At 43.5% G+C, this 71688-nt stretch overlaps 1 protein-coding gene and 1 long non-coding RNA gene across 3 annotated transcripts; both read left to right on the forward strand.

The window, feature by feature from the left end:
* The first annotated feature begins 6492 nt into the window (after window positions 1–6492).
* Window positions 6493–11793, forward strand: LOC132687969 (uncharacterized). The gene is made up of 3 exons (XR_009614360.3): window positions 6493–6651; window positions 9743–9843; window positions 11680–11793. It is a non-coding gene; the product is annotated as an uncharacterized LOC132687969 (long non-coding RNA).
* A 3381-nt stretch (window positions 11794–15174) lies between these two features.
* Window positions 15175–50489, forward strand: HEATR6 (HEAT repeat containing 6). 2 transcript variants are annotated; one of them, XM_060646649.3, is made up of 21 exons: window positions 15175–15434; window positions 18814–18921; window positions 21737–21877; window positions 22366–22481; window positions 23294–23408; window positions 24901–25002; window positions 25873–26010; window positions 27709–28004; window positions 28758–28935; window positions 34025–34231; window positions 34670–34769; window positions 37093–37448; window positions 38266–38388; window positions 38759–38845; window positions 42655–42789; window positions 43501–43623; window positions 44335–44459; window positions 45285–45381; window positions 46455–46659; window positions 48882–49423; window positions 49875–50489. In XM_060646649.3, the coding sequence occupies exons 1-21, from the start codon at window positions 15216–15218 to the stop codon at window positions 49890–49892; spliced, it is 3531 nt and encodes a 1176-aa protein (XP_060502632.1). In that variant the 5' UTR covers window positions 15175–15215; the 3' UTR covers window positions 49893–50489. The 2 variants fall into 2 exon arrangements, with proteins under 2 accessions (XP_060502632.1, XP_060502631.1); XM_060646648.3 differs by lacking the exon at window positions 49875–50489 and having other exon boundaries at window positions 15176–15434; window positions 48882–49846.
* The last annotated feature ends 21199 nt before the right edge of the window (window positions 50490–71688 follow it).

The raw sequence follows: 71688 nt of genomic DNA on the forward strand, positions 1-71688 counted from the left end.
CCTGTTAGTATTTCAGGTAATGTGACTGGATGAGGAATTCTAGGTAGTTCTGTGGAGACTGGGGGGAGAAGTCGAGAAGATGCCAGTCCCCATTTCTAGACCAGACCCTGAGCCCTGTAACTTGGATATAAAATCTGGTGAATGGGAGTATGTAAGGAAAAGGCATAGACTGTGTGTGCAGAGTAGAGAGCTTAGGATTTGGATCAGAAGAACCTGAGCAGGAAGTTACTGGGGAGTAACTTCTTTTCATGTGTGTAATGGAGATAACGTTTGAGAGTACTTTTTATTTTTAAAGGGGGTGGAGATAGTGTATATATATATATATATATATATATATATATATATACATATATGTTATTTTAAAGATCAATTTATGGGACACCTGGGTGGCTCAGTCCGTTAAGTGTCCAACTCTTGATTTCAGCTCAGGTCATGATCTCACCGTTCATGGGATCAAGACCCATGCTGGGCTCTGCACTGGAAATGGAGTCTGCTTGGGATTCTCTCTCTCTCTCTCTCTCTCTCTCTCTCTCTCTCTCTCTGACCCTCCTTCCTCACACTCTCTCTTTCTGTAAAAAAATATTAATTAAATTTTTTAATTAAAAAAACCTCAATTATATATACTATTTAAAGTGTATATATATATATATATATATATATATATATATATAAAATATCCAATTTTTCTATGTAGTAGAGGTAAAATCTGGTAGTAGAGGTGCTTAATAAATGCTGATTCCCTTTTGCCCCACCCCATTTCCCTCTGCCATTCAAAGTGCCCTCTGTTCTTTAGGCAGTCTTGATTATTAGACGGAAGAAACTATTTCACTTGGGCTTGGAGAGCTTATGTGAAGATACACAATTACTCAATATTAAACACGGATCTCTCTAATCCAGAAAGGTCAACTGCCCATCAGGGCTTAAGCTTCCAAATACTTGTGACTTGGCCAGGTTCCACACCCCAGCCCAGCTCAGTGGGAGGAAGGGTGTAAACCTTGGCTCATCTCTGCCCATCTGCCTGGTCATCACAGGAGACTCCACACAGCAGCGTGGCATGGGGGTGTCCTCCTCCTTGCTGCCCCCCCCCCCCACTCTCAGCACAGAGTGCAGACTCTCACTCTCAGACTCTCGAGGAGATTGGCAAGTCCAGTCAGCTGCTGCTTGCTAGAGTCAGTGTAAGGAACTAGGTAGAAGGATGTGTGTGCAAAGATGAGGAGGAAGGAGAGAGAATGGGGAAGCAGGGGCATAAGACGTTGCATCTGAAGAGGAAGCATAGGGTGGCATCTCATGCCATCTCTGCCTGTGCTCAGCCCTCCACCTGCACTCCCCTCCCTTCCCATGGTCCTCCTCTATTCCTGCATTCACTGCTGTATCACTGGCGCTCAGTGATACAGAATTCACTTCATGTAAAGGAGAAGCATGAGCCCATGTCTGTGTAAAGGAGAAGTGCTCGCATCCGTGGGGTTTCAAAAAAGGTGGAGGAGGGGGGACTTGTGGGCTTCGCACCCTAGCAGCAATCATTAGAGATGAGGAAACCAGTGTCCTGTAAAGACAGCATGACTTATCCAACATCACAGTCATGACTCTGAGGCTTAAACCTGGGTGCACTTAGTTGTGAGCAATAATTCCTTTTTATTTTCTTTTACATTTATTTATATATTTTGAGACAGAGACAGCAGTGAGCAGGAGAGGGGCAGAGAGAGAGGGAAACAGAAAATCCCGTGCAGGCTCTGTACTGACAGCATGGAGCCCAAAGTGGGGCTCAAAGTTACAAAAACATGAGACAATGACTGGAGCTGAAACCAAGAGTCTGACACTTAACCAACTGAGCCACCCAGGTGCTCCAAGAATTCCTTTAAAAATTTTTCTTAATGTTTATTTTTATTTTTGAGAGAGAGAGAGAAAGAGAGAGAGAGAGAGACAGCTTATGAGTGGGGGAGGAGCAGAGAGAGAGGGAGACACAGAATCCCAAGCAGGCTCCAGGCTCTGAGCTGTCAGCACAGAGCCCGATGAGGGGCTGGAACCCATGAATCATGAGATCATGACCTGAGCCCAAGTCAAACGCTCGACTGACTGAGCCACCCAGACGTCCCAAGAATTCCTTTTTAAATAATACCATCACTGATCCTGAAAACAGCAACCTTTATTGGGTGCTTGCTGTCTTCCAGACATTGTGCTGAATTATGGACATAATTATCTCACCAAATTCTCACCTGACACCATGGGGGCAGGTACTATTCTCATGCTCATTTTACAGGGGAGGAAACCGAGCCTCACAGGGGTTTGGTAACTTGTCCGTGGTCACACCGCTACTGAGTGGGAGTCAGGATCTGACCCAGGTGATCCGGCTCCTGAACTCAGACTCTTGCCTGTTGCATGATCTAGATTTGGCACAGCACAGAGAGGTCTATGTGGGAAGGGACATGCTTAACATTCTCCTGGAGACCAGATGTTATCCTCAACCTTGGTCCCACGCTCTAATTTCAGAGCATAGGGAGCAGCAGAGCTGGTATTTGGAGCAGCTGAGTGTTCACTCTTCATTGCTGACCATGGGCTCTTTGTAAGCAAAGGCTCTCATTTGGAGGGGGGACTCTTAGGATGGGGATAGCCCCTTGTAGACAATGGCTATCCTCTTTACTACCTTGTAGAGAAATGATGTAAGATTGTGACTTCGTTGATCCTCCTCTGGCAAATGTCTGTTTAGGCAAAACTTGGTCACATGCTAAGTTTCCTGACCTCTAGATGGGCATCATGAACCCACATACAGTTGTTGAGCCAACAGTAATACCTACTTAAGCCCTAGAAGTCTCTTCATGGTTCAGCTTATATTTTGCAGCAGAGTAGAATATGGGCAGATTCTGATTTCCCTTTCTTTTGTGATATTTCCTTAATGAACTGATACATTTTTGCATGGACTGTGTATAAGTGCCCTGTTCTAGGGAATAGAAAGGCATACATTTCCTTTCATAGAAATTAATAATGATAGTAGCTGCCAGTTTTGAGGACTCTGCCAGGAATAGATGTGTGTACATATATGTTCATTTAATCTGCCCAACAGGCCATTGAGGTAGGAATTATAATGCCTGCTTTGCAGATGAGGAAGTGAGGCTCAGAAAGGGAAATTAATTTCCCCAAGTTTACACAGCTACCAAGTAGTGGAGCCAGATACAAACCAGATCTGTTGCACCCCAGAGTCCTCACTCTCATGCACTGGGCTATACTCGCGTTGGCCTTTGTGAACAGCCAGAAATAAGGGCCATATTGCTCTTCCTCAGCTCTTTTAAAGCCAAAGTTACAGTTTTAGGTGGATGAGCCCTACCTTTAACCTGGTTGGGCATCAGAGTCCTCCATAGCAAGCAGCTTAGCACAAAGCAATTGTGTTCTGCTGATGAAATGGTAACACCATGCCTGTTGCTGTGTCCTTAAAAGCCCATTTATCTGTGTCTCAGAGAGAAGTCAAGAACTTGGACCTAGCCTGACAGGAATGTGCACCAGTTAAGAGCAGCCTTTGAGGTTTGATCCTAGTTCTGCCATATTATTTTGGGTTTGTTACTAAACCTCTCTGTGATTTTGTTTTCTCGTCTGTAAAATGGCAATAATAATGCCTGTCTGTATTGGAAACCATATGGGATGTCTTCCTAATTACAATCGCTCCCTAAATGCCACCCCCACCTCTCTCTCTCTCTCTCTCTCTCTGACACACACACACACACACACACACACACACACCTCAGCAGCTTTGTATTATAGGGTGGGGGGCAGGGAGCATTTGACAATCAAATTCTCTCCTGCAGCATTCCAAATTTGAGATTGAGAAAATCTAATACTTTCTGGATTGAACTTAAATTTAGGGTTCCAGAATGGTCACATTCCCTCCAACATATGGTTTGAGAAACAGCAAGATCTACAACTGGGAACACTTTGAAGGTTGCCGATTTGGGCGGGGGGGGCAGATTAGGAGTACAATCAAGTTTAAATGCAAATGGAACTCCCCTTGGTGGGCCCAGGGTGATGGGGGGGGGTGGCAGATGACATTTGCTTAAAGTTTGTTTGTATGAACGGAATATTTTCTTTGTCTCAGACCAGCAGGGGTGCCATAGAATGTTTACTTCCTCCTTTCTAAGGGCAAGCACACCTTGTTCATGCCACATCCCCAGCATTTAGCACAGGGTGTGGTACATAGTCAGAGATCAACAAGGATTTTCCTAAAACCTGAATGAGATTTTTTAATATACTAATGTTAGTACTGGCCCACTCACATCCCCAGGAAGTGACCATATGGAAGGATTCAAACAGAAGTTTATCCAGCTCCAAAGCCATGTCCTTCCTGTCATTAGTGCCCTTATGGGGCTTCCAATTTGGCAAATAAAGGACACCCTATGGGTCCTGTTCACACCCAATCTCAACCCCATGTCCCCACTCTCCTGCCCTTCTCTCTGTCCCCACCCATTAGCCAAAACTCCCATTCATTTATCACTGTCTCTACTGTGGGTTCACTTAATAGTTATTGAGCACAATAAATACTTATCATTGAAGCACAGAAGACAAGAGATAAAGAAGAACACTCTCCCACCCTAGCCATCAGGATATTCACAGGAGAGAAATGTAAAAATAATAATAATTGCAACACAGTGTGCTAAGTGCTATCACCAGACAAGTATACAGACAACGTTACCTCTCCCAAGGGTGGGGATTGAGGAAAGTTTTGGCGGTGACATTTGTGCTAAGCCTTGTGAGATGTGGTAGAGAAAGAAAGGGAAATGGTGTTCCAAGTTCAAGGAACAGCTTGAGCTGAGCATGAAGTACCTGGCAAGGAGCAGCAGCCAGAGCATCCCATAGTGCCTGAGGGTGAGGAGGAAGACAGGAGGCAGGGAGGCAGGCTAGGGCCCCACTGCCAAGGCTTTGAAGGCCCCACTCAGTTTGGAGTAGCCCAAAGGACAAACAAAGCAGGTTCTTGGAGCACCAGCAAAACAGGGCACCCAAAATAAAATCAGAAAAGAGGACATCTAAAAAGAAACAAGTTTAATTTCAACACACCTTTGAGGTTTATTGAAATTTCAAAATTATTTCAAAATATGTTTTTATTTCATGGTTAAGCACTTTCTTAAAATTTGCGGTTACATATAGAGAACATCTCTATCATTTGTTCAGTGCTTAGGGCCTCTTTAAGGTTTCTTTCTGGCTCTGACTCTGTTTCAGAAATTGGACACCAACCAGCCTCAGCTTTGGGATAGGCAGGGTTGTGTTGAGGCAGTTTTGCAGAATTGTTTCATGAATAACCTATAGTTATTCATGCACCCCCTAACCTACCCAGGAGTACTAGCAATTTATGAGGTCAGTTGTTTGTCCAAAGGACCTCTCCCTGGTGGCATTTCAGAAACTGTGAGAAATGAAAGCAAGGTAGGGAGGGTCTCTTCCTATAGCCCTAGAATTAGAACCCAGGCCCCTGGTGAAATGACAAGGACTCTACTACTCTCTAAAGAGAAGTCACCCATATTGCTAAAGTCATAAGAATCTGCAAACTGGTCCTGCCATACCCAAGCAGCTGAGTCATCCTTATCCCATGTTAAGTAAGACATCTTATGGGACACGAAGTTCATGGCCAGAAGTTACACACACCTCTGCCTTCGCCTACTGCCACTGGGGAGGGAAGGAGGACATATTCCTCCAAAAAGCTGAGGGGAGTACAGATTTCAGAAAATCACTTATCTAGTTGAGGAGTGCTTACAAGAAGGGGAAAATGAACTCTCACTCCCCACCTGGTTGGTTACTGCAGCTACCTGGCATCCCCCAATCCCATCGCAGTGCTGTCTGATGAGAAACATCCTGGAAGAGCCTAACACATATATTGAGAGCTAGGGTTCTCGGAAAAGAAAGTGGACAAGATGAAGTGAAACTCTACACCAAGAGAACGACATATATCGTGTCAGCAAAGACCACCACAAGTGCCTAAATCAGACCAAGCCAGGAGACTAAGGTGGCCTCCTTCCCACCAGCAGGTGACCTAGGAGCATCCCTGCTGGTTCTTCTGACTCTCCCTGTCCTCAATACCAAAGGCCCTAGGCCCAGAGCAGACAGGGGAGATGTCAAAGAAGGGGTTGCGCCCTTGCTAACACCCAGTTCCTAGATTGTGATTTCTACAGGGATGTATTCCATGCCTGGCATGTGTCTGGCCCAGAGGAGATGTTTCTTTGTGTTTAAAAAAAAAAAAAAGGAATGAGTGGATAAAGTACATAATAAAGGCCAGGGCCCACCCCCCATCCCACTCCACCCTTTTCTCTGTCACTCATAGCTTACCTGCTTCAGGAGACTCTTGTCTGCCAGAGGAGGGTGTTCCTTTGGGTCAGAGACTTGCCTAGGCAACAAGGAGGAGTTACCCAGGATACCTACTGGTGTGAGTTCTTCAGAAGTAGTTTCTGGGCAGGGCTTAAGGCTCTCACCTCCCTAGTCCCACCCCTGACCTTGCATTCTAATTCGGGGGTGGGGGTGGAAGAGTATAAATTTCAGCCATTCTCTGCCTCGCTGCCTTTCTGCCAAAGACTTTCTACAGCAACATGAAGGTGGGGGGCTTCCTCCTCCTGGTGATGCTCATCACCCTCAGCTTGGAGGTGCAGGAGCTCCAGGCTGCGGTGAGGCCACTGATATTGTTGGGTGAGTCCAGGCAGAAGACAGCCCTGTTCTCTGAATGAGGGAGCTGGAAAGTGGGCCAGCAGGGACCGGTGTGTGCAGGGGGAGGAGGGAAGAAAGGAGAAAAGGAAAGATGTTCTAGTCAAGGAGCCATCTTGACCGCATAAACCTCTCTCCCTCTGCTTCCACCCTTCCCCCTCCTTTCCTCAGGTCATCCCTTCATCCGGACTCTCCACTCTTCCCTTTTTGCTGCCCCATCATCTCTTCCATCTCCCCCAGCATCTCTCTCCCCATGGGTTTCTTGGCCTTTTGCAACAAATAAATCAGATCACTAGAGAACACATTGTCTTAGTCACATTACATACAAATCATCTCAATCTCTACTTTTCCCTTTACCACCAACATTCTCAAAGGAGCCATCTTAACTCTCTGCCCCTACTTCCCCACAACTCATTCCTTCACACCCTGAAGACTGACTGTCACCCTTTCTGTCCTCATCAGTCTCCAGAAACTTTGCTCCCAGGATCTGCTGGCAAATCTCTTGACGCTCCTCGGCAGTAAAAGCCTGTAACCTCTGCATCTGACATGGTTTGCTGCCCTGCCAATCCACAAACTTTCTTCTCTCTTGGATTCTCTTCACTGTAGCTCCTGCTTCTCCCTAAATATTCCTGGGTTCTCGCTTACTCCCCTCTCTTCTTTGCTGTCCTCCTCCCCCCTCCATTAAACCAGTTGCCAAATACTGTCCATTCTTTGAAATTGTTTCTTGCATGTGTTCCTTCCTTTCCCCTCCCCATTGCCACACAGCACTTCCAGCCCTGACTACCCCATGCTTGGGCCAGTGCCCAAGTTTCCTGACCACACCCCCTGGCCCTCTTTCCCCTCTGAGGTTTGATTGCTCACTGAATCCTGGTCCATTCTATGCCCTCACACCAGAATAATCTTTGTAAGCAAACTGCAGTCATATCCCTCCCTTGGCCTACCAAATGGAATCCAAACTCATCAGGTCCTCAAGATCTGACCCCAGCAACTTTATCCCCTGGCTGTTTGTCCTGCTTGACTCCCAGCTGCTCCTGTGTACTTCTCCAGCCTCACATTTGCCAGTCCTCCTGTATTCCTTGCATTCCAGGCCGAGCAGTGAGGAGAGGAGACGCCTAGAGTGCAATATTGAAGGAGACGTTCACTCTCAGGTTGTGTAAGTGGTTCCTTAAACTTTGTGCCCTGGATGCCTCACATGCCTGCATTTCCCCTTGTGAACTTTTGCTAGTAATTCTTTTCTCTTCTCACAAGACTCTAACACCACCACCGCCCCCCCCCCCCACCCCTGCCCCATCAAGTCTGCCTTAAAAAGATTCCTGTACTTCAAGACTCACCTTTTGTGGCTAATCTAACTGGAAATAATGTTCTCCCTCCTCTGAGCCCCTTTTCCTTTGGATATACCTCTCCCAGGACACCTGTCACATACTGCTTTGTTTTTAGTACTTCGTTTTTTAAAAATATTTTAATGTTTGCTTATTTTTGAGAGAAAGAGAGTGGGGAGGGGCAGAGAGAGAGAGGGACAGGGGATCCAAAGTAGGCTCTGTGCTGACAGCACAGCCCAATGTGGGGCTCGAACCCATGAACCAAAGTTGGACACTTAACTGACTGAGCCACCCAGGCACCCTGTTGTTAGTACTTTAAACACAAGTCTTATCTCTGTTGTTAGATTCTAAGCTGCTTTAAGATAGTGACTCTACCTGACATCTTTTCTTTTAACTGTTTTTTTTTTAATGTTTATTTTTGAGAGAGAGACAGAGAGAGAGAGAGAGAGAGAGAAAGAGAGGGAGCATGAGGTGGGGAGAAGCAGAGAAAGAGGGAGACACAGAATCTGAAACAGGTTCCAGGCTCTGAGCTGTCAGCACAGAGCCCAACGCAGGGCCCAAACTCAAACCACGAGATCATGACCTGAGCCAAAGTTGGATGCTCAACCAACCCACTGAGCCACCCAGGCACCCCTTAAATCTTTCTATTTTCTGAATAACTTAGCTCTATGCTTCATACATAGCAAAGATCAACAGATTTAAGGAGTGGGGCAAAGTCTTCAACCATCTCACCATATATCAACAACAGCAAACAGAAGCAGGGAGGGATTGTACTGACTTTCTCTGAGGTCTGCAAGTATATTATAGACATCCCACCAGGCTCCCTTCTTATACTCTTAAACATTGCTAGTCATCACAGGATTCTTTTCCTGTTGAGCCTGGACAAGATGCCCCAGCCTTCTCAATGCAGCATTAGGTAGTCATCTCTGTTGATCAGACTTGACACTGGAGAATGAACTTCATTTCCCCTGCTAGATCTAAGAGCTCCATTTTACATATGAGGAAACAAGAGCCCAGAGAAGTTCAGACACAGAATCAGGTAGAGAAACCCCTGAGTAGAAGCAAAAGCACAGCACACATTCATCCAGAGCTCTGCGTACATTTAGCTAGAAGTTCCTGTGGGGTCTTAACTGGCTTCTTGGACCTATTTCATTGGTTCTCAAAGACTAACTGTGAGGCTCTGGGAACCTAGGGGGCCTCCACTCAGGTCAGGAGTGACTCCTTGACATTTGGCAATGTGCACTTCATCTCAGAGTCTGTTTCACCATGTGGGACGGACGAGGGAGCTTTGCCTAGGGGCCAGGCTGGTCTAGGTTCAATTCCATTTCTGTACCTACAGAGGTGGGCAATTCACCTCTGTGCACACCAGTCACCACACTTATTAAATGAGGTTAATCAGATTCACTGCGCAGGGTGACAGCAAGGCACCCTGGATGGCATTTGCTTAATGTGAGTCTCCTCTTTTCTGCCCTTTTCCCTGCAAAGTAGGGAAGTGAGGACATTTGAGTGGGCTTCTTTGCACTTCCCTTCTGCAAATACAATGATTCTCTTCTTTAAAGTAGGCCTTACTTTATTGTGATTATGTGAATGTATTGTCTTTAACTGAAATATATAAGATGTTAAAGAGTATTATTCTGTAATTATTTAAAAATTCCATATTTATTGAATTGAAAGAAGAAAGTGGAACTAGCCGCTTCAGTCAAGGGCTGTCCTCTCTGATACCTGGGCTTAAAACAAGGTGGTCTGTTCTAACATAGGTAGCTGCATTGAGGAATGCAGTGGTGACTGGGATTGTGATCCAGATGAACGCTGTGCCAGCAATGGATGTGGCCACGTCTGTGTTCCAGCCTAAGGACAGGTGAAAACATCAGGCCCTTCCCTGCTTCCTCAAACCTTGCCCAACCTAAGGAGGCTGGCTCTGGTGGGACTTTCCAGAGCTGGGTGGAACAGAAGACTATCATTCTGTGGCCTCTCCCTCTTTACACCCTTCTCAAGAAAAAGAAGCATCCATCACAGGATGGTAGCTTCCAAACCTTTAAAATAATTTCATTACCCAATATATCCAGAAGAGAAATCAAACTATTTATTTGAACAAAAAGAACATTAAAATCAGTCACATTATGCCCCATCCCCAAATGATATCTGCTTAATACTTTGGTGCATATTTTAAACACACACATTCAAATACATAATATACATACATATATATTATATATATATGTGCATGTTATATATATTAATATATGTATATTATATATATATATATTGAAATGAGATAATTTGTGTCTATTTTGATTTCTTAATTATTTCACTTAGAAAATAGCTATTTTCTAATACAACTTTTAATAATACCAATGTTTCTATACCATCGTCAACAGGCATAAGGCTGTTATACCTTTAACAGCCTTATAAAAAAGTTCATTAATACACACTTGATATGTTTATTATTTATTAATACAGTTGTAATGAATACTAAATTGGTATACATGCCCTTATTAACTTCCTTGGGATAAATTCTAAGAATTATAATTTATGGCCCAAGAGTATGTTCATTTTATTTATTTTTCAATATATGAAGTTTATTGTCAAATTGGTTTCCATACAACACCCAGTGCTCATCCCAAAAGGTGCCCTCCTCAATACCCATCACCCACCCTCCCCTCCCTCCCACCCCCCATCAACCCTCAGTTTGTTCTTAGTTTTTAACAGTCTCTTATGCTTTGGCTCTCTCCCACTCTAACCTCTTTTTTTTTTTTTTTTCCCCTTCCCCTCCCCCATGGGTTTCTGTTACGTTTCTCAGGATCCACATAAGAGTGAAACCATATGGTATCTGTCCTTCTCTGTATGGCTTATTTCACTTAGCATCACACTCTCCAGTTCCATCCATGTTGCTACAGAGGGCCATATTTCATTCTTTCTCATTGCCACATAGTACTCCATTGTGTATATAAACCACAATTTCTTTATCCATTCATCAGTTGAAGGACATTTAGGCTCTTTCCATAATTTGGCTATTGTTGAGAGTGCTGCTATAAACATTGGGATACAAGTGCCCCGATGCATCAATACTCCTGTATCCCTTGGGTAAATTCCTAGCAGTGCTATTGCTGGGTCATAGGGTAGGTCGATTTTTAATTTTTTGAGGAACCTCCACACTGTTTTCCAGAGTGGCTGCACCAATTTGCATTCCCACCAACAGTGCAAGAGGCTTCCCGTTTCTCCACATCCTCACCAGCATCTATAGTCTCCTGATTTGTTCATTTTGGCCACGCTGACTGAGAGTATGTTCATTTTAAACCTCTGATGCACATTGCCAGATTAGCCCATGAGAACCCCTTTCCTGTGGAAAAATTTCAGGGTCCTCATGTGATATTTTTAGTAGCCATCAAATGAAAAAAAATGCATAATGGAAAGCTACCATGATTCAGTCTTGATTATAAATTAGGTTGTATTTATTAACGTAATAACTAACACAACAGAATCAACATAAACTTCAGAAGTAAGCCATTTGTGTTCAGAAGTTACTATTTGTCCAATCCACCCACAATCCTTGGGATGCTTTTAGCCTTGCTCGCTCTTTTCAGGTGCTTATTGATTCCCAGAACTGGGAACTGTCACCTCTCAATTGCAGTCTGCGACCCTAGGTCACAAAAACAGCAGGTCTCATGCATAATTTTTTTTGTCCATTTTTCAGATGAAGATTTATCTTAAGGGTCATCCTTCTCTAATAATTTCTCATCACTTCCTATCTTCAAAGATGTGACTGGAACTCCTTGCCCTGGAAGACAGATAAAAATGGGGACCTGTGGATGGAGATTACATGTGGTGGGGAAGGAAAAAGAGTCACTTCTTTCAATAAATCATCATTGTTAAAAGTACCCACACTGCTTGAGTTATTTGGTTAGGGGTGATGATTAGGTGGGGGAAACATTTGCTCAGGACTTGGTATGCCACTGTGTTATAGTCTCCACAAGAATCATCTAATTTATCCTTACAACCACCTTGTGACTGCTTATTACCACTACCATTTAACATATAAGGGGGCTGAGGTTTGGAGAGATTAAGTAATTTACTCAAACTCATATAGCAGATAAGTGTCAGGAACTTATCGCTAATCTCATTTCAAGCTCCAGGGCCTATGCATTATAGCATTGTAGTTAGGAGCTCTGATTCTGAATTCCAAACCCAGTTCCACCACACAACTGTGTGACCTTCAGCAAGTGTCCTAACCTTTCTGTGATTTAGTTTTCTGATCTGATTATCAATATATACTTCCTAGAGCTACAAGGATAAAAGAAGTTAGTTCATGTAAAGTGCTTGGCATGCTTGGCATAGTGCCTGACACAGAAAACATTCAATAAATGTTGACTATGATTGTTATGATTATTACCAAATAGATGGGCTGATGGCCCTTAGTCCTAATTTTCTAAGATTCTAGAAGAGAAGCCAAGGCCAATCCTCCTTCCTAGCCTATCCTAGTTGATCTCAATTCTTAGGACCAGCCTCTCTCTTCTGGTTTTCCCCATTACAAAACATGGGTAAAAACAGACTTATAGTTTCTTGTCTCTGGTCTTCACAATCACAACTGGCCTGGGTTGTAGTCTGATTTTGGCCAACTTACTGCCTGTGTGGCCCTTGACAAATCATTTAAACTCTTTATACTTTCTTTTTTTAAGCCATTTAAACTTTTCTTATCTGTAAAAAGGGGGAAGTAACAGTGTCTCCCTCATTTGGATGCTAAGATTTATAGAACTTTATAGTTTACAAAGTATTTTCACAAAGATCCCATTTGATTTTCACAACAAGTAACAAATGGCGAATTGGGGGCTCCGAATAAATAGTGAATCCATTAATTCTGTCAGCAAGTATTGGTGAGTGTCTTCCATGATGCAGTTGCTGTGCTAGCATTGATGAACAGCGATAGATGATGCAGACAGTGAACAATAGTGAACCAGACAGATGGGATGTGTGCTTTCACAAAGCTCACATTCTAGAAGAGGAAACAGATAAAACCAAGTAAACAAATAACTACACATTATGGTAAAGGTTTTGAAGGAAATAAACAAGGATGTGAATTACAAGGAGAAGGGGGCAAGGTAAAGCCTACTTTAGTTAGGATGATCCACACTCTAATGAAGTAATAAAAATGAAGTCTTGACAGAGTTCCAAAATATGAAAGAGGTGATATTCCAGAGTAAGGCTCCAGACCACTTTATGCAGAACTTACAAAAGGAAATAGCTATGAATATGCTAGGCATCCCTTAAAGTCCCAGTGCCACTGTAGGATTAAAAAAGATTGAGAGTGAGGAGGAATAAGGATATGTGAGGAAGTTTTCTTGGGAGAGATTTTTGCCAAGCTATGAATTCCACAGTTTGGGGGTTATCATCTAAACACAAGCCAATGAAGTGGGGTTTCAAGTCCTCCCTGAAAGCTTGATATATGTTTCTTCAGTTGGTGATCAGCAAAGGGTAGGAATGTTCATTTCTTTGGAGAAACCACATTGCCATCTGCTAGGGTACATTCCATCAGAACTCAACAGACTGGTATCAGTATACTTTACAATACCTGGGTCATTCAGTCTTGAATAACAGTATGCGTGGGCCACTCAGGTTGCAACCTAAGATGAGCCACACCAAACCCTGATCCTTTCCACAGTCTCTATCACACCACTTCCACTGTGATGATTATCAGGTCTCACATCCTTCTAGCCCAGTATATTGGATATCTCTTGTGCACTGCTTTGAATACTCTTGGCCTTACACTCTTATTCTTAGTCTAATCATTGCTATAGCAACCAGCTTCTATCAGGCATCTACTAGCTTAGCACAAGTTAAGGCTCTTGTCAGAGCCTTGTCTTGGACTGTACCCCAGTACCCTCCACCTCTCACTTTTGCCTCAGGGCTTCTCTGTGCATCTAGAAACTCCCACAAGAGCCACCACCCACTGATGCATGCTCAAATGAAAAGCACTGGAGAACTGATGCTTGGTGGGGCAATGCTTGACAACAGAATTCAGAGGCTGGCAGATATATGCTTCCATCTTCCATTCCTCAGGAAGGGGGTTCTGACAGCATTCCATAAAGCTTCTCAGAAAATCTTGAGGATTGAGCAAATACCACCCCTTGCAATGGTTAATTCAATAGCCCATATGCATATTGATTCCCCTTTCTTCCCTGTTCATTCCTGAATAAATCACTCATATAACAACCTCATCTAAGGCTCTGCTTTGGAAGAACTCAGACTAAGACATCTGTGACTCGGCCTCAGCTCCTGATCTTCTCTGAGCAAGTGCTTGAACATCACAAATACACATACATAACATACACATACACACATCTCAAGAATAAACAATAATATACAAGCATAATGAAATCTAAAGTCAAACAAAAAATATTCCTCCCCCAAAAGCCCAAAGTCTTTAGAAAACTAGCTCTTCTAAAGCATGCCCCCAACTGCCATTGCTAAACAGAAGTGTTTGTCTCAAGATAAAACATGTATATTCAGGTGCCTTCAAGGTTTTCCCTAAGAACCATTGATGATAATTTGTTTTACATTTGCATAACTCAAAAGGCTTGAGATGACCAAATGTAAATTTCATGCCTTCACTTCTTGGGTGGCTAAAAACTGTTTATAGCATTTAAAATCGCTATTTTCTTTTCCAGTTTCTTGCTTTTAAGGTTACAGGAAATCTTGGGGTGTCCAATCTCAACTAGGTCACCCTCGGGCAGGTTATATTTCACATGGCTTGAGTTTGAACTTCCAAATTACTTTTCTCGTGTGGTGAAGTGCCTCAAGATTCACAAAAGGATGCACAGCTAGCTGCAAGGAATACTGGTTACTATATCCTTTATGCAGGGTGGTTTTGTGCCTGGGAAAAAAGTAAGAGTCCAAGATGTCGCAGACCTAGCAGTTTCTGCCATTGCCATCTACAACGGCCCCTCCCCAACTCCAGTCCGAATTTGAAACGCTAGTACTAAACAGGCATGTCAGCCATGCCCAGGAACAAACTTTCTAGGAGGACAAATAAAGTCTCAACTTCAGTCAGGGCTCTAAGCGAAGTAGGCGGCAAGTAAAGCCTCCAAGCCGTTTCTGAAACCCATTCGCACAGCAGTGCAAGCAGATCCCAACGTCTAGGAACGCCAGCTCTGGTCTAAAGAAGTTATTTCCGGAGCTGGCGCCCGGAGCCGGGAATGCCCCGGAAGTATTTCCCTGTGGTCCTACGTGGGAAAGATGGCGGCGATGCAAGTGGCCGAGTCGCTGCCGGGCGGGCAGGCGCGAGACGTTCCACGAGAGCCACCGCCCGAGCAGGGCAGTGGGTTCCGCTGCTTATCGGCCAGGCTCTGCGCCCTCCGTCCTGACGACAGCAGCTCCGCCCGCACCGAGATCCACCTGCTCTTCGACCAGCTCATCTCTGAGAACTACGGCGAGGTCGGCGGCGTGGCCCCGGAGGTAGGCGGCCTGCTGGGTCGGGAGGACTCGGGCCACGCCTGCTCGCCCCGGCCCCACCCTCAGAGACCCGGGCTGGCAGCTCCCGCCGGCCTCTCCTGGCCTCTCCTGGCTTCTCTCGGCACCGCTTCGCATTACTTAGTTCCAGGCATGCTTGCTCCCTCCGACTGTGGCAGTCTCTGCCCTCCTCTGTCTGGAAGACCCCGCAGTGCTTGGCAAACTCGGCATCTTTCAAAACGGCACTGATGACTTCTGCTCTGGTAACACCGCAGGTGTCATTTGGTCCGCCCCTCGCCTCCGCTCCACTCTCTGCATACAAAAAACACTTTGTATATAAAATTCACTATTACCATTTAATAAGTAATGGAACTCGGACCGTCACGTACTATATACCGCGCACGGTTCTAGGAATCTTACAACGTCGGTAATATTAGGTCTGTTTTACTGTTAAAAATACGGAGGCACATAAAGGTCCAGTGTCATATTGCTGGCGAACGGCAGCGCTAGAATTGGAGCCTAAGTCTATCACATGGTCCCTGCCATTTTCTGTTCCTCCGTGCTAGCTTTTCCCTCTTTGCCTCCTCTTTAGAAGTACTTTGACTCTGAATAATAATAATATTCACACACATCGGGCCTTGGAGACTACTTAATGAACTCCTAGAACTCTTGACCCAGTCATACCACTGCCTACGGTGCTCAGAGGCACCTCAAACCTGACATTTCCTAAAAATGAGTTACATTATCTCGGCAGAGACCACTGTATCCCCAACCCGTCCCCTCCCCCCACTCAGGGAAACATGAACAGTCTGCCAAATCGCACTGGCACAAACACTGGTGCTTTCCCTTTCCCTCCTCCCGGATCTATCCACTCTGGATTCTTCAGACTCTATTTCATAAATGTTTCTCATCTCCTTTTCTGTGTTCCATTGCCAGTGCCTTAAGCCTTCAGGCAAGATGACTTTTTCCTGAACTCTCCTTAAACTTCTGCCTCCAGTCCAGCCCTTCTCCATACCATTCTTTGCTTTGCTGCTAGAGTGCTCTTTTCTTTTGTGGGAAAAAAATCTGACTAGAAAGCAAAGCTCTGATTTGGGATGATCTTCACTACATACTGTAAGTGATCAGAGCAAGTTACAGAACAGTTCATGCATGCAGTGTGACACCAGTATAGGGTGAGGAGCGTGTTTAACAGACTGTGTATATTTATAGATGTAAAGCGTTCACAACAACAAATGGAAGAGTTGACAACAACAGAATAGTGTGTATCACTAGGGAGTGGAGTGGAATTCGGGGAGGACTCGGGAACTTTTGCTCTATTGGTATAATTTGATATTTTTACGTCAAAAATATGTGCTTTTCCAGTCTCCCATCACTTCTTTTGTGCCCTGTGTACAGTCATTTAAAACCTGCTCTTCCACAAGCTTCTACTAGTGTTTCACACCTACTGGTGTTCCAGGTTTTGCACACTCCATTCCCTTTGCTTGCGGCGTCTTTCGTTGCTTTGTATGTCTGGCAGATTTTTAAGTCATCCTTCAGATCATTCCAGGTTATGCTTAAAAATCACCTCTGTAACTGGGGCGCCTGGGTGGCGCAGTCGGTTAAGCGTCCGACTTCAGCCAGGTCACGATCTCGCGGCCCGTGAGTTCGAGCCCCCGTCAGGCTCTGGGCTGATGGCTCGGAGCCTGGAGCCTGTTTCCGATTCTGTGTCTCCCTCTCTCTCTGCCCCTCCCCCATTCATGCTCTGTCTCTCTCTGTCCCAAAAATAAATAAAAAACGTTGAAAAAAAAAAATTTAAAAAAAAAATCACCTCTGTAAGACCTCCTTAATTACCATTTCCCCATAGAGTTTGTACTTAATTCTTTCAACATTTAATTCACTTTAATGTTTTGTGAGTATTTCTAGATAATGAGCTCTTTGAAGTTCAGGAATATGTTTGTTCACCTTTGGATTCCAAAGATCTAACACATAATAGGTGCTCCAGACTTTTAATTCAGTAAATGTCTATAGAGGAATGAATGGTGTGATTTGCAAATAGATTCCCCGCTTTTTTTTTTTTTTTAGAATTACCTAATTTTACATTAAACTTATACACGTGTCACTGCTGATTTTCCCAGTGGCCTTGAAAATATGGTTTGCTTGCTTTCTGTTTTCTTTTTCAAGATGGGAATGAATGAGTTTTATTTTTTAATTAAAAAAATTAATTCCAGTATGTTAATATACAGTGTTGTATTAGTTTCAGGTGTACAATATAGTGATTCAACAATTCCGTATATCACCCAGTGCTCATCATAACAAGTACACTCCTTAATCCCCATCACCTGTTTCACCCATCCCTCCCTACCCACCTCCCTTCTGGTAACCATTAGTCTGTTCTCTATAGTTAAGAATCTGTTTCTTGGTTTGTCTCTCTTTTTTTCCCCTTTGCTTGTTTGTTTTGTTTCTTCAATTCCACAGATGAGTGAAATCATATGATATTTGTCTTTCTATTATTTTGCTTAGCGTTATACTCTGTAGCTCCATCCATCCAGGTCATTGCAAATGGCAAGATTTCATTCTTTTTTATGGCTGAGTAATATTCCACTGTGTGTGTGTGTGTGTGTGTGTGTGTGTGTGTGTGTGTGTGTGTATACACCACATCTTCTTTATCCATTCATCTGTTGATGGACATGGGCTGCTTTCATACTTTGGCTATTGTAAATAACGCTGCTGTAAACATAGGGGTGCATGTATCCCTTTGAATTAGTGTTTTTGTATCCTTTGGGTAAATACCCAGTAGTGCAGTTGCTGGATCTTAGGGTAGTTCTATTTTTAACTTTCTGAAGAGCCTCCATACTGTTTTCCACAGTGGCTGCACCAGTTTGCATTCCCACCAACAGTGCACGAGGGTTCCTTTTCCTTCATATTCTTGCCAACACCTGTTGTTTCTGGTGTTTTTTATTTTAACCATTCTGACAGGTGTGACGTGATATCTCATTGTAGTTTTGGTTTGCATTTCCCTGATGGTAAGTGTTGTTGAGCATCTTTTCATGTGTCTGTTTGCTTACTTTTTGGTATTTTTAACTTCGGTGTGTGTTTTTATATTCTGGAAGCCTCTCTTTGGCTATTTCATTGCACTCTCTACGTATGTAGAGACTCTGGAGTTTTTAGACTGACAAAAACCATATTGTGTCTTTTCCTTCTTTTTAGCACATCCCACTTCTGTGCTATCATTTAATTTTCTTCCTACTTCCTGCCTCACATTTCATCTTTCCTCATTTTGAGTGTGAACATTGCCTTTCATTTTTCTGTTTGGCTGTGTTTGGGGGGCAGGGGTTGCTTCTTTACTTGACTAATAAATAGGCATATCACCTTTCATTGTTTTTTGTTTTTTTTGTTTTTTTGGTAGGATGTCAGTGCTCTTCTTGTCCAAGCTTGCCGACTGGTGCCTCTTAATCAGAATCATCTTGTCAGCAAAGTGTCTCAACTTATCCACCATTTACTTAACAGATTACAGGTAATCATGTGCATAACTTTAGAATTTATCATGAACTAAATAAGTACCTTTGAAATGCTACATCTGTGCTAGGTGCGATGGGCTGATCTTTTGAGAAATTAGAAGAAGCACTTCCTTACTAGGGATGATATTAAATATAATTCTGACCAAAAAAATTATTCTGCGCAATTCTAGAAATTTGTCCATTAGAGTTACCCCTTTCTGTTTGGTTCAAGAAAGCAATATCATTGAGTCCCCCAGGTCTTAGAATTTTTCATGGAAGATGTATTTGACCAAGATATATCTAAGAATAAGTTGAAACAATCTACTACTCCTTTCCTACCAATATGTTTTCCCCTTTCCCATTTTTGTGGTCCGCTTTTGATCTTCATAAACATAAGTAGCTTGGGAGCAAGAGGACACTAGATAGAAAGACCCTTGGGGCGCCTGGGTGGCTCAGTCGGTTAGGCATCCGGCTTCGGCTCAGGTCATAATCTCACGGTCTGTGAGTTCAAGCCCCGCGTCGGGCTCTGTGCTGACAGCTCAGAGCCTGGAGCCTGTTTCAGATTCTGTGTCTCCCTCTCTCTCTGACCCTCCCCTGTTCATGCTCTGTCTCTCCCTGTCTCAAAAATAAATAAACATTAAAAAAAAATTTTTTTTTTTTAAAAAGATAGAAAGACCCTTGTTATTTATAACAAGGTCCGTGCTGTAGCTCTCCTTTCTCCAGAATGTTTTCAGTTTGCTAAATAAATCTCATATCTTTTTAGGAACAGTTCAGACATTGAGGCTGTTACCATAAGATGCCACATGAGGATGTGAATGTAGTTAGCACAAAATTTACAATTAGCACTATGTAACCTTTTGGCTGCTTTTGGCTGCAAGAAACAGAAAAGTCAACCTAGAACAGCTTAAAAACAAATTTTTTTTTAAATTATATCATACCACAACCCCCAAGAGAGGCACTCCAGGGGCACTTTATGAGAAACTTCCTGACATTTTTCCATTCTGCTATCGGTGTATGGGCTGTCCTCAGCTAGCATCTCTCCTAGTCAAGATGGCTGCCTCAATTCCAGGCATTCCATGTGAAATAAATAAATAACCCCCAGCAGAAGCAAAAAAATGATTTATTTTGTGTCTCTGTAAGAATGAGGCATGTTGTCGGGGCGCCTGGGTGGCTCAGTCGGTTGAGCATCCGATTTCAGCTCGGGTCATGATCTCACAGTCTGTGAGTTCAAGCCCTGCGTCGGGCTCTGTGCTAACAGCTCAGAGCCCAGGGCCTGCTTCAGATTCTGTGCCTCTCTCTCTCTCTGACCCTCCCCGATTCATGCTCTGTCTCTCTCTGTCTCAAAAATAAATGTTATAAAAAATTAAAAAAAAAAAGAATGAGGCATGTTGGGGCGCCTGGGTGGCTCAGTCGGTTGAGTGTCCGACTTCAGCTCAGGTCATGATCTCACGGTCCGTGAGTTCGAGCCCCGCGTCAGGCTTTGTGCTGACAGCTCGGAGCCTGGAGCCTGCTTCAGATTCTGTGTCTCCCTCTCTCTCTGCCCCTCTGCCTTCATGCTCTGTCTCTATCTCTGTCAAAAATAAATAAACATTAAAAAAAATTTAAAAAAAAAGAATGAAGCATGTTGTCCCCTCATTCTCCATCAGATCTCCCCTCATATCTGGCTGGGGAGACCTAGGTCTGATCAAGGGAATAGTATTACCATGGGTGACTGAAACCAGGGGTTAACCTTGACTGTACATTAGAATCAACTGCAGGGCTTAAGCTCCCTAGATGATTACACTGTGCAGCTCAACTTTTATATCAGGGTTTCCCAATCTCGACACTTACTGACATTTTGGATTGGATGATTCTTAGTTGTAGGGCAGCTCTCCTGTGCATTGTAGGATTTTAGCAGCATCCTTGGCTTCTACCTTAGAAGGCAATAGCATCCCTCTGATTGTGACAGTCAAAACTGTCTACAGACATTCCCATTTCCTTGGGAAATAAGATTTCCCCTGGTAAAGAACCAGTATCTTAGCTAATTAGGATTTACCCTCAGGTCCCATGTGCAAGAGGTGAGTACCCAAATAAAATCAATACTCTGCCAGCAGGAGAGAGGAGATGAGTGCTGATAGGTAAGCAGTGTCTGCTACCTGTGACGTCCTAAATGAAATGAGGCTGTTTTCAAGTTCAGAATTTTTCACACTGGTACCATAGCTTCTGAAGGTTTACTGTTCTCAGATGTATTACCTTTGTAGCACTGGCAATTGGAAAAGTTCCTGATCACAGATGGTACCTACAGCCCTTAATCAACTTTCTAGCTTTTGATGACAGTTTATCTCAGTTATTCATTAATTGATACTTCGATTAGCCTCCTTTGTCCCAACACGATTATAAACTTGATGACAAGTATATGCAGTCTCTTCCCATTGTATGCTCCACATCATAGTGAGACATAGTAGCTATTTAGCAGGCATTTATATTCATAGTGTGTTTGTTGAGCATTTATGATGTAGAGAAGGCCATTTCAGTGGCTTGAGTCTTACGTATCTGTGTATTTACAGCTACCAGTATCTGGTTGGCTCCAGGAAAAGCTGCAGGGACTTTGCCAGGCTCTATTTTGAGTGGAGGGAGTAAAGGGGAGGAAGTGAGCAAGGCCCTGGGACAAGGAGAAGGCCCTGTCTTGATCAGACGTTCAAGGCCTTTAAAGCTGATCTTTCTGACACCAAAAAGATGGACACATGTGCCCTTTCTTTCATAGCCTGGTTCAGATGAGCATACATGTCTGAAAAAGATAAAAGTATTTTTTCTTACAAGTTAGATGATGCATATTTTTTCCTGTATTCATAGGTGATTGTTGATGAACAAAACCTGGATTTCCTGTTGGCATATACTATTTCTGCTATTCAGCAGTGTAGTTCCTGGACACACATGGAGATTCTCCAAGCCCTGGCAGCTCTGGTTTACTGCAATGGCTCAAAATGTCAAAAGGTAGTTTAAACTGTGTTCTGCCTTTCCTTCCAAAGGTTAGGAACACAGGCTCTGAACCAATAGACTCGTGCTCAGGTTTCCATCCTGTCATTAATGAGATGTGTGACCTTGGTCGACCCTTACTCAACCACCCTGAATCTCATTTCTTCATGTATACGGTAGATCCTTTGAGGATGAGGTGAGACAGTCCTTGTAAAGTGCTTGGCACTCGCTAAACATGAACCGCTATTGTTATCGTCATCCTTCAGTGTGCACCCAAGACTGAAGAGCTTCAGCAGCTACCTGGGCTGAGAGTGATGATCGCTACTGGTGTTTCAGGGCACATCTTTGCATGCCCATCTGAAAGATTTAGCTGCTAAAAGATTTAGCTAGCAGCTAGTCTTTTGGGACTTAACCGCCCATTAGTTAAAAAAAATGACACCCACCTAAAGAGTAATAATTTTCCAAGAAGCCTTTTCTGACGCACGTTAGCTGTTATTTTGTTCTAGTACCTCCCAGACTTGCTCGGCAAGAACGGGATTTTGATGAAGTTGAGTGACTCGGCTCAGCCTGACCCTGAAGCTAGGAGAGCTGCAGTGCACTGCATGGCAAACTTGTGTCTCAGGTATGTGAGTCCGGCCACATCTCCTGGCTGTGATGAGACAGGGCCTCTCGTGTCTGAAGCCAGAGCCAACTTAGAAAAATAACCTACTTTGTGTTTCCCATGTTCCTTGCTAATAAGATCATCGTATATTGTTTATTTTAGTGGTATTTGTTTAAAAAGGTAAAGTAAAGGAAAAAATAGACTAGGATCTTCTCCCTAAAATAGGGAAAGAGCAGTACATACGCAATATGTCAAGGTTTTGTTTTCTGTTGATACAAATTCTAACCATATTAAGTCTTCTAGAAGGATATAGTCATGAATTTAAGCTTTGTTGAGGCCTCTATCGAAGCCAATTTCTTCGAATAAAATGGAACCAATCCCATCCACCAAATTGTAGATTTGTGCAATGGAAACTGAGGAGCACAGACTTGAACCGATGTATCTTATCTCCCCATTGTGGTGTTGTCCAGTGGGGAGGAGTCGGGCTCAGCTGTGTGATTCTAGCCAGACAAGACCTGTGTGCATTGTTTCCCTCTACACATTGAAAAGTAGAGCTAAAAAAAGATTTCTTTCTCCATACTTCTTCCACTACAAACTTCTGTAACTTTTCCCTGTGGAAACCCCTCTTCCTTCTTGGTATTCATTCCAGCCATGTGCTGTTCCACAGCCGTAGTTACTTACCCGAAGTGCACAGTCTTCCTTAATACAGTTTCATCTGAAGGTACATTCCAACTCCACCAGTCTGTATTACTGCTATTTTTAATTCTTATTCTTTTGCAAGCCCCATTTCAAAGGAGACTGAGTTTGAGTTACTTTCTCTGTATGTGTTTTAGTGTACCAGGACAGCCATACTTGGAGGAACCCTACCCAAATATCTGCTTCCAGGCTTTCTTGACCACTTTACAGTCTCCAAAATCATCTGATATGGATGATATCACGTTTTGCATGGTAGGTGGGGCTACCACTAATCTTGTGAATGTTACAGATGTGTCTAGAAGCAGTAGTCGAACAGAAGTTGTGACTAAAGAATATAATTTGGTTGCTGAATCAGTTTTGTCTGGAGATAAAGGCATAAGTGAGATATTTATAACCTGCAAAGATGGAAATCATATCTTTCAGGTTTAAATTACAAAACAGTTTCTGTTTGTTTTGTGGTTCTAGATTTTTGAAGAAAAGCAATACAGTTTCAGACTAGTAACAGTCATTTAGATGGAAGGGAAAGGAGTAGATTTCAACAATATCTGCAGTATTACTTCTTTTTAAAAACTCTGATGCAGATATGGCAATTTGTTAACATGCTTTAAATTCAGAGTGACACATTTCAAAACTTACAGATCTGAGGTAGTGAAAGTTCCCTATAGTTCCCTGCTCAGATATAACCACCTGGAACAATTTGTTCTACATGCCCCTAGACATTTTTTTCTGTATATAAATGACTATATTTTATAATTTTTCAGTGGGATCATATTAAATATGCTGTTTTTTACCACTGTATCTCCTTTTTAAAGTTAATATTTCTTGGGCATCTTTTCAGTACCTATTAATGTACCTCATGCATTTCTAACTGCTGTAGCTGGGAGACATTGGGCAAGTTACTTAACTTCTTGAGTCTCCATGTACTTTTTCTCTCAAATGGGACGAATGATACAGTTACATGAGCGGTATATGAAATATATCATTTAAAGTGCTTGGCAGATGCTTCCTGTTATTATGATTGAGTTTGCCTTGTAGCAGAGGGCTAGCTTCTTACATAATGATTGTCATAACAGATGGACATTGAAGTTTCTTCAGTGTTTCCACTATTTCAGAAAAAGGCTATGTTCCACATCCTCTCTGTGTGGGGAGTGTTTTTTAAGGACAGTATCTTTTTTTTTTAAGTTTTATTTATTTACGTGATCTCTACAGCCAACATGAGGCTTGAACTCACAATCCTGAGATCAAGAGTTGGATGCTCTACCAACTAAGCCAGCCAGGCACCCAAGGACTCTTTCTTAATGAGAATGCTGAGTCAAAAGATCGATCTTGATCAGAATTGCCCTCTAGAAACCTGTTCCCACATACATTCCTTTGACTTTAATAACTAGTGAGGCTGCTGTATCATAGAGATTCCCCGCTTCCAATCTCTGCTGCCACTTTTCCATCCCTGTCACCTCCTTCCCACTACACACCTCCTGTTTTTTTTTTCCTCCTTGCTCACCATTTGTACATGCTAGCTTATAAACATGTACAGTAAGACCACTCTTTTCAGTGAGAACACTCTGTTCTTCTGGAAAATAATTAGTAGTTCATCACATCTCTCCTCTAGATCTTCTTTCTTTTCCCCTGTTGCATGATTTTTTTCATCATTGAAAGACTTCTTCATCCTAGGTGGTGCTAGGAGGCCGACCCCTGGATAACCAAATTTTCTGTACCTTTTAACTTGGCCTCTTTTCTCCCCCAGTTGTTACAAAATGCATTGAAAGGTATACAGTCTCTTCTCAATGGGGGTAAGATGAAACTGACACAGACCGAGGAACTTGGAGCTCTTCTGGCTGTGCTAAAGGTAAGTGCTCATCGCGATGAGTGTCTTTCCTACTCAGACCCCAGGCATAGGGACCACTTTATGTCATTTCTCTAAAGCTAGCTTTTCGGCAGTATATATTAGGAGATCGTTCAAATGTTCGTATGTACGGATATGTCAAATTAAGAACTGAAAACAGTAAGCTGTGCTTTAAGTAAATTCATCAAAATTCTAAAACTTGACGTATGAATCTTCACTTAGGAAGGGAATAGCTTATGATCTGTAGACAATTTAATTGTAGATCCTCTTAAACCTGTTTGTACTTGAAAGAGGAACCAGGGCTTCTCTTTGGCTCTTGGCCCACATAAGTAGACAGGCCAGTCAGATGGCAATTAGTAGGCTGCCTCCTTTCGTTTCTGAGCCTGCTGGTCGGTGGGAAGGTTCCTCTCTGGGGACCCACCTTTCAGGTCAGCCAGGAAGTGGCCTCGGGTCAAAGCCATTTTTAACTTACCTTGATCGTGACTAAAACTTTAAATCTTTCCCTGTCCCATCTCCCATATAGACAGCTAGATGTGGACATGGATAAGTGAAATAAAAATGATAGATTGTTTAAAAAAATCATAGATAAAATAATCGGATAAAACAGGTTGGATAAATTTTTAAACTTAATAAAAATGGTAAGTAAATTAAAATCAAACTTAAACTCATCTGACCAGACCAGATCCACCCAAATGGGATTAAACTCTTCTGTAAGCCCTAAACCTTCAAGATACCAATTTTCTGTCCCTTTGAATTTCTTCAATAAGATTCTAGACATTAATTGGTTCATCGATGTGATTCAGAACATGGCAAATGATTCTGTTTTATGATTTGTTTTTGTGTGTGCGCTTCCTTCATCATCATCATCATCAGAAATCTATGTTTCATGGACTCCCGGGACTAAACATAGAGCTGCCCACGGTGTTATACCCCACTCCGCTTCCTCAGTATGACGGGCGGCCACCTGTCAAACCGCAGCAATCTGAATCCAACACTTCTCGACCAACTGTGGTATGCTTGTGTTTACTTAGCACGAAGTTGTGGATTGTTTTTAATTGCCTGTTATATATATTTTCTGTGATTTGCATCCCTACTTGCGCCAAAGGCTGACCTTAAATTTGATTTCAGTTTTGGGTTTTTAGCATAGTAAATGTAAATTCATCAGACTGCTGAAAACACTGGTTAGAGCATCTTATATTTCTAAGAGGTCTAGGCAGTGTAAGAGCTATAGCAGTGGACATTCACTTTACGCCTGAAGCCGCACATCCTCGTTCCCCAAATGCTCGAGACCACAGGTCAACCCACTTTTTCTACAAAAGGCTAATTGGTAAATATTGTAGGTCTCTGTTACAACTGCCAGGTTTCCCAGCCTATCCATATAGTTGCCATCTCCCTCATGTTTCCATTGGAGAACCTAGAGCCTACAGATATATGGGCCACTGTATTATATCTGGACGTGTATCCGGTATTACTTATAAAATGTTTATAATTTGAAATTCTTCTACTCATTGAGTTACTCAACATTTACTGAATACTTGCTACATCCCAGACATTATGCTAAACATTAAGGATATAGATTCTGTTTTTAGGAGTTTAGGGGAGAAACTCAGAGCCTACGTGGGATTTTCTCTCTCCCTCTGTCTTTGTCCCTCCCCCGCTTGCTCTCTCTGTCTCTCTCTCTCTCTCAAAATAAATAAATAAACTTTTTTTTTTTTTTTAAAGAATGAGTAGAGTACAAAAAGGAAGGAAAGTATTGGTTATTTTTTTCCGCCAGAGGAAACAGAAGGTGCCTAGGCATAGAGGATGAGCATGTGTGCAGCCTATTTGTTAACCAGTAGTCTAGAGTGTCAGGTGCGTGCAGGAGAAGGCTGGGACAAGTAGGTAGCAGAGGCCAAATCATAAGGGTCTTTTATAGTATGCTAAGGAGTTAGTTTTTATCTTACAGGTGGCAGAGATGAAGACTCTTATATAGGGGAGTGATATGATCAGATACACATCTAGGAAACATCACTGTGGTAGCAAGTAAAAGGTGTGAGTCTGGGGCCATGTTAATAATACAAAATAGAAATGATGAGGACCTTCCTTTCTTAAATTCAGGGGACCTTGAGAATGCAGAGGGAGGCCTAGATTCCAAAGATATTTGGATGTCAGAAAGGAAGCAGGAGAAAAGAAAGAAACTGGCTCTTACTTACTATCTACAAAGCCTCAGTGACCTAAACCGTGCATTGTATATAGTGGATTAACATCTCTCTTCTACATCTAGAGTGGTGCTAGCTATGGGTCTTATCTGGAAGAACTGAGAAAATTGTCACTCTAGTCATTTTCTATAGACTTGAAATCTGTTGCTGCTGAATGCTTTCACAACTGTGCAAGGAAAGTGGCATTAGCCTTATACTCACAGATCAGGAACTTCAAGCTAAGTGGAAGGTGAAATGATTTGCCCACAGTCACAGAGGTAGAATTTAAACCCAGGCTACCAGTATGGCTTTGTTGTACATATGTCATGCCTTGTTTCCTGTAGTCCAGTAGGGTGTGTGTAAGCACTTAGCACAGCACCTGACACACAGAGTATTAAGTAAGTGCCATTTTTTTCTCCTCTCCTCTTTTCTTCTTTCTTCAGACTACATGTTGGGGACATATTTAGTAATTATCAAATGAGAAAGTACCAATAGCTCTCATATGTATGTTTTCATTCGCTCCTAAAATCAGAATAAAAAGAAGAAATCAAAAGTAAAATCAAGGAAAATCCATCAAGAAGAGGAAGAGGAAGAATCCAGTGGTGAAAGAGAAGCAGTCCCCATCACTGGCTCAGGCAAAGAGAACCTGTGTGAGGGGAGCACTCCCTGCTCCTCCTCCCTGGGAGTCCGAAGTTTGCCTGTAGAGGGAAGCAGCATGGCAGGAAGAGACCGAGTCTCCACCCCCTTCCGTTCTGCCAGTTGGAAAAAGGTCAGCAGTAGTGAGTCTGACTATTCGGATGCTGAAGGAGGCATGCAGAGTAAAATGAGGTAGTAGTATTTTGTTATGTTGTTACGCCTTATAATCTCAGGTGCACATAAGTTAATAACTTTGCTTAAAAACCTGACTGCTACACAAGATTTAATTTGAAGATTCATTTATGCTGGGCTTTGTGTCACTCTACATCTGCCTTGTCCCCTTCATCTGCCTTTGTACATGTTGTTCCTCTGCCTGGAATTTTCTTCCACTTTGTGTGCCTTCTTATTAACCACCACTCCACTTTGGTATGAGCTCAGCAATCATGTCCTCTGAGAAGCCTTTTCTTACTAGCACCCCTGCTCCCCAATTCTGGCTTTGGTGCCTTCTTTGTGACCCTTTGATGTATCTCCATCTTAGCATCGATCAAAATGCCCTGCAGTTATCTCTTTAACTGTCCGTCTGTCTCTGCCCCTCGCAGGCTCCTTGGGGGCAGGGCGGGCTTTATGTCTGCCAGCCTCAGCACAGTGCCTAGCACATACTCACTATTCCTGATGCCAAGCTGTTGCCCTCTTATTTTCTGTCTAGTTGTGTTTTATATTGTTTACTGTATTAACTTGTTATGTAAACAAATTGCTTTAGCATGTTTTGATTGCATTTTGAAAATTTTTCAAAGTTGATATTTTTTCAACTATCACGTTGGCATATTTACTTTTGGGTTTATTCAGAATGTTGAGTTTCTCAGTGCATCATGTGAGTTGGCTGGAATAAATAGAATTTCATGTTTGTATTTTTTAAAGACTTTTTTTCTTCCTTCTCTTGGATAGGTCTTACCAAGCCAAAGTTCGCCAAGGAGCATTAGCTTGTTTTCTTTCTACTATAAAATCAATAGAAAAAAAAGTTCTTTATGGCTACTGGTCAGCCTTTGTTCCTGATACACCTGAGCTTGGAAGCCCTCAGTCAGTGTCCCTGATGACTCTGACGTTAAAAGATCCTTCTCCAAAGGTAAGAGCACTTAAATTCTGAGCATAATACCAGGAAAGTCTTTGTTGTTTTCCCTGCCTTATCTGTTCTCATCTGAACACAGCTCTCATTACTAACAATCCAACTCCTGACTCGAGAACCACAGGACAGGCAGGAGGACAGAACACGGGCGTATGTGAGTAGCAGGCTGAGAACACTCACGCTAGGGGCCCTGCTGCCTAGGGCTTGCTTGGAGCCTGAGTACACTGACTTGTAGCCTCTGTATCCCTTTGGAGCTGCACTGAGACAGCCGTGGTTCTTTCCCTTTTATGGGAATGTTGATTGCCATGGGATTTATAATAGGAAAAAATCAAAAGCAGTTTAAACACTCAGTGGAATATCTTGGTCCATAATGGTTACGAAGAATACGTAAAGCTTAGAAAAATGTCTGTGATAAGAACACATAAGAAAACTTGTGGGTGACCCTTCAAAAGCTCTTACAGGGTGAAAAAAATAAACAGGCCTCAGTTAAGCACAAAAATTTCAAACATCCAATATCCTGAGTAGTTATACCAGCAGGAAATTTTCAGATTAACTGAATCAGTAGCAAATGAGAACCTGCAAGAAAAATGGAAAATAAGGGGTAACAAATAAGTCAGTACTGAAGCCATTCTTGTAAGTGAAAGGAAAAATACTATAAAGGTTAAAAAATACATACATTTGAAAAGCCTCCCAAAAAAATAAATAAATAAATAAATAATAAAAAATTAAAAAAAGAAAAGAAAAGCCTCTGCTTTTCTGCTGCGGGGAGCTGCCGGCAGGAGCTGAGGAGATCGTCCTATGGAGCAAGTGGCAGGCTAGGTAAACCACCCGCACTGCAGCTGCCCAGCCAAGGGGACAGCGAACGTATGAGTTTGGGATATGAGTATAGAGAAGTTATGGAGTCGGATTTCATGAAAGTGGATTGAAATCTGTGTCATGGTGTTTATGTCTTTATAGTTTTTAATGTTTACATTTGCCTTAGAGTGCCATGAGAAATTTTACATGCTGCAAAGTGGTCCTCCTTGATTTGGGTACCTTTTACAAGACCAGTGCTCTAACCCCTGAGCTATGGAGCCTTGGGTACCTTTTAGATATGGTCTTGCTCTTTAACTTTGATGAATGCAATGCAAGAAATGTGATGAAAAGGAAACGTATAGAACTTTCTTCTGGAGATGTCCTAGCTCCAGGACATGAAGGTCCTGGAGAAATGGAAAAGCAGTCATCATTTGTAGGATTTAGAAAGATCAAAGTAATGAGTAGAACTTGTCAGTTCCATGTAATGGCAAGTGAAATGATTGTAGCCAGAAGCTTTGTCACAGGTTTTAGGTTAGAAAGGTGTAAAGAAGTGTGATCATGGTCCACAGTGAGCCTTAGTACACACCTCTGCAAACTGTCCCTGTGCACCAAGACACGTGCTAGAAGCAAGTGTTGTGGTCGGTGATGTCAGTGAGAGAGACTTTTTACAAAGACTCCTAGAAAGTTGTGTGCAAAACTTAAAAGTTCACATAAATGCAATGGAGCAGCAATCGTTGATCAGAGCTAGATTAAAAGGTACAGTCATGTGTAAAAGCTGAGTGGTCATCTGCTCAAAGGCTCGTTGTAAGTATAGAGTTGGATGCCTGAAGTTTCTGTTAGTCAGGATGAAACATGACAGTAGTGCATCTTGCTGAAGTGCACAGTGATGACAGTTTCAAGTTCATGGCAGCTCTGGTATGACCTAGGGTAGATTCAACTGGAAGCACAGTTTTTACTGATATGCTGAGAAACTTTCCAAAGAAAAACAGACAGAAGGAAGGAGACTGGACTCTTCATTCAGAACACTGGCAATAGATTACTTTCAGGAAATTGCAGTATGAAATGTTAGAATGATTAATTCCAAAGGAGAAAACTTAGAAATTTCCTTTAGGATTTGGCAGTGGGCAGTACTTGGGAAATGGTCATATTTTTACATGTTGGAAATGTGCTTCAGAAAGCACATCCTGTATGTTTCCAGATGGCACAGAGCAAATTATCAATAAAAATACCATGACCAATTTATGAATTTCTTCTATAGGATTTCTTTGGGTGTTAAAAAAGTAGATTATGTGGCTATAGCAAGACTTGATCTAGGGAACAAACTATGGGACAAACTTTCTTGGTACCTTGAGAACTATCCCGATTTTCAAATTTCATGATTTTTTATTTCTCTTTTGGAGAGCTATGAAATGTGGAAACAAATCAAAATCTAGAGTAATGCCCTATAAGGAAAGAGAATAAAGCAGGTTTGTAACTATCATGGACTGGTAGGTAATCGGGTTTTCCCTTATATGGCTGACCAAGAACAGATGGCCTTGGCTTGGATATCTCCAAATCCAGAGACCCCGACACAGTGTTCAAATGCCCCCACCCTAAAGGCAACCAACTTTAGGAGTGTGATCAAATAAAGTTAACCTTGAACATGTGTGCAGAATAATCAGTCCTGGGACAAAGCTAAAGAAGGGAACAACCAAGTACATTGAAACCTCACTGCTACCCACTCCCAGCCATGACTTCTTTATCATCCTCCCAGAAAGATTGAGACCAAACATAAAAAAGGAAAAACTAAGGAATAACTGAGCTACCTCTGTAAACATTTCTGCCACATCCATAAGTAGCAAAAAGGGGAAAGTGTTTTCCTGTTTCATTACCTTTGAACAAGTCTTCATGTCCAAGGAAGTGAAACTACCCCCTGGTGAAACAGAGCACACTGATGTTTATCAGATTGAAAAGTCTTCATCCATCATTGTAAATATTCAGACAATAAAAACTTAACAAAATGAGTTCTCTAGAGAGCTGCCCCTTTTAAGATTTGCTTGCACATCAGTAATTTCTGCTGAAAGTGCTGATCAGAACTGGTAAACAGTATATTAAATATTGATGTAAGAATCAGTGAAGCAGAACTTGAACGATTCAGTGTCATAAGTAGCTTTTTTTTTTTTAGCAACAGAGATCTATTAAACAAGGTTTAAAGGAAATTAAATCAGACCTTTGAGAAATATCATGTGATATAGTATTATATTTTTCATAGATTTCCTACCTCGGTGATATATTTCAGTGACCTTTCCTTTTGTTTTCATTTGTGATAGTCATGGATACTTTTACCTCTTAGGGTACCAAAGTTAATGAGGCTAAAAACTTTTGGCTTTTGAGTATCAGTTCATTTCTTTCCACAAGTTGGTTTTAAATTGTAATTGCTTTGTCACATGTGGGAATCATGATTTTTTAACTGCCTTGTAAAGAAATGGAGGTTCAGCATAGCATACCTTTTTTCAGACCCGCCATCTAATCAGGGGTTGGCAAACTATGTTTCTGTATGACCCATGAGCTAAGAATACTTTTATACTTTTAAATTGTTGTTAAAAAAAACTTTTTAAAATGGTATTTCATGCCATGTGAAAATTATATGAAATTCAGATTTCATTGTCCATAAGTAAAATTTTATTGGAACATAATCATATTTATTCTTTATTTAGCATCTGTCTTGTCATGGCTGAGTGGTTGCAACAGAGACTGTGGCCTACAAAGTCTAAAATACAAAGTAGGTGCTACTGGTCCTTTGCAGAAAAAGTTTGGCAGCCCCTTATCTAAGTTTTTGTTGGGTCAGCTGACTTGTGACTTGAGTTCTTTCTCGCTTGCTGTTTCTCTCTCTCTCTCTCTCTCTCTCTCTCTCTCTCTCTCACCCTCTCACCCTCTCACCCTCTCACCCATACACACACACACACACACATACACAGAATTTCCTAATACATTGTCAGCTTCCTAACTTAAATGATTATGCTTGATTCTGAAGACTTATATTGTCATACTACAAATTTATTCTCAGAGCGGTAAATCTTTAGTTTTTTGTTTGTGAGCCCACTCTACAAAAGATGCGCAGAAATGATTTATTCCTTAGTTACTTGGAGATGATATAGTTGAAGATTTTCTGGAGAACCTTTTTCACACCAAACTCAGATATGCTTCATGATGAGCAAATATTTAGATTAGAATTATAATGTTGATTCCCCACTTTTAAAATATCTGGAAGTATTTAGTTGGTATTTTGGGGGGCTGGCCAAAGAGGGTACAGTATTATATAACTGGTCCTACATTTATCACCTGCATTCCATTATGGTTAAATTGGCTTTCTTTTTATTTTTTTCTTACCTGATTTTTTGTTTGCTTGCTTTTAATGTTTATTTAATCATTTTGAGAGAGAGTGTGTGCAAGCAGGACAGGGGCAGAGAGAGAGGGAGAGAGATGTGGGACTCAGTCCCACAACTGCGAAATCATGACCTGAGCCGAAACCAAGATTCGGATGCTTAACTGACTGAGCCACCCAGGCTCCCCTCTTTCCTGATTTTTAATACCACGGAACCATCAGAGTACCAATTGAAAGTAATCCTTTAATCTTACAAACAAAATTTTGCTTCATTGACACTTTTCCTGACAAGTACAGCAGACCATTGACAAAGGTGCACATATTTTCCTTTCCTTCCATAAGGTTATAGTTAATAGTTTTCCTTTCTTTGATTATCAAAGACTCTCACTACAGGCAGTATTATTTTCTGTACCTAAGACTATTTCTGAAAAGTTGGATCACTAATGATGCCTGCCAACTTGAATGTGCACAAAGTTCCTAATATACTGTTTAATTAACTTCGAGCACTCATGGATGCTTCAGTGTCGCATGTTTAGTGTGAAACAGACTCTAGACTTGGGTATTTTTTTTCCTACCCCACGAGCTATTTAGTTCTCTCTTTTTACTTGGCCTTATGCTTGAATAAACTAGACTTCTAATCTTTTAAGTTATTCTCATGTTCATGATTTCAGGGTTTTATATTATCATGTAGCTTAGACTTACTCCTTCCTGTAAGAAAACCTAACAGCAATGTGTTAGAAGTTTTTTTAAAGTGAGGGTGCAAGTGGCCTAGTTCATGACTACTTTTAGGACCTGATAGATAATCTTAATGCCTCTAATTTTCTAATTAAAATGATCCTAAATACTTCAAAAATTAAAAACAAAAATAGGAAGAAGGGGATTTGACTCCTGATTATTAACTAATCAAGGTGAATCATTCTGAAATTTCAGACACGTGCGTGTGCTCTGCAAGTTTTATCCGCCATCTTGGAAGGCTCAAAGCAGTTTCTTTCTGTTGCTGAAGACACCAGTGACCACAGAAGGGCTTTTACTCCCTTCTCCGTGATGATCGCATCCAGCATTAGAGAGTTACACAGATGTCTTTTGTTAGCTTTGGTGGCGGAGTCATCCTCACAGACCCTCACTCAGATAATTAAGGTAAGCATGCCAAGTTATCAACGGGTTCTGGATGGGTTTTCTCTGTTTCGATCTTGTATAATGTTTTACATTGTCCAAAAGTAATTTGACTTAAGAATAGAAGTAACAATTTTATTTAAAGTTATCCTATTTGTTTTATTTAAAGCTATTCTATTAAAAAAAAAAAAGCTAGCCTATTGTGCCTCCTCGCTTGATCTTACCTACACTCTTTGTATATCCAAATAAATGATTTACTAAAAATACTCCCATATTTTTAGTATTAAGTTGTACCAATGAGAACACAAGTGCAAGTCCCCTAAAAAAAGGACAAAAAAAGAAAAAAACTGATTTTCAAATGAGTCTTCATAGACTTTTCTTTTTTAATTAAATGCTATAACATTTTGTATCTGTGCTGTGGCTTAATCAGGCCTATTGATGGGCTATTCTTGTCTTTTGCAGTGCCTTGCAAATTTAGTATCAAATTCACCTTACAACCGTCTGAAACTCAGCCTGTTGACCAAAGTCTGGAACCAGATAAAGCCTTATATCCGCCACAAAGGTTGGTGGTAGTTTAAAATCGATTGCTTTTTTGTACCAATCAAATCTAGATTATTAGTTTTAAAAATATTGAGAGCATTTTTACAGCTCTAAGATATCTCTACTCATTCTCAAGTTTTCGGGGAAAGCAGCTATTGCTAGAAGCCTGCTTTTGACCCCAGAAGCCCCAGTGGACACCTGGAAGAAGTGAGCTGGAGAATTAATTGTAAAGATTAGTGGTTCTTTGCTGCTGCAGTGTAGTGACTTTAGAGTTCTGGTTGAGCCAAGTGCAGGGGGCCGGCGCTGGGGGGGCGCGGGGGTGGATGGGGGGGCAGTGCTCTGGTACACAATACGTAGTTTCTATCCTTAAGGCAGAAGTAAGGATGGGTGGACAATCACATAGACATCATCCTCTTTTTGGAAAGAAAAACGAATATAAAACATAACTGCTGTAAGATTATCTCCTCTGCAGTTTAGATAAAATTCCAGAACCTCAACTCCCCCACTTACTGCAGAGTCTTATTTCTTGTTATTTCCTGACTTACTCCCACACGTGATATATCTGTGCTATAAACATTTGCCTAGAGAACATTTGTTTTTCTTTTGCTAGCAAGCAGGCAGTGAAAGTACTATGTGGTCTGTTACCAGACCACATTCTGGTAAGTTTTTCAGTCAGAGTTCTTGAAGGAGGCAGTGATGTTTCTGTGACGTCATGGGAGGGGTACTAGACCTGGAGTCAGGCTGAGGGTCTGCAGCCCATTCCCATTTCCTCCATCTCATAACTGTGGCTCTGTCAGAACCGTCATTTCCTCCTAACAGGAAGACGTTGACCTACCTCGGAAGATTTTTATAAGGCTTAAAGGAGATGATGATGTATACACATGTATCACTGGACATCACGGTCCAGTTCACTTGTTTCACCAATGTGTAAAATGGGACCCAGAAAGATAAATCTTGCCTTTGACATCTCTCATGTCAGTGGCAGAAGTAAGATTGAAACAACTCAAGTCTTTGGGCTCAGTCCCCTGCTCATTCCGCTGCACCAGCTTTTCTTCATCTGTAAACTGAGAGGAGCGGACCATGTCTCACGTCCCTCCCAAGTGTCTGGCTTTGTCTTTCAGCATTTTCATGAATAAAATGGTCAAACCCTCAGAAACTTGAAAAAATAGTACAGTGAACATGTGCATATCTCTACCTAGACTTAACAGTTATTAACATTTGTCATATTTGCTTTGTCTCTGCATGTATGTATCTGTGTACGTGTGTATACATGTGTATAATTAGGTATATTTTTGAACCATTTGAAAGTAAACTTCTGGGGCGCCTGGGTGGCTCAGTCGGTTAAGTGTCAGACTTCGGCTCAGGTCACGATCTCGCTGTTTGTGAATTCGAGCCCCACGTCGGGCTCCAGGCTGACAGCTCAGAGCCTGGAGCCTGCTTCAGATTCTCTGTCTCCCTCTCTCTCTGCCCCTCTCCTGCTTGTGCTCTGTCTCTGTCTCTCAAAAATAAATAAATGTTAAAGAAATTTTTTTTGTTTTAATAAAAAAATTTTAAAAAAGAAAGTAAACTCCAGACATGATATTTCATCCTGAATACCTCAGCATGCATCTTACAAGAACAAAGACAATTTCCTAAAAAACACATCCCCATTCTCACACCTAAGAAATCCACATCAATTCCATAATATTGTTTCATATCTACTCCACATTCACATTCCACCATATGTCTCAAAAAGTCTTCCCTCCCTTTTTGTGAGGACTTGGGTTCATTCCTGGTTCATGCATTTCATGTCATTATTATGTCAGTTTAGTCTCTTCTAATCTAGAGTAGTCCCATCACCCTTTTGTTCTTTCACCACGCTGATTTGGGGAAAAGTCCAAGACTGTTGTCTTAAAGCCTGTTTTACCTTCTCAGTTTGCCAGATAGGTTCTTTACAGTGTTGTTTATTTTTTTTTTTTTAATTTTTTTTTAACGTTTATTTTTGAGACAGAGACAAAGCATGAACGGGGGAGGGTCAGAGAGAGGGAGACACAGAATCTGAAACAGGCTCCAGGCTCTGAGCTGTCAGCACAGAGCCCCACGCGGGGCTCGAACTCACGGACCGCGAGATCATGACCTGAGCCAAAGTCAGCCGCTTAACCGGCTGAGCCACCCAGGCACCCCTACAGTGTTGTTTAAATTCTGTTTCTGTCCCATGTATTTCTATAAACTGGAAGTTGGGTCTGGAGGTTTCATTGGATTCAGGTTACACAAGGACGCCATCATTCTTCATTGTCTGCGGGAATAATTGTGATCCTTGCGATAGCTGTTCCCACAGTGATAGTGATTCCCATCAACTTTGACAGATGTGAATGTTCGAGTGTCAAGCCTCACTCTCTTGGGAGCCATAGTGTCCACTCACGCGCCTCTACCTGAAGTCCAGCTCCTTTTACAACAGCCCTGCTCTTCTGGACTCAGCAATAGCAATTCGGCAACTCCTCACCTCAGCGCTCCTGATTGGTGGAAGAAAGCCCCCTCGGGACCCTTTTTGGAAGAGGCTTCAGTTAGCTCCCCTAAGGGGTCTTCAGAGCCTTGCTGGCTCATCCGACTTTGCATTTCCACTGTTGTACTGCCCAAGGAGGAGTCCTGTTCCAGTAGCGATGCTGGCTGTGCAACGGGGAGCATCTATGAACCATCCCCCATGCGATTGGAGGCCTTACAGGTAGGAGGTTTCCTCATTTTTAGAATGGAAGTAATCACTCTTCTTTCAAAGCATTGATTGATTGTGAGGAGTGAGTCTATGAAAATAACATATAACTGAGCCGCAGGTCAGTGGTGTTAGAGAGCTGTGCTTTAGGTGTGAGTGCTTTGTTGTTTTGGTTTTGGCAGCAGTTAGGAGAAGACTTGGTTGTAAATGTCACATTTATTCCTTTTTGTTGCAAGTCACTTTAGTGACCATAGTTTTTATGTGACAGGTTGGGTATGCTGGATTATATAGTAATTCTGAAAGACGTTGTACAGTTAAGCTTTGATTTCTGAGACTTTCAATATTTAATTCTCCATAACTTCTCTTCCATCTTCTGTCTGCTTAGAGACAACAGGAAGAAAACAACCCTAGATTAATTTATTTGCTTCTTTGGTACTCAGCTGTGATCTGAGACATGGGTTTGGTTCTGGGCTCTGCTGCTGATTGTGCGGTTGATATTAAACATGTCCTTTAACCTTTAACTTTTTTAGCCTTAGCTTCTTTAGCTGAAATATTCAGTTAGTACCTGCCTCAGAAAATTGTTCCCAGGCTTGAATAGTATTGACAACCTTAATGAAACACATTTCAAAAATTATAAAGCACCGTGAAGTTACATGATAGAGTTAACTGATTTCAGTCATAAAATAAAGATTATGGTTGTTCATTTCATTCAACATCAGATTCCTGCCTACCCCTTGTTAAATGTGAGTGATTTCTGAAATATTAAAACACTTTTCTGGATATTGCAGCCCTGCATTTAGGTCTTGAGGTTATTCCTCTGTTCTCTTTGCAGGTGTTAGCTCATCTGGCCAAGGGCTACTTTTCAATGGCTCAAGTGTACTTAATGGAGCTTGGAGAGGTGATTTGCAAGTGCATGGGGGAAGCAGATCCGTCTATTCAGCTTCATGGAGCAAAGGTAACTTTGATGAAAAGCCACCTGCTATTTTCTTCTCTTCCTTTATGTTCTTCCCTCTGTTCTATGTTTGTCAGTTCTGAGGTTTCTTAAAGGGGTATCAGGGTAGGGAAAGTCATACATTCCTTCATTTTCAGCTCGCCAGAGAAACCCAAAGAATTCATTTGATAATAAATAAACAATATGTTTCTGGTGGTTTTGCTCCTGAAAGAATGCCTCTGATGTCAGAATTACTGAAAGAAGAAAGAAAATTCGGTTGGAAACTATTTTTCCCTTTGATTTGAGGTCGTCTCCAAACAAGTGAGGTCTTCTGCCTCCGTAATTCGGATTATCAAATCTGCTTTGATAATCTATATTTCTTTTGCCTTGGCAGCTTCTGGAAGAACTGGGGACAGGCTTAATACAGCAGTATAAACCAGATTCTACCATAGCTCCTGACCAGAGAGTGCCAGTCACTGTGGTAAGTACACGTTGTTCAGTGCTCTCCTAGTGCTGCAGTCAGTTGTGAGGCTCAGTGATGAAGTGAAATAAACTGTGTAGTTTCTTCCAGTGTCAAAAACTACAGCTAATGATATGTGATGACAGGAGACTAGCATGAATAAGATGTATTTGCATTTCTGTTTATTTGCAGTTCAGTATGTGGTCGGATTATGTGCAACGTACAGCCAGCAATTGAAAAACCGGTATTTCTTTCGCATAAAACCTCGTGTGGTTCCTCATCCTGCCCAAGAGGTAGACTAGAATGGTGGGAAGAGCCAAGGATTTGGGATCCGAAGACATGAGAGCAAATGTAGGGAGCACATTAATGGATGTGTGAGCACAGTTTCCTCATAAAGAGGAATAATAATCTGTAACTAGATTGAATAAAATGTAAAGCTGCTGGCAAATAGTAGGTGCTTGATAGATGTTGATTCCCTTAACTCCCTCACCACCCCGCTCCAGGATTCCTAGAAAATTCCTGTGACCTTAGGTTGTTTCTGTTGTCTCCATACTGCGCCAGTTCTTTGGAGGAGGAACACGTGACCCTACCAAAAAGGGCTTCTACTTGGTGCCAAAAGCAAAGTCAACTCAACATTAGTGGTGTTTTTTACCTTCTGCCCTCCTCATCCTGCCCATTCTTTTCCCTTTGCAATTTCCATCATCCCTGCAAGCAATTAAGAATATCTAGCCCTAGTCCTTTCCTGAGACTGCCACTCAAGCTGAAACGTCACCGTTCACAGGGAGAGGAGTTGAACTTTGCTCAAACAGACCTGGGTTTGCACCTGGACTTCTCCCCCTGCTGGTCAAATGACTGTAGGCATCACGTTCAGGTTTTTTCATTTGTAAAAAAGAGATATACTTTCTATATTACTTGTCAGTTGCTGAGTAGTAAATTAGCCAAAACACTTAGCATCTTACAACAATATATATTCTCTCACATAGTTTCTGTGGCTCAGGAATTGGGAGTAGCTTAGCTTTGTCCTTCTGAGCTTGCAGTCAAGATGCTGGCAGGGGCTGCAGTCAACTGAACTTGACAGGGGTTTGAGGATCTTCTTCCAACACAGCTCACTCACATACCTAGCAAGTTAGTGCTGGCTTTTGGCAGCAGGCCTCTCTTACTTCCTTCCTACAAGGAACTCTCCAGAGGGCTGCTTGAGTGTCCTGTGGATATGGCAGCTGGCTTCCCCCATAGCAAGAGAATCAAGACAGAGCAAGACAGAAGCTGTGGTGTTCTTTTTTTTTTTTTTTTAAATGTTTATTTATTTTTGAGAGAGAGAGAGAGACACACAGTGTGAGGGAGGGGAGGAGCCGAGAGAGAGGGAGACACAGAATCCAAAGCAGGCTCCTGGCTCTGAGCTGTCAGCACAGAACCTGACGCGGGGCTCAAACCCACAAACCGTGAGATCATGACCTAAGCTGAAATCAGACGCTTAACCGACTGAGCCACCCAAGGCACCCCTGTGTTTTTTTTGTTTGTTTGTTTTTTTTTTAAATTTTTTTTTTTAACGTTTATTCATTTTAGAGACAGAGAGAGACAGAGCATGAATGGGGGAAGGTCAGAGAGAGAGGGAGACACAGAATCCGAAACAGGCTCCAGGCTCTGAGCTGTCAGCACAGAGCCCGATGTGGGGCTCGAACTCACGGACCACGAGATCATGACCTAAGCCAAAGTTGGTTGCCCAACCGACTGAGCCACCCAGGCGCCCCACCCCTCTGTTCTTATAACCTTGTTTTGGTTTTTTTTTTTTTTAAGTTTATTTATTTATTTTGAGAGAGAGAACACATAAGCAGGGGAGGGGCAGAGAGAGGGGGAGAGAGAATCTTAGGCAAGCTCCTCATTATCAGCGCGGAGCCTGACTTGGGGCGCGAACTCATGAATTGTGAGATCAGGACCTGAACTGAAATCAAGAATTGAACACTTAACCAACTGAGCCACCCAGGCATCCCACCCTTGCTTTGGAAGTTTCACACTGTTATTTCCATAGCACCCTACTGGTTACACAGGTCAGCCTGGACAGGGGCTAGGTGGGGGGCCACCTCCTTAACATTAGGAGACAAGAATCCGTATGGGCCATGTTGGAGGCTGGCAAGCATACCTGTCTAAAGTCTTCTGGTTTGGGGTGGGGAAGGCCCAGATTGGGTTTCTAGAAACTAGGATTTAGGGGAGGACAGAATTGATGTGTGGGACACATGGCAAAACTTGGGACTAAATCCGTGGGGCAGAAAGTAGAGACTCCAAAACCACAGACAGTTGCAAATGCACCTGAAATCCTAGGATTTTTAGAAAGCATGGGAAAGAAACGGTTCAAGGTACTCTTCAGATGCCTGCCTTGAGAGCTTTAATAAAAGTGAGGTAGGGGCGCCTGGCTGGCCCAGTCGGTTGAGCGTCCGACTTCAGCTCAGGTCATGATCTCACAGTTTGTGAGTTCGAGCCCCACATCGGGTTCTGTGCTGACAGCTCAGAGCCTGGAGCCTGCCTCGGATTCTGTGTCTCCCTCTCTCTCTGCTCCTCCCCTGCTCACACTCTGTCTCTCAAAAATAAATAAAGATTAAAAAAAAAAAAGGTAAATCTTCATAGTACCCACAAGAGAGCCCAGTGCTCAATTTAAGAGTCTCCACTGTGCACCTGACACTGTGCAAGGAACTTGACACACAGTGTTACATTTTACTGTCACCAAGACTCTGCCAAGTAGACATCTTCACCCTGTGTTACTGAAGAGGAATCAATACTTAGGTTCAGGGACTTGCCCAAGGTTGCAGAGATGGGAAACAGCCACTGAAGGATTCAGCCCCAGCTCTGCCTCTGGATCCGGTGCTCTTTAGACTCTGGCACATGGCCTCTGGGCTGTGCAGGGCCCTAATGCCCACTAGCAAGTTACACCATATGTTTGTGCCTCAGTTTCCTTGTGTGAAAATGGAGATAATGACACATACTTCATTTAGTTGTACTGAGGATTGAAATGGGTAGATATGTGTAAAGCTTAGAGCAGTGCCTGGCGTGTGAGAGGCTTTCTGGAAAACACGAGCCATGGCCGCCGTTACCACCATCACCCCCTGCCCTTCCTCATGATCATCATCACTCCCATCACTCCGGCCACCTAGCTGTAGCCAGCTGTTTCCTAGTTCATAAAGTGGAAGGATGCAGTCATTGTTTTCTTTTTTTTCTTTTAATTTTTTTAATGTTTATTTTTGAGAGAAGGAGAGAGACAGAGCACAAGCAGGGGAGGGCAGAGAGAGAGGGAGACACAAAATCCAAAGCAGTTTCCAGGCTCTGAGCTGTCAGCCCAGAGCCCGATGTGGGGCTTGAACTCGGGAAAGACAAGATCGTGACCTGAGGCAAAGTTGGAGGCTTAACCGACTGAGCCACCCAGGCGCCCCTGCAATTGTTTTCTAAAGCTCCTTCCCCTGCTGTGCAAGGACTAGCGGAAGCATTGACAAAAGGCTACTGCTTTAAATTTTTTTTTAACATTTATTTATTTTTGAGACAGAGACAGAGCATGAACGGGGGAGGGGCAGAGAGAGAGAGAGAGAGAGGGAGACACAGAATCCGAAGCCGGCTCCAGGCTCTGAGCCATCAGCCCAGAGCCCGATGCGGGGCTCGAACTCACAGACCACGAGATCATGACCTGAGTTGAAGTCGGACGCTTAACCAACTGAGCCACCCAGGCACCCCGAAGGCTACTGCTTTAAAGAACGTTGCATTACTAGGGCCACCTGAGGTAGTCTTAGCGGCAAGTTGGTTCTGCTGTAGTGTCTGGGGCCACAGCTGTAACTGTGCCCCTGATCCAGGTGGTGATGTTCTGGACGATGATGCTAAACGGCCCTCTGCCCAGAGCCCTGCAGAACTCAGAGCACCCGACCCTGCAGGCGAGCACCTGTGACGCCCTGTCTTCCATCCTGCCCGAAGCCTTCAGCAGCCTGCCGGTAACTCCAGGAGTGTTTTCTCACCTTACGTGGTGCCCCCGAGCAGCAGAGCTTGAGTTTGATTCAGATTCGTTGTCATCTTGAGCCAGTATTCAGCGTCATCCCTGGCTTGAGTGTGGGGTGAGGGCGGTGGAAACACTTCAAGTCTTAATGTCTCAGGGGAGCCTTTCCTCCCTGTCCTCGGAGGGCAGGTGAGGGAGGAGGCTTGGAAGAGACGTTTCAGAAAGACTTCAAAACCAAGAGTTAGGAGGACCTGGGTTTATCTCTTCCACTCCACTCCCTGATTTTCTTAACATCTCTAACCTGAGTGTTCTCATCTATAAAAGGGGCACGATGTGAGGAATAACACGAAGTGTGAGCAGTACTTGGCCAGTCCCCACCACATGTATATTCAGGCTGCTCCCCTTCTTTAGTCCTCAGTGGCATTTGCATGAATTAGCTTTTATAAAGAGGCTGCTTTCAGGAAGTAGGAGAACACGGTGACCTAACTCATACAGTGGGAAAGGTTAATGGTCACAGGTGCTGTGTGTGCCCAGCACCAAGCAGGCACTCACCCAATACCTGGATCCGTGTTGCCCCTCTGCTCTCTGCTAAGGTAGCCTCAAGGTCTCCCTTGTGTTCAGATGCAGACACGTCCCAGTCGCGTGTTGAGGACAGTGGCTCATGGTTCTTTCTTTCTCACTTTCCCTCCACCCACCTTTCTCACTACAGAGCGACAGGCAGATCCTGTGCATCACCATGCTGCTTGGGCTGAACGACAGCAAGAACCGTCTAGTGAAAGCGGCGACCTCGCGGGCCCTTGGAGTCTATGTGCTTTTCCCCTGTCTCAGACAGGTCAGAGCGAGCCTGCACAGCCCTTCTCTGCCTCTGTGATAGGCCAGGGCAGTGTTGATTTGGGTGCATACAGAGCTTCTGAGTTGGACAGTAAGGGACACCAAATTGCTCTTAGTTTCTTTAATTGCTACTAAAATACGGTAATGCCTGTAAGTTCATTTATTTCTAATTATTTAGCACACTGTCCAGGACCCTAGATTTACATTAATGAATAATTGAAAAAAAAGGAAGTGGGATATTGCCATGGGATAATAATAATTTAGAAAGCTGATGTAGAATTTTTGCTAAGAAGCGAATAAATTTCTTTTTCACTCTTAGTTGTGACATCTCACTGTGAAGTGTGTAATGAATAGGATGTGTTTTAGAAATGCATTTCATTGGCAGTGTCATTTCCCAAGGTGGAAATCAGTCTAAGCACAGATTTCATGGATCACTGTCGCAGACCAGGTTATAAGATGTTCAACAAGAGCAAAATCCATAGGCCCCACGGGTGCGCGTGGCACATACCAGAATCCCAGAAGACCTTCCCGTGGGGTTTTAATGAGTGTCCACATTATAATAAGTAGAATAGTAAATTGAGTAAATAAATTTTGATTTTCAAATAGAAATTGTGGTAAAGGCTTATATCATTGTCTGAAAATAAATTTCAGAATTTCTAAGGCAGCTGTGTGAGCTCCCAAAGTAACTACAGTGTTTTATTTTCTCTTACAGGATGTCATATTTGTTGCAGACACAGCGAATGCAATATTGATGTCACTTCAAGACAAATCTCTGAATGTCCGGGCCAAAGCAGCCTGGTCCCTGGGCAACTTGACAGACACTCTGATTGTCAACATGTAGGTGACTCAGCTCATTTCCCCTGGGTGACTTCTGAGGTTGAGGTCCCAGGAGGGTATCTTTGATCTCTACTATAAAAGAACAGTAATTCTCCCATATCGTGTAGTCAGTCTTCATGCTTTGTTGTGTTTTATTCTCCTTCAAGTAATGAGATTAGTAAGTCGTTCTTTATATATACATGTATGTGTTTGTGTGTGTGTATTTAATACTGTATGCTGATATAAGTAACGTATCCACATTATAGAAAATGTGGAAAATACTAAAGTAGAAATTCAAAACCATAATAAAGGTCGCACTACTCTTTAAATATCAAATTTGTAATTTTTCAGAGTAATAAAAAAAAAATTGAAACAATACAAAAGGGGTCATCAGTATAAAACCTTCCTCCCTAGAGGCAGCTATTGTCCCTCATGTACTAGTGCCCTGCTTATCATTGCTTAGTTCTCCCATACAGCATGTCTAAGCATCCTCCCAACTTCTGCTGGCTTTTTATAAATTGTTCATTACTATTACATAATCACCACTGTGAAGTGATTATTTAACCACTCCGTTACCGAACATGTGCATTATCTTAGGCTTTTCTAACCAATGAACATTTTTGTACATAAAATCTTTATTTCAAGATACACCTTTTGGTCACATTCCTAGATGTGGGCCTACTGGGTCAAAAGGTATAAACTTTTAAGTTCTTGATATAATCGGAACAGATTTGTTGAGCTGTTTTCCCACATTTTTATAGTTCTACTAAGTGAATGCCTGTGTATATGTATATATTTAACTGAGTTTTAACTTTTAACGTGTTTTGTCTGCTTTGGATGGAACAGGGAAACCCCAGACCCAAGTTTCCAGGAAGAGTTCTCTGGTCTCCTGCTCTTGAAGATGTTGCGATCAGCTATAGAAGCGTCCAGGGATAAAGACAAGGTAGACCCACAGCAAAGCCTGGTATTTCTCCATTAGATACTTAGTGTATTATAGTTGTATCCCCCAAATGTATCCCTGTTGAAAGGAGATCAAGAGAGTACTCAGGTATAATGTGGCCTACTCCACACTTGTACAGTTTCCTTCCTGTCTCCTGTGTCATGAAAAATATCAATGCTCTTTGTCATACTGCTCCATGATCTGTCCGTGTTTGTTTTAATATTAGTCTGCTTTTGGTTTTTGTTTTTGTTTTTTTCTAAAAAATCTTTAAGTAGAAGTGACAAGTCAGAAAAATGAACAGCCCTTGGCTTTGTATAGCTCCCATTAGACTAATAAGTTAAAAGCATAGAAATGGGTTTTAGGGTCAGGTAGACATGGTTCAAATCCTGGCTTGCCCTTTAGTAGCCAGGTGACGTTTGGTATATCATTAACTTCTCTGAAGGTCTGTTTCCTCATCTGGAACCTGGAAGTCATTACATCTACCTCAGTGGCCTCGGAGATGCCTTGTGTTAAAGTACCTAGCATGATACCTGACCCATACTGAGTGCTTAATTTAGTACAGTGACTCTGAAAACCTGGGAAGCCCTATGTGGACTAATCTGTTCAGAATTTCTGGGACTAGGGCATGGGAATTGGTTTTGGAGAAAGAAAGCTCCTCGGATGATTCTAGTGTGCTGCGAAGGTTGAGAGAGACTTTCTAATGGAAAAGTACTGGACTGGAATTTTGAAACCTCACCTCTCCTCGTCACCTTGCTGCAAACCAGCTTTGCCCTGTAGCCTCTGGGTCTTCCACACGGTCTCTGTAAAACGAGGAAGACAGACCTCTCTGGAGTCTAATCCAAAAATACCAGTGAGGAGCTGTGGAAGACCTCACCTCTCTGATGGCATAGGCTGTTCAGCACATAAGACCTTGCAGAGTTTCAAGAAGCCACACTTTTACAGGCTGGTGTTTTCATTGGCTTTCTGACTTTAAGCTGTCCAAGACCTCCTGGGTTTTTTAAAGCTGAAATGATACTTTCTGTAACATATCTTTGGCAAAGCAGATTTCGAATGCTTTTTTTTACATTTTATTATAGGTAAAAAGCAACGCAGTGCGGGCCCTTGGAAATTTGCTTCATTTTTTGCAACCGTCTCATATAGAAAAGCCCAGGTTTGCTGAAATCATTGAGGAGTCTATCCAGGCCCTCATCTCTACTGTGCTGAATGAGGCTGCCATGAAAGTCCGATGGAATGCTTGCTACGCAGTGGGGAATGTATTTAAAAATCCTGCTCTTCCATTAGGTAAGAAGGTGTCTCTCTGGTGCAGGGCCTCAGGACAGCACACTCCAGCCTACAGTAGTATTCAAGATGTTCCTCGTAGTTTTACTTATCACATATTAGAAAAAATGGAAATGTTTTGAATGCCCAACTTTAGGGGAATCATAGTATATATCATAGTATATATATTCAAAGGGATCCTTTAGAATTATGTGTACAAAAAGTTTTTGATAATCTGGGAAAGTACTTCTGATGTTAAGCAAATTAAAACAGGATATGCAGTTGTTTCTACGACATGATCTCAATAAATGGGTGGAAAAAAGAGTGAAAGGAAATTAGCCTAATCATTAACGGTGGTTGCCTCTGGAGGGGATGATGAGTAGGACTTTTGTCTGCTTTCATTTTCTATAAGAAAATGTTGTTCTAACAACCGGGGGGAGGGGGGGAGGGCAATGAAGGAGAAAAGCTGGCATGGAAGAAGAGGTACAGATTGGAAATCCCAAATGAGCCCTTGGTACTGAAGTGGGCTGCTGTGTAGGAGGGCATCTCAGTAATGACGTGCCGTGCACCTTGATAGAGCATCAGTGGCTTATAGCTGCTTAGGCATACAGGTCAAAGCCTCCAAATCCCCATTCCCTCTCCTTACCAGCATTTGCCTTATACATTTGTCTCTGTGACAAGATTTGAAACAAGTTATGTTCCTGGAGAGGTAAAACCATTCTGGGCCAGCAGAGCATGCATCAGGTTAGGGAGATCTGGCTCTGCTCCCCTTTATTGCCACAATCTTCCAGCCAGGGGGTGCCTGGCTGGCTCAGTTGGAAGAGCACGTGACTCTTAATCTCAGGGTCATGAGTTTGAGTCCCATGCTGGGGGTAGAGATTGCTTAAATAAATAAATAAATTCAATTTAAAAAAAAAAATGCTCCCAACCGAGGGCTAATGGAGAAGTAGCTTCATGGCGTTTTCTACAGAGGAAATAACCCAAAGTGACCTTTGGAGTTGGAGCTCATTAAGGGGGATGTCTGCCTGCCTGCCTTCAAAGACAGCAGAGAAATTCGGAAGGGCTGAAAGAGGGAAGCTGAATTCTTTAAAAAAAAAAAATTTTTTTTAATGTTTATTCATTTTTGAGAGAGAAAAAGAGAGAGAGACAGAGCAGGAGTCAGGGTGGGGCAGAGAGAGAGCAGGACACAATCTAAAGCAGGCTCCAGGCTCTGAGTTGTTAGCACAGAGCCTGATGCGGGGCTCAAACCCACAAACCATGATAAGACCTGAGCTGAAGTCAGACACCTAACCGACTGAGCCATCAAGGCGCTTCTAAAAAAAATTTTTTTTAATTAATTTATTTTTGAGAGAGGGCATGAGTGAGTGAGGGGCACAGAGAGAGAAAGAGAGAGAATCCCACACAGGCTCTGCATTGTCAGCACAGAGCCCGAAGCGGGGTTCAAACTCATGAATTGTGAGATCATGAGCGAGCTGAAGTCAGATGTTTAAACAGACTGAGCCACCCAGGCACCCCAGGGAAGCTGAATTCTATTCTACTGTCCATCTTGAGGAATAAGAGCCACCCCAAAATTGAGTGGGGAGTGGTAGTTCTGATGAGGAAGAAAGCAGGCTGATTTCCTGAGACTGACCAACAGGAAGGGAAAGAAGACAGAAACTGGGACATCATCTTCTCAAAATTAGAGAATTGCACCTTTGGTTAATCTGAGTCCTCTGTTCCTTAGTCACTGCCTAGATAGCACCTTCTTTTTCTTTGCAATAAAACACATGACTTGCTATGTCCAGAGCAGTGTCTGGATGCTAATCTGGGTGATGAGATATTTTTTTGTCATCAGGAACAAGGCTGGGCATACGGTTGTGCAGTGTGTGCACTGCTCAGAAGCAGGCAACTGAGCACAAGTGGCACTACAGTTTAGTCCGAGCTCCTCAAGCCTTACCCCCGTAGGACAGCCTCTTCCCAGAGAAGCCGCCTCTTTCACTGTCGCCAAAGTCCCCATTTAGAGTAGCAGAGGCCCCCATGTGTGCGGCAGACTGTTTAAGGAAATGGGAAGTTTGGGAATCCGTACTCAGCCCCTTCCCTAGAATCCCACAGTGAGTACCGGTCACCCTGATCCTATAGGGTTAGCATGAGAATTGAATGAAAACCTAGTGTCAGCTGGAGCATAAGTGTGTATTTCTTCCACCCTCTCCACTCCCCTGCTTGTTTCTAAGCCTTCATCTGTTGTAATGCCGGTGGGTTCTTTCTAGGAACAGCCCCGTGGACCTCCCAGGCCTACAACGCCCTGACGTCGGTTGTGACATCATGCAAGAACTTCAAAGTGCGCATCAGATCTGCCACTGCCCTTTCCATCCCGAGCAAGAGAGAGCAGTATGGGTCAGCTGAGCAGTACGTTCAGATCTGGAACGCATTGGTCACTGCCTTACAAAAGAGCGAAGACACCACAGACTTTTTGGAATTCAAGTACTGTGCCAGCCTACGGACCCAAATCTGCCAGGCACTGATCCACCTCTTGAGTTTGGCCAGTGCCTCAGACCTGCCCTGCATCAGAGAAACCCTCGAATCGAATGGGGACATGGTGCAGTCCTTTATCCTACAGTTTTTAAAATCAGGAGCAGAGGGAGATGATACCGGAGCACCCCACAGCTTGCACGAAAGAGACCAGATGGTCAGAACGGCCCTGGAGCACATAAGCAGCATCCAGGCACTGGCTGGCGACTCAGCCAAAAGGGCCATCATGGACTTTCTAGAAGATACCCTCACCATTTATTTTGACTCCTCTGGATCACAGGTAGCACTCCTGGGACTGACAGATCGGTGAATGGTCTGCCATACTTTCCAGGTGTCGTGGTAATGGAAAGACCCAAGCTTGAGTATCAGATATGCAGGATTCAATTTTAGGGGCAGAAACAACCCATTCAATTTTATTCAGAATGGGCTCACATCTATTTAAATTTTTCCCAAAGGGCTCAACCACTTTAGGGAGTGGTTCCGCTGCATTGGCCACGGTCCAGGTTGTTGGAACTTCTGACCTGTGCAGCCGGGAGCCGGGAAATACGGTCGTAGGGCGGGCTGAGCAGACTGGACGGTTGCAAAGGGTGTTTGGCCTCAGACACGAAGATAAAGACAAAAAAACGAATGAATTTAGGAACCGTTATGTTATATATTGTGTCTTGGAATTGTTTTTCTTTTTGTAATAAACTAATGAAAACTAGCGTGCCCATAACCTTCTCTGTTTTTAGATCAAGTTGTGTTTATAGAAAGCCTCAGGCAGAGCTGATGTTTGGCCAGTCTGCACTGGTGTAGCTGCTTCAGTTGCTAAAATACTGAGAAGTTCCTCACAGGCTGCTAAACAGCTACTGCACTGAGCTTCCCAGGTACGCACCCTGGAAGCCCTCCGTGTGCCTCCCCACGAGCCGCTAGCTAAAGAGCTGCCTCCTGGCACCTGGCTGCCACCCTGGGCCCGGGTCCAGTTCGCCGTAGCCGCACCACCCACTTCCGTCTCAGCTTCTAAAGTCCCCGAGGAGAGTGTGGTCCGTACACTAAAGGTATGGTTGTTTCACCACCTTTGCATCTGTGCCTTAGAAAAAGAATTCTCTAATTTAATTTAGATGGTTATAAAGCTTTTTAAACTATATTTTGATAATGTTTAAGCCGTTATAAAAGTGATTTCTCCCTGAAGAATTATTTACATTTAAATTTTGCATTCCTCTATTAACCACCAACAGTTTAAGGAGAATTGATTTCAGGTAGGAACTTCAATCCACAAAAGAACCAACTAAAATTACTCCATACTTATATTTGATCTGGGATAAATAAAAATCAAGATACATAGAATGGATTTTGGCAATACATTATTTAACTGTTGTTATTTAGCTTAAAATTCATATTTTAGGGCATACATATGTCCTCAGCATTTCTCATTTGCCCCTGAGTTGCTCTTTTCCCTCTACTATGTTGTTGATTGTTCAGGAAATACTATCCAAGCAGACCGGGGAACAGATTAGTCCGGTAACTGAAGGCCCACTTTTCCATTGGTAGAATGCCAACCAGTTTCCAAACAATTAGACTATGGTACAGTAAAAACACCCATGTAGAACATTCTTTAAAGTTGCTTTTCTTTGGAGATGACTCTGGACATGAATTATTACAGAGGCCTAGGGACTGAGTTGAACCTGTACTGATCCTAATGATGAATCTTGGAACTTCCATCTCTTTAAGGAATATGTTCTGAGCAGCAGCTTGTTTACTTGTCCCTGTCCTAAAAGTAAAAATGTGGCATAGATACCCACTGTTTGGGGGGCTTTCACTGGTGACCTTCTTGATAAAAATATTTGTGAAATGACTTTGAGTGGTCTGATTTGATGATTTGCTCTTATCCTTTGTTTATCTTGAATAAAACTTCATTTTTTGAAGAAACTTTCACTTCTGTACAGGTTTCCTTGTCTCTGAAAACAGATGTCAGTGTGCTCATATGCAGGGAAAGCCGAAGGGTAAGCACTTCTAGAAACTCCAGGAGCCCGGGGTACAGCTTCTGTCTGGATGGGATGCTGGTTCTCTCCTTGCCGTAGCACTGTGGGTATACCCCAAGGGCAGGGGCTCCCACACGCCCTGCGCTGGTGCCTCAGGAAAGCTGCCATCGTGAAAGGAAGCCTCACAAACAGTAAAGGGTTAGAACTGATTCTGATGCAGAAACAATAGAAAGTCTGGCTCTGATGCAGAATTCTTTTTTTTTAATTTTTTTTTTTTTTCAACGTTTTTTATTTATTTTTGGGACAGAGAGAGACAGAGCATGAACGGGGGAGGGTCAGAGAGAGAGGGAGACACAGAATCGGAAACAGGCTCCAGGCTCCGAGCCATCAGCCCAGAGCCTGACGCGGGGCTCGAACTCACAGACCGCGAGATCGTGACCTGGCTGAAGTCGGACGCTTAACCGACTGCGCCACCCAGGCGCCCCTAATGCAGAATTCTAATTCAGAATGCCAAACTCTGAACTTTCTTTTGATGTTTAAAAGGGAAAAAACCAGGGGCGTCTAGGTGGCTCAGTTGGTTGAGCGTCCAACTTCAGCTTAGGTCATGAGTTCGTGAGTTCAAGCCCCGCATCGGGCTCTGTGCTTACAGCTCAGAGCCTGGGGCCTGCTTCAGATTCTGTGTCTCCCTCTTTCTCTGCCCCCGCCCCCCATCTTCGCACTCTGTGACTCTCTCTCTCTCTCTCTCTCTCTCTCTGTGTCTCTCAAAAATAAACATTTAAAAAAATTAAAAGGAAAACAAACAGGAGAAGGGGCCATCCAGGTACAGATGGCTAGAGCCTCTGTTTAATAAACTGACAGCATGATGACACCTTGCTTACTTTTGAAGTTGTCTGTGACCACTAAAAGCCACTAATTCCGACCCACTTGGAGAACTTGAGGAAGGCACACGCTATAACCTGTTGTATGGTAGTAGTTCATGGTAAAGCAGGGGTCCTATGGTGATTACAGGGCAGCAGAAACGCACCCCCACCCCCCAACGTGGAACACCAGGGCAAGAGCTTCCTTGATTTTGACATCTGTGCGTGAACACAGACCCTGAGCTGAACATCACCGTCTTTCCAGCCTAAGAGTTCTGTGAATTCTAGCTACTCGGCTTCATTTGGCCTTCACTTTGTGAATACAGTGCAGTGCTTCAGAGCCCAGGGTTGAACCCTGGCTCTGCTGCTTCTATCTATGAACATCTTGTGCCTCAGTTTTCCCATCTGCAAAAGAGGGATAATAGTGCCTACCTCATAAGGATATTATAATGAGTAAATGAGTTAGTATGTGGAGAGTTCTTCAGACAGCTTCTGGCACCCAATAAATGTCAGATACTTATTTTCCTTGAACTTTCAGAGCACTAGACAGAAATACGGTCGACATACCATGACCTTTCGTGTTGGTAAATAGCTGGAGTCTCCTGACTGCACCCTCAGGTGAGGTGTTACCTGGGATGCCTCGGGAACCTGAATCCAGCAGTATGGGAGAGGCACCACCCCAGGACCTCGGTAGCCTGCCAGATACGGCCCTCCGTCTTGCCCCTACAGGACCCCATGGACAAGGGAAATGCCTGGATGTGTGGGAGGCCACATACTTAACGGGGCAGTAGTGACCCCTTTCCTAGTTCTGCCTCAGGACGCATCCCCAAGGGCCAGTCAGGAATTAACATCCAGTTTCCACAAGCTTTGGAATTACACCTGGGTTTTGCAGGACAACTCTGCAACTTAATAACCACATCCCTGGGCAAGTTACTTGACCTCTCATCTGTAAAATGGGGATAATAGTACCTCCTAGGGTTTCAGGAGTAGGTCGCATGATATCTGGCTCAGAGCTGGCACAGACCAAGCACTCAGCAATAAACGGTGCCCTTGTCACACCTCTCTGATGTCCTTCCTGGGCTTGAATGTCTGTCTCTTCACTGGAGAAAGGTCATTGGAGTGGGACCTGCTTTTGGTACACACCTGGAGGCCTCGGGTCACAACTGAAGGGATCGTCAGCTCCAGTGGACAAGGATATTGTATTAGGGTTGGGGTCAGAGGACTAAAGCACTGCCACCAGTAACAACAGCCCACAGGAATGCGGCCTGCGGGTTTAATTCAAAGCAGCGGCAGCGTATGCCATTTGCAAAAACCTTTCCTTGAAAATTACTGCCCTGTTGGGGCGACTGGGTGGCTCAGTCGGTTGAGCGTCTGACTTCTGCTCAGTTCACGTTCTTGTGGTTTGAGTTTGAGCCCCACATCAGTGCAGAGCCCGCTTTGGATCCGCTGTCCCCCTCTGCCCCTCTCCCACTTGTGCTCTCTCTCTCAAAAATAAAACATTTTTAAAAATTAAAAAAAAGGAAAGGAAATCACTGCTCTGCCATTGATTCCATGACCAGCTGGTATTTACTGTAGGAATAGGGGCATTTCTTGAATGAGAAGTTCTATTAACAAAATTTATCACATATCAAATAAAAAAAAACCCAAATGGTCATTTTTATGAATGCTGAAAGAGCATTTGACAAAGCTCAATGTCCTTTTTTGATGAAAATTCTTTTAAAAAAACTAAAGATACATTGTTAACATCATAAAGTATACCTATCTTATCAGTGACTCCTTAAAACGTCAGAATCAAGGGGCGCCTGGGTGGCGCAGTCGGTTAAACGTCCGACTTCAGCCAGGTCACGATCTCACGGTCCGTGAGTTCGAGCCCCGCATCAGGCTCTGGGCTGATGGCTCAGAGCCTGGAGCCTGTTTCCGATTCTGTGTCTCCCTCTCTCTCTGTCCCTCCCCCGTTCATGCTCTGTCTCTCTCTGTCCCACAAATAAATAAAAAAACGTTGAAAAAAAAAATTTAAAAAAAAAACGTCAGAATCAAGACAAGGAACCCTGTCATCACGACTGTTACCTAACATACAAGATTTAATGATCAAGGTGATTAAACCAACCATGCAATTAATTTTCCAGAAAGTTTTTTCAAAGAGTTTCCAAATTATGATTATTTGTAGAACACCAGTCTGAGAGACTGAATCCACAAAGCACCATTTGCAGAAAGTCGAGATAAATCAACTCGGCAAATAGAACTAATGAAAGTTCTGTAAGGCAGCTGTTTACAAATATGCCCAAATCGCTAGCTCTTCCGTATGTCAGCAATAATGGCTGCGATATTTTTTTGTCAAAAAAGATTCCGTTCACAAAAGTCACAAAAGTAATAAAATACCTAGAAATAAAGAAAGCCAGTCCAAGGAATTTGTGCGAAAATAAAATTTTCAAAGGTCACAAGAGACATTTAAAAAAGAGAAGGTATACGATGTTCTAGATAGAAGGACTCAATATTATAAAGACCACTTCTCTTTAAATCTATAAATTTAACCACATTCCCATCAAAGTCAAAATAAGATTTTTTAAAATGACAAAATGATTCTAAATTTCATCTAGAAAAGTAAATGCAAAAATTCAAACCAAGGAATGAGGCTTTTGGCTACCACCCCGTGAGAGAAAAGAGAATTTCTCCCTCAAATAGTGTGCCCCATGGAAGCACTTTCCATGCTCTGTAAATCTACACGCCCTGCTACATAAAAATCCATCTTTCATTCCAGTCCTACTCCATGCTGTTTCTCCCACCAGATGCAGCTATGGAGCCTGGACTAAATGCATGGAGCAGCTATCATGAACAGAAGGAATAAACGGGAACCTCAGGGAGGGACCAGAGAAGTCAGAGCCCCACCAAACCGGCATGAGGTTTGCCATTTTCCCCCTCTGGTCTCCCCTGGCCTGGACTCCAAGCAGACAGAGACCTGGCCCTGCAGACAAGATGCAGACGGAGAGAAGCTATCTCCTATTCTAGGACAGGGAAGGAGGACCCTGGGGTGGAGTGGGGGGAGTCCTGTTTGTTTGTTGTTGCTTCTCCCTGACACCAGCCCCTTGGCAAGCCCACCGCAGCCCACCGCGGCAGGTGCCTAAAAGTGCAGGGAAGGAACTCCTCTCTGTCCAGTGGAACCGCAGTCCCCTGCTGCAAGGGAGTGATGACCATTGTGAGTGATGACCATTGCTTTCTCTCTCCCTCTCTCCCTCTGGGTTTTCTTATTGGACCTCTTACTGTGATGACATTTTCTTCTTGCTTGCTTGCTTGCTTGCTTATTCGTTTTTGAGAGAGAGAGAGGGAGAGCGCGAGCAGCAGAGGGGCAGAGAGAAACAGAGACACAGAATTGGAAGCAGGCTCCAGGCTCTGAGCTGTCAGCACAGAGCCCGATGCAGGGCTAGAACTCAAGAGACGTGAGATCATGACCTAAGCTGAAGTCAGACACTCAACCGACAGAGACACGCAGGTGCTCCGATGGCATTTTCTTAATAGAACTCTGACACCAAAGGGAAATTTGAAACTTTGGGAATGGAAGAAGAGCAACAGAAATAGGAATTATTTGGGTAAATGTAACCAACTATTTTTTTCATCTTGAGCCCTTTATAATGTGTATAATCGGCGAAAGCAAAATTTACATAACATGGTCTGGTGGGACTTTTAGTAAATGTATATCTATATGGTAGTAAAGATTTCTATACTTCACTTGAAGTGACAAAATATTAATCCTAAATAGACTATGAAAAGTTAAGTGTTTTTTGAAATCCCTAGAGAAACCACATTTAAAAATTACACAAAAATGGGGCACCTGGGTGGCTTAGTCAGTTGAGCACCCGACTCTTGATTTCGGCTCAGCTCATGATCTCCTTCCTGGTTGGTTGTGAGATTGAGCCCCTCACTGGGCACCACCCCACATCCCACGCTGAGAACCTGCTTAAGACCCTCTCATGCCCTCTGCCCCTCCCCCACCGCTCTCTCAAGCGCTCCTGTGCTCTCTCTCTAAATTAAAAAAATCACACATAAAGATACAGTAAAAAAGCTCAATAGACACATTTTTAAAAATGGGATGCAATTTTTAAAAAATGGGATGCAAACAACATTTCAGATAATCTGGAAGAAGACAAGAAAAACAGGAATGAAAAACATAGGGAACAAATAGAAAACAAGTAATAAAAGAGTAGCCCTAAATCTAAACATGTCAACAATTAAATTCAAAGATCTAAGTTATGCTAGTTAAAAGAGATTGTCAGGATGTTAAAAAAAAAAAAAGAAAAAAAAAAACACCTCAAGACCTATTTATTATTTATTAGAAACCCATTTTAAGTAAATAGTGTAGGTTAAAAATAAAAGGACAAAAAAGAAAACTATAGCATGCAGATACTGATCAAAAGAAAGCTGGAATAGCTACATTAACATCAGACAAAATCAACATCAGAGCAAGGACATTTACCAGCGATAAAGGAGGACATTATAGAAGGTCAACACGATGGGGCGCCTGGGTGGCGCAGTCGGTTGAGCGTCCGACTTCAGCCGGGTCACGATCTCGCGGTCTGTGAGTTCGAGCCCCGCGTCAGGCTCTGGGCTGATGGCTCGGAGCCTGGAGCCTGTTTCCGATTCTGTGTCTCCCTCTCTCTCTGCCCCTCCCCCGTTCATGCTCTGTCTTTCTCTGTCCCAAAAATAAATAAAAAACGTTGAAAAAAAATTAAAAAAAAAAAAAAAAAAAAAAAAAAAAAAGAAGGTCAACACGCGACGAAGACATAGTAATCCTAAATGGCCATGTACCTAACAACAAATATTTAAACTGTGAAGCAAACACTGCTAGAACCGAAAAGAGAGATGTTGAATCCACATACTATTAGAGGTGGAGACTTCAACACTTACTCCTTCTTCAGTAACCAATAATAGAATGAATAGACCATAGTCTGGATCATAAAATGAATCTCAACAAATTTCGAGGAGTTAAAATCACACAATATGAGCTCTGACCACAAAGGAATTAAACCAGAAATCAATAACTGGAAAAATCTCTAAATCCTTGGAAATGGACATACTTCTAAGTAACCCCTGGTCCAAGGGAAAGTCTCTGAGGACATTAGAAAATCAGAAAATCATTTAAACTGAACAAAAACAAAAAATACAAATGTATAGGTGCAGCTAAAGCAGGGCTTTGATGGAAATCTGCAGCATTAGAAAAATTAGAAAGGAAGAACAGTCTCAAATCAATAATCTCCATTTCAAACACAAGTTGTAGAAAAATAAGAGAAACCTAAAGCAAGCAGAAGGAAGAAAATTATGCTGAGTGAAGGAAGCCACTCTCAAAATGTTACATACCAGATGATGCTATGTACATGGCATTATGGAAAAGGCAAAACATAGGCAGGAAAAACAAATCTGTGTTTGCTAAGGATTAGGATGGGAGGAAGCATCCAACTGCAGGGAAGCCTGAAGGAGTGTTTTGGGGTTGATGGAATCCTTGTTGTGGTGGTTACATAAATCTATTCAGAGACTCCGGAACATATACTCCCTCAAAAGTCTATAACAATGATAAGTGGGGGAGAGGCAGAAGGAGAGCGAGGGAGAGAACCTGAAGCAGGTTCCACACGATCTCACCAACTGTGAGATCATGACCTGAGCCGAAAATCAAGCTTAACCGACTGAGCCACCAGGTGCCCCAATAATGATAATTTAAAACATCTTTATCTCTCTCTCTCTCTCTCTCATTCAGTGTACAGAGTGTTCACCTTTAGGTACCCATAGTGGACAGTGTGCCAGGTAGAGTAGCACTAAACCTATCTTTTAAATGGATGAAAAGCATTCATTCCGAAATGACTCACTGTACTCAGGGCGCCTGGGTGGCTCAGTTGGTTAAACCTCTGACTCTTGATTTCAGCTCAGGCAGTGATGTCACAATTCATGAGATCCAGCTCGGAGCCCCAAGCCCAGTGTGAGGCCCTGCACTGGCAGCATGGAGGCTGCTTGGGATTCTCTCTCTCCCTCTATCTCTCTGCCCCTCCCCTGCTCACACTCTCTTTCTCTCTCTCTCAAAATAAATAAACTTACAAAAGAAAGAAATCACTCACTGTACTCAAAATATGGGGGCCAATATTGCTAATAATAATGATAAGAGCTAACATCTTTTGGCTGCTTTTAATTTACCAAGCACAGAAAAGATCCTGGATGTGTTATCCTACCGCAGGTATAACTTAAACCATCCTATTACATACAAGAATATATTCTGTAGCTATTTTTATTACTTAAAAATTTCAACTCTTTTTTTGTTCTTTGTTTCTTGAGGCAGACGTTCTTAAAACTATAAAGAAGCATCACCTCTTGTTCAGGTAAATTGTGGCAATGCAGCAGAATGGCCAGCAGATGGAGACAGAGAACATAAAGTCGTTTAGACCCGGGGCTTGTTTCTCAGCCTCGAGAGCCCGGGCACCTAGATTTCACGTCGCTCTCAGTAAGTAGAGCGCTGAATCTCGAACCTGGAGAAGTTTAAAAACTACAGATTCTGAGTTTATCAGCCTGGGGTGCAGTCTTGCCATTAGTAGGTTTAAAATCTGTACCAGCAATTCTAATTACAGCAAAGTTTGAGACCCACTACCTAAGAAGGAGCAAAAGCAGTGGGTCTCAAGCTGGCGAGTTTCAGAATCACCTGGAGAACTTGTGAAAAACAGAAACTCGGGCTGTTGGAGTCTTCATTCTTTTGAGAACCAGTGCATACCGAAAGGGTGACATATTGCTATAGTTAAATATATAGACAGGACTAAATCTGGTATCATCTTATACTGGATTCTAATATACCAGTAACTTCAGGCATCAAATGTTTAAGAAAATCTTATAGCAGATAAATTTTAATTGAAAACAACGCTAACCATGAACTTTCCCTTGGGTCAGCTGGGCTATCTTGTAGAACACAGGAGCCAATTCCCTCTCCAGAGAAGCACAAGCTGCTGTCAGGTTCCAAGAGCGTTAATATTTGGCCACTTTGCAGCAGGGGATTAGGAAAAAGTTGAGGTCCTTGGGCAACTGGATTACCAGCCTTCATGAAGTATGTTTCCCAGATTTGTTTTCACTTTCTTTCACCAAAGTATTTAAATTATTTAATATTAGAGCCTATGTAGTTAATTTTCTAAATAACATTTATCTCTTTTCCATATTATAAAAAGAAATTTTAATATTTATTTTTAAGAGAGAGACAGAGACAGAGTGCAAGGGGGGAGGGGCAGAGAGAGAGAGGGAGACACAACCCAAAGCAGGCTCTAGGCTCTGAACTGTCAGTGAAGAGCCCGACGCGGGGCTCAAATGCACGAACTGAACCGTGAGATCATGACCTGAGCCGAAGTCGGATGCTCAATTGACTGAGCCACCCAAGTGCCCCTCTTTTCCATATTATAAAAGTAATGAATCTATCTTCACTATAGAATTTTTTCAAAAAAAAAAAATCAACCAATAAGTATGTGTAAGTAAAAATGACTTGTGATGATTGCTATTACCATTTTGGTGTTTCATTTTAGACTTAAAATTTTTTTTTTAAGTTTATTTATTTATTTATTTATAGAGAGAGACAGGGCGAGTGGGGGTGGGGCAGAGAGAGAGGGAGACAGAGAATCCCAAGCAGGCTCTGTGCTGTCGAACTCACCAAACCGTGAGATCATGACTTGAGCCAAAACCAAGAGTCAGATGCTTAACCAGCTGAGCCACCCAGGCGTCCCTTTTTCCTTTTCTTTCTTTTTTTCTTTTTTTGTTTAAAAAATTTTTTAAGTTCATTGTAGACTTTTGATGATACATGCATGTGTGAGTATGAGTGTATGCCATCCATGTGGACTCATATGATCACTCTTCGATCTATAGGGTGGGAAGTTAGTCTACAAAATTGTGATAATAACCTGTGTAGTTTTGGATAGTCTGCTATTTTATTTAATAACCTATGATAGCCTTAAATATTTTCCTAAAACATGATTTTAATGACTTGAGAGTAGTCCACAGTCACTACGTCGTGATTTTAACCAGTTCTCCATTGCTGGACGGTGTTTTCCAATTGTTTGTTGACTTACATGCAGCTCTTTCACAGACATTAGAGTTTTATTTGGATGTGTGATATGAGGCAGAGATGTTGTAACTGTATGCCTCTCCGATCATCTCTGTACCACTGATTTAATAATCACACCATCCTTCCTGGGTTTGACGTGCTTTGTTGCTCAGATGCTACCTGCTTATACTCCCACAGGGCTGTAGTAGGCTTCCCAGTGTATTCAGCCCTCTGCCCCTCTATCCTGGTGCTAGTGCCCAGTGTATTGACAACTGAGATGGCGGTTGGGTCAGTGGTCACTTTGGGAGTGAGACTGATGGTAGGACAGGGGAGAACCTGCAGGCTCTACCTTTCCAGGAGGCTGCCTGGATACACGATCTCATTAGCTTTCATCACCTTGTACCCACATGGCCACCAGTCCCTAAGCCCGGGCCCTTCCTTCTTCCTGAAACTATGACAACAGCCTCCAAGTGGGTGATCTGCCATTAACAGATCTGTAGGTCTCCTCCCCTTTCTCACTGCTCCCTGAGCCCTTCACATGGTGTCACTGCCTACCAGCCCCCTCCCCCAACCCAGCCACCAGTGGGCTCCATGCCTGTGCAGGCCTTTGGTCAGTCCAGAGGCTCCCAGCCCTTTGGGCACCATGTCCTCTGGGCCGCCTTCCGTGAGCACCCCTGACATGGGGTATTGTGGTGCTCAGCTCATAGGGTTGTTATAGGATTAAATGAAATGATCAAGCCCCTAGCAGAGAGCCAAACACTAATAAGACACAAGTGAATGCTAGCTATTATCACTGTGTCTATTATGCTCCTTACCATATTGCTCACCACCCTGTATTACAATCACCCTTTTACCTGGCTGTCTTCCTACCAGACTGTGGGCAACTTGAGAGTTAGCATCGTGTCTTCTCACCTTTTTATCTCCCCTACCAAGCACTGGGCCAAGCACAGAGCAGGTGCTCAGCAAGTGCCTGCTGAATGCAATGTGAAATATCCCTATTTCACAGATGAGAAAACTGAGTCCCACAGAGGGAAAAATGACTCACCCCTAATGATGCTGCCAGTAAGGGACAGAACAGGAAATGAATTCAGGCCTTGGAGACTCCTTTGTCCAATGCTGTTCTCTCTATACTGCTATTACCTTGAGGCCAGATATAGAAGGAATGAAAATACAAAAAGGAGTAATTTTCAAGCCTATTATTTTTCTGCTGTGTTTTACTCTGGTCTTGCCAGCTATGGTTTTCCTGATAATTCAGGAGCTCAAGGGAAGACCTTCATACAGCCTTGCTCTCAGGAGGGCGAGCTGTGACATTAGAGCTGACAGCAGCCTTCTGGGTCATCCAGTCCACCCTCTTTACCCCTTCACCTCAAAGCAAATCAAGACTCTGAGAGGGAAGTCAGTCACCCACAGCCACACAGCAGAGCTGAACTCCCTTTACAGTGCTCCTCTTATCCGTGAGAAGTAAAGTGGTGTCAGCATGGCTGAGCAGCTGAAGGGAGTTCAGTTATTTACAGGGCAAATGTTCCATGGAAGCCTCCAGCACAAGCCGCAGAGCCCTGCATCTTCCAACAGGCCCTCCTGAGATGGCACAGGCCGTGCCAGGGGGCAGGGAGAGGACAGTTCAGCAGGCAGAGAGTGCACGGTCTGGGCCCCACCCAGAGGGACGGGTATAGTCCGGCACTCTGCCAACTGTTGATGGGCCATGCTCTTTATAGCTTCCTCAAGAGGAGGACGATTACCTTCCCCAGCCTGAAGATTTATGGCTAAAGAAGGGACAAGGGACACTCCACTCCATTCAGGCCCTTTGAAAGTGGACTTATAGGATTATCTCTGGGTTGGGGCACTTTGCCTTTAGCTGCAGAAGGATTGTCACTCGCAGTGCCCGCTTTTCTACCAACACCTGCTGGCACCAGGGCCGCAGCTAGAGAGATGAAGCACATTTGCCTAGGTAGGGAAATGTGGTTGGAGGTGGCCCAGGTGTGGAAATGAGGCTGAAACTCGACAGTCCGACAGTCCCGGTGGTGGTGGGCGGGGCCAGCTGATTGCCCCAGGATTAGTGCTGGGACTTGGAAGAGGCTGGTCAGGCAACTGGTAGGATTACCTACCTGGCTCCAGTCCTTCCAGAGACCAGTAGGCATCCTGTCCTTCACCCATCACCCTCCCCCACCCACCACACAAATCTGCCTGCTGTCAGGCAGCTGCAGGTTGAGGATATAAAGATGGTTAATACACTCGCCCTGGCCTTAAGGAGCTCACAGAGAGGCCAGTAAACACAACGTGACAGTCAGTGTGGAGCCAGCCCCCCTGTGAGAGCAGACAGCAGAGGGACCAGTCTGTCCAAAGGCATGGAAGGGTGGCAAGGGGCCATATGAGTCAGGAAGGGGAAGGAGGCAGGATAGGGAAGTAGGTGCATGGAGGTCACAGAGACCATGCGTCCATCCTGGGGAGCTCAGATTTTTCGAGGGCCACAGGGAGCCATAGGGGTTTTAAGAAGAATGCGGGTGACACACTCAGATTTGCACTGAGATGGCATCATGAAGCTTGGGTTAGAGGTGCTGTGGCTCCCATACTTGGCTGTGCTTGTAATTGCCTAGGAGCTGTAGAAAGACTGATACCTGGGTTCCCCCTCCAGAGAGGCTGCTGTAGTGGGTCTGGGGTGTGGCCTGGGCACTGGGATGTTGAACTCCTCCTCCCTGCCGAGTCCAATGTACAGCAGAGGGTGACCCACTGGAGAGAAATCCCAGTAGGAGGCACTGTGGCCATCTAGGTAAGAAGTGGCCAGGCAATTTCTGGAGATGCAGGAGGGCACACGTTCAGGAGAGAGAACGACAGCCCACGGTGGGTGTTGGATGTGGCTTCTTGGAGAAAAGGGAGAGAAAACAGTCTGGAAGTTCTTCAAAAGGTTAAACATTGAGTTACCATGTGTTCCAGCAACTTAGGTACATACTCCAGAGCAACGAAAATATACATTCATACAAAAACTCTATCCAAATGTCCATCAACTGATGAATTGAGGTGGAAATTCATGCAATGAAGTGTTATTCAATAAAAAAGAGGAATGCAGTTCTGATACCTGCTACAACATGAATGAACCTCGAAATCGTTACACTAACTGGAAAAAGTCACAAGAGACCACATATTGTATGATTCCACTTATATGAAATGCCCAGAATAGGCCCATGTATCAGACAGAAGGTAGATTATTGGCTGCTTAGGGCTGGGGTGCTGGGCAGATTAGGAGCAGATGGCTAAGGGCTATGGGGTTTTCGGGGCAGAGGGGTAATGAAAATGGTCTCAAATCACGTGATGGATACCCACCTGATTAGTAAAAGCCACTGAATTGCACACTTTAAGTGGATGAATTGTGAGGTATGTGGGTTGTACCTCAATGACACTGTTGGAGAAAGAGAAGTTTCAAGCACGACCCTCGGTTTGCTGATGCGGGTGTCAGCTAGATGGTGGCCTCATGAATCAGGTAGCAGGCGTAGGAAGAGGAGCAAGTCCGGGACAACATGATGTTGATGTAGTCCCTCATTCAGCAAATGGATTCTGAGCACCAGGCAGTGGGGTACAGCAGTGAACAAATCAAATATGCCTTCCCTGTGGATCTTACCCTCTAGGGGGGGAAGAGAAAATAATACAATAACTAACTTAGTGTGTCAGGCCATCAGTGAGGCAGGTGGCCCTATAACCCAGGAGGACGGCGAACACTGGGCCAGGGCTGCAGCTTTAGATGAGGCAGTGGAGAAGCCGTCCAGCAAAGGAGACATTTGAGGAATATAGGGGCGAGGCTCCGAGGAACAGGGGGTAGAGCAGAGAACAGGAGCAGAACCGTGAGGGCCCTGCCCTCCCCCTCTCCCGCCCCCTGCGGATACTGGGCTCGCTCTGAGAAGACAGCAGCCTTGGGAGGTCATGAGCGGAGCAGTGCCATGAGCTCACCTACCTTGTGTAAGACTCCCTCTACTTCTGGTTTCTCCGCCTCAACACTATCGACCCCTGGGGCAGGATAATCCCTTGTTCTGGAGCCTACTCTCGGCATGCGGGACCCCTGACCATGCAGCAGTATCTCTGACCTCCACCAGTGCCTCTCTGGGCTCTGTTGCCCTTCCTTACAAAGTGAGTGAATGGTGCCTGGCCTGGCTAACTCTTTCAGGAAGGAAGTGTGAGTTTGCAGAGAAAGCATGGGCTTTCCAGTGTCAGAACCATTTTCTAATGGGGGTCTTCCATACACTGGCTGTGTGGCCTAGGAAAAATGACTTGGATTCTCTGAGCCTCACCCATAGTCATCTGTCAATTGAAAAGGAAAAAAAATACATATGACATATATAAATGTGCAATGCCTGGCACGTACTAGAGGTGCAACAAATGTGGGATCCCTTCCCTGCTCAAAGGGTGTGTGGGGATTAAAGAGACCCTTCTCAGGGGGGCACCTGGGTGGCTCAGTTGGTTGAACGTCCAACATTGGCTCCGGTCATGATCTCGCAGTTTGTGAGTTCCAGCCCCATATCGGGCTTGCTGCGGTCAGTGCGGAGCCTGCTTCAGATCTTCTGTTCCCCTCTCTCTTTGTCCCTCCCCTGCTTGCACTCTCACAAAAATAAATAAAACGTTAAAAAAAAAAAAAAAAAGCCCCTTCTCGGTAAGGCCTCCCTGGCCATCCTGATGCAAATGTGAGCCCCCACTGTCCACCCCAACCTTGTTCATGTCCCCTTTTCTTCCTCATTGTTTATCACTATCTAACATTTTACTTATCTGGTTTATTGTCTCCATCCCTCCCTAGAACGACTATGACTCCAGGTAGGGTATTTGTATCTGGATGGTTTACTAATACCCGCCCGAAGCCTAGAACAATACCAGGATGTGAATTTTTGTTGAATGCATGGAAGTTTCTTCGGCTATTATGCTGTTGTGTTATCAGGTTTCATTTCTTCCACACCTCGGAAGTCAGTGTAACGCACCTGTAGTAGGCATGCAGCTGTTAGACAGCAGAGCCCCAGCAGGAAACAGTTTGAGCAGAGACCACAGGGGAGATGGGGAACAAGGAAGAGCCTACAGTGGAAGGCAGGGAGCCATTAAACACAGTCAAGACTTCCGGGTCAGGGCAGCCTGGATGGTTCAGTCGGTTATTTCTGACTTTGGCCCAGGTCATGATCTCACGATCCGTGGGTTTGAGCCCCACATCGGGCTATGTATTGACGGCTCAGAGCCTGGAGCCTGCTTGGGATTCTGTGTCTCCCTCTCTCTCTGCCCCTCCCCTACTTGCTCATTCTCTCTCTGTCTCTCTCTCTCTCTTTCAAAAATAAAAACATTAAAAAAAAAAAAAAAGAGCTGCTGGGTAATAAGGCAAGAGTCTTCTGGGCTCTCCCACACCACCACACAACAGATAATGTTCCTTTCTCGATCTCTGGCTTACCCCAAGCACAAGAGAGGATGAAACCTCCTCCCTTAAAATCCAACTGAGTCCATAAGAAAGCGATCCATGAAGTGTTACTACGAGGGCCCCCAGAATCCATCGCCTCTGGCGTCCACTGCTCCATCTCGGCTTTCTGGGCATCTCACTTCCTTGGTTTCTTAAGCTGCATCAGTTTTGATTGACTCTGGCCCCATGACCAATGTCCTCAGAATGGGATCCTCTTTCCAAGCTCTGATCTTGATTTCACGTTCCCCCTCTGGTTTCATGCACCCAACGTTTGGGTAAGAGGCGCCTTGCTCTCTGATCCCCATTCCTTGCTCCGCAGGGGACAGTGGAGCAGAATGAGGGCTTAAGGTCAGGTGGCCTTAGGTTCAAATCCTGAGTCTAGAAATTACCAGCTGTGACGCCCTGGTCAACTTATCTGAGCCTCAGTTTATTCATTTGTAAACGACAAGGATCAACATTATCTTGCAAAGTGTTGTCAGCAGTGAGTCTCAAAACGTGTGCTTTGGAATATCAATCAGATGAGGTGTGTGAGAGAGGGTTTTGCTGTTAGGTGAGTCTGGCAAATGTTGAATATCACATCCCCATCTTGGGGATTCCTGACTAATAATAATAATAATTCCTGATTAAGCAAGCTCTGAGAAACCTGTAAAATAATCCATTTAACCTTGATCAACACGGCCTTTGCCAAGCAACAGAATCATTTTTGCAAGGAACACATGTTAGCATCTGCAGAGCTAAGGATCTCTGTAATGCACTTTGGGAAAAGCTGTTGTGGACGATTCAGTGAGATGCTAGACACATGGCTATCAGCAAGCTGCGGCCCATGCACAGAGGACCCCGAGCGAGTATGAGCGCCCTCTACACTTCTTCCCCTAAAGTCACCGGTGTTCATTCAAACCTTTCCTAGCTTGGCCACAAATGAGCATTTTTTAGGCCGTTGCGATAAGTAATTTTCCAGAAAACTGTTGTTGATCCCTTTACACAAAGGGAGAATCACATAAGTTAATGACGTGTGTAACTTTTGAAGCTGAAATACGGGCACTCATAAGCCTAGATGTGAAGAACGCTGCTCTTGGATTCCAGCAGGAGGTGGTGAAGTTGGGTAACTTGCCCAAAGTGGCAGAGGCTGAGCTCTTTCCAGTAACAACCTTGCACACACAAACCAGGGTGTGTCCCATCACACTGGTCCAGATCTAAGTGCTTTCAGGCCCCATCTTTTTGGAAAAAGTCTGTATCTCAAAAGCCTTAAAGATCTTCCTGCCTGGGAATGCCCCTTCTGGAATTACTGTAAGGTGCAGACAAATGCAAAATGCAGACAAAAACAAAATGCATACAAGGTGATATGCATAAAGATATTCATCACAGAGACGCCTGAGTGGCTTAGTGGGTTAAGCGTCTGACTCCTGGTCTGGTCATGATCTCAGTTTGTGAGTTCGAGACCCTCATCAGGCAAAGTCTGCTTGGGATTCTCTCTCTGCCCCTCCCCTGCTTGCATGTGCACTCTCTCTCTCTCAAAATAAATAAACCTTAAAAAGGTGGGAAGGCGCCTGGGTGGCTCAGTAGGCTAAGCGTCCAACTTCAGCTCAGGTCGTGATCTCAGTGTTTGTGAGTTCAAGCCCCGTATCAGTCTCTGTGCTGACAGCCCAGGGCCTGGAGCCTGCTTCAGATTCTGTCTCCCTCTCTCTCCCCTTCCCCACTCATGCTGTCTCCCTTTGTCTCTCAAAAATAAAAATAAGCATTAAAAAAAATTAAAAAAAATAAAAAGACACTCATCACAACATTTTAGTGGACAAAACTGGAAACAACCCAAGAGCCCACTACTTGGAGAATGGTTGGGGCCACTACAGGGCTTTTCTATGTTAAAATAATGTGTATGAAGAGTTTTGAATGATATTGGGACATGCTTATACTATAATATTAGGGAAATAAATTTGGCTACAAAAATAAAATACATATATCATCATAACAGCTGTATTGGTGTACTGAGGAAGAAAAATTTACCAACGTACTTGGAGTGGTTATTTCTGAGTAGAGAGACAATGCATGAGTCACTCTCTTCTTTTTTTTTTTAAATTTTTTTTTTAACACTTATTTATTATTGAGAGACCGAGAGAGACAGAGCATGAGCATGGGAGGAGCAAGAGACGGGGAGACACAGAATCCAAAGCAGGCTCCAGGCTCCAAGCTGTCAGCACAGGGCCTGACGCGGGGCTTGAACCCAAGAACCGCAAGATCATGATCTGAGCCAAAGTCAGACACTTAACCAACTGAGCCACCCAGGTGCCTCTTCACTCTCTTCTGTAGAGGGATTTTTCTATATTTTCTCCTTTTAGTCCGTGTGTTTTTCTGTATTTCCAAGTTTTATACAACAGTGAACAGGAAAAGGTAAACATTTATTTAGAAAGAAAAAAAGAAGGGCGACTTGGTGGTTGACTCCGTTAAGCGTTGGACTTCAGTTCAGGTCATGATCTCATGGTCTGTGAGTTCGAGCCCAGCGTCAGGCTCTGTCTGTGCTGGCAGCTCAGAGTCTGGAACCTGCTTCAGATTCTGTGTCTCCCTCTCTCTCTGCCCCTCCCTGCTCACAATCTGTGTGTGTCTCTCAAAAATAAACACACATTTAAAAAATTGTTTTAAAGAAAATAGAGACCTGAAGCTGAGTTACCTACTAGATCTAAATGAAGCACCATTGTGGTGTCTAGAGAAACCTCCCCTATTTGTGTTGGGGGAATGCCACCCGCCAGCGTTTCTCAAACCCCAGGAAGCATCTGCTCTATGTTGTCACATAGGGCATTACTTTATACATTATTACTTAATATTTTTATAGAAATCAACTCAATTTTTTAAAGTTTAAGTGCATGTATTTTTTTTTCATTTTTTTAATGTTTTATTTATTTTTGAGACAGAGAGAGACAGAGCGTGAGCAGGGGAGGGGCAGAGAGAGAGCGAGACACAGAATCCAAAGCAGGCTCCAGGCTCTGAGCTGTCAGCACAGAGCCCGACGCAGGGCTGGAACTCACAAACCGCGAAATCATGACCTGAGCCGAAGTCGGACACCCAACTGACTGAGCCACCCAGGCGCCCCTGCATGTATTTTTTAAGATGAATTTTTCACTACTCTAAATGGGAACATAGTATCACCTTCCATTAATTATCCACAAAAATAAATGCAATACAGCAACACAATATTACCAAATTCTACACTGGCAAGGCTTCTGAGCCTGAGCCCTGTTTTCTCTCTGTTGAATACAAAGTGGGGGCCAGAAGGAGAATGTCACCAAGGAGGAAGGGACAGATTAGCAAAGGTTTGAATGTTACAAAAATCCCCTAGCCCAACAACAGACCCCTTAAAGGCATCAGAAAGATTGAAAGATAACTGAACATGATTTTAGGACTAGACGGTTTGATTTGTGCTTGATGATTTGCCTGTGTAGCGTCCAAACTGCCTCGTATGCCACAAACTGGGGGCACGTGCTGTACATATTTCGAGTACTAGAGGGTCTCCTGCCATCTGTGGGCACGCGCCCAGCTGGTCCACTCAAGAGCAGGTGTTTCTACTACCATCAACGCCTCTCCTTTGCTCCCGACATTCGAAAGTCCTGCTCTTGTTCAAGACCTTGGTGTTTCCAAGCAATATTCCTAATGCCTTCATCATTTACTTGCAAAGCATGTTCCAAGGTTTGTAAGGCCATAAACTTGCTGATGTAGTGCCAGTTCCAATCTGAAACAGGCCAGGCAAGTTAAAAAGGGCAAAAAGACGCCACCAGTACCAGAAAGTGGTGGAGGCCAGATAAAAGCTTAGTGAACGTAAATTCGCTCATTATACAGACCAGGAAACAGAGGCCCGACAGGAGGAAGGGACTGAAGATCAGCGACAGAGTTGGGATAGAATCCAGGCGCCCACATCCCAGCCCAATACTACCTGTCCACCATACTCCATGTGAAGTTGGCTCAGAACCAAAGTCGCTGTCGGTGTTTAGTGCGAGAGGTTTGTCTGCTCTGGAATCTCTACCTGCAGGATCAGAAGCTAAAATCAGAGACCAATAAAGAAGAGAAGAGGTCTTCCTGCAAGTGTTTCTCTTTGGGTCCCTTAAATGCCAGTGAGCTCACTCCTCTCTCTCTGGAATGACTCCCAGCCATGGGTTTGCTTGGCTCAAGGAAGAATCACAGATCTGTGAGCTTCAGCAGAAGATAGGGACCTTATATCACTTGTGTGACCTACATCTAAAGAGACGCTCCATTTCTTGGTCCAACCACCTAATTTTGTAGCAAAGGCTGAGTCCCAGGAAGGAATCATATCTCGCTTTAGATCACCCAGCTAGTGAGCAGCAGTGGTGAGACTGGGATATGACCCTTCTGGGTCCAAGACCAGTACTCATTAAAAAAAAAATAAAAAAGTTTTGAAAATAAAATTCACTTGTAAACTCGGACAAGCAGAACTATATAGTGCCAGTAGAACTCTAGATAAAATTCATTTATTCAATATATTCATTCAACAAATACTGATTGAATGGGATATGCCAATATATATTGACTAGGGATCCATAGAATCACTGCCTGGCAGTGCTAAGGAGCCACGTGAGACTTGAGGTTGTGAATTTAAACTGTGAGCCACCAGCATGATTGCGTATTTTTCTCGAACCTTGTTGGACTACACGCGGTCAGGCACTAAGTGAGCTGAGTCAGATCTAACCAAGGTTATGTCTTTGCCAAAGGAGGGTGATGAGGTGAAGGGCTCAGAGAGAGAGAGAGCTGAGGGCACTCAAGGAAGGGATTAACAAGTAATCAGAGGATTTAAAAGTGAATTTTAGAGGTGCCTGCGTGGCTCAGTTGGTTAAGTGTCTGACTTCAGCTTAGGTCATGATCTCATGGTTGGTGGATTCGAGCTCTGAATCAGGCTCTGTGCGGACAGCTCAGAGCCTGGAACCTGCTTCCCATTCAGTGTCTCCCTCTCTCCCTGCCCCTCCTCCGCTCACACTCTTTCTCTCTCTGTCTCTGTCTCTCTCAAAATAAATAAACATTAAAAAAAATTTTAAGTGAATTTTATTTTCAAAACTTTTCTTTAACTTTGCAAAATGAATTTTGAAAGCTGGCTGTGATGCCCGTTCATCTTTGTTCAGTAGCTGCCCTAAGGGTGTTTTGCCTGGGCTCGTGCAGCCTTTAGATGGAGGAGGTGCTACTTGATCTAAATTGTTGTTTGAGCCAGTGCTCGACCTGAGAGCTTCAGGACTTTCCTTCCTCCGGAAGGAGGTTTTCAGGCAAATCCCGGGGCCGGTCCAAAGCTCAGGAGATGCAACCCCACGTATAAAGTCCTTTTATAGCATTACTTGCATAAGTAAATAGTGGACTTCCTATTTCTGAAAAGGACATATTTGTTCTCAAGGCTGCCTGTGTCCCGGGCACCCACTGGGGTGCTGGAAAACAAAACCATCCCTCTCCTGACACTGTTTTGAAATAGCCAGGGCAGTGTGCACCCTTCAACCACAAAAAACAACCGCACGCCGAAGCCGCAATACAAGCCACACTCAGTTTTGTATTCGGCCCGTCCCCTACCTCATCATAATACTTACTAAGAACCTGGCCTCCTTTGCACTCATTGTAGGTGCCCAGGCAGGTTTTCATTGATGTCAGCAGTGGTAATGATTAAGTGGAAACACCCCACCCCATTCAAACGTCTCCCTTCCCCTGCCAATCCCCATTGTGAGCGAAAGTGCAGTGTGCCTTCCAGTATTCCTCCCAGGACTTCATCTGGAGGGCAAGTAAGGTGAACCTGTAGAAAATAAGTCCTTTTGACTCGAAACAGGCCACCACCCTTTCGGCGCCCCAGACGTCGGCCTCGGCCACTCGGATGCAGCAGCCCTTTGGAAGAACCCAGAACGGATATTCCATTCCCGAGTGCTACTATAAACAATAACTATAGACACAGCAGAGCAGAGGCATATGCCTTTACGAAAGTTTATCAGGATGTACACTTCAGATGTGTACGTAAGGTATAACCCAACAGAAAACTTTTTGATAAAGCAGAATTCTAGATCACGTCCTAACTAGCGTAGGATTTAGGGGTAGGGGCGAGCAAGAACACTGTTACCTACTTTAAGATCCCAATATTCTGGGTTGCGTTTGACAAGAGGACACCAACCCCTTGGTTGGAATGGGTGCCAATTATTGTTTAAAAAAAAAAAAGACAATAAGAGGTAAATAAAGCAACCCTCCCCCTCCTCTTGCCTCACATTCTCAGTGCCTACAAGAGATTTAAAAAAGAAA

This window comes from Panthera onca, chromosome E1, assembly GCF_046562875.1.
Source record: "Panthera onca isolate mPanOnc1 chromosome E1, mPanOnc1 haplotype 2, whole genome shotgun sequence".
NCBI classification, from domain to species: Eukaryota; Metazoa; Chordata; class Mammalia; order Carnivora; family Felidae; genus Panthera; species Panthera onca.

Coding starts and splice junctions, on each gene's coding strand:
- HEATR6 (XM_060646648.3), top strand. CDS start 15,216: ATGGCGGCGATGCAAGTGGCCGAGTCGCTGCCGGGCGGGCAGGCGCGA. Junction 18,922..21,736: donor ATTTACTTAACAGATTACAG/GTAATCATGTGC, acceptor CTGTATTCATAG/GTGATTGTTGATGAACAAAA. Junction 46,660..48,881: donor AAATCCTGCTCTTCCATTAG/GTAAGAAGGTGT, acceptor GGTTCTTTCTAG/GAACAGCCCCGTGGACCTCC.